This window comes from Mustela nigripes, chromosome 17, assembly GCF_022355385.1.
Source record: "Mustela nigripes isolate SB6536 chromosome 17, MUSNIG.SB6536, whole genome shotgun sequence".
Lineage (NCBI taxonomy): Eukaryota > Metazoa > Chordata > Mammalia > Carnivora > Mustelidae > Mustela > Mustela nigripes.
The window spans coordinates 13091191-13159034 of record NC_081573.1 but is presented as its reverse complement, the minus strand read 5'-3'; the positions used below and the strand labels follow the sequence as shown (position 1 = coordinate 13159034).

Genomic DNA, 67844 nt, shown 5'->3' with positions numbered 1-67844 from the left:
ACTTGCATGAAAAAGTTAAATCAGTATTTAGAAGGAAATGTATATACACTCAGTGTATATGACCCCCCCCAAAAAAGATGCTTAAATAGGTGATAAGGATTAAGAAGTTACAATTGTGATGAGCACTGAATATTGTATGGAAGTATTGAATCACCACATTATACACCTGAGATTAATATTAGGCTGTATGTTAACTAAATGGAATTTAAATAAAAACTTAAAAAATAAAATATTTGATATAATTGGATTGTGTGTGGGAACCAGAGAAAGCATATATAATACAAAATAAATATGGCCCCACCAATTGGGGTTCAGCCACAGGGAAAAAAATCTAACTCGAGATGTTAGTAAAAGATGAGAAAATTAAACCAAGTAAAAGTAGAAAGAAAAGAGTAATAAGCACAAAGAATTAATTAAAGCAGGGCAACATTCATAATAGAGGATTAACAAAGGCAAAACTTGGTTCTCTGAAGAAACAAAATTTATAAATCTCTCAAACCTGATCAAGGATAAAAGAGAAAGGCATAAATAGTCCACATCTCAAATTAAAAAATGCTGTAGACATAGAGAAGATGAGAGTGTATAATTTGATGTGTAATGATTTTAGGTGCTCTGAGCACCTGTGAGAAAGTTATAGTTAAGGCAGAGGATACTTCCCCCAGGAAGTGACCTTTATGATGACATGGAAGGAGGATTCTGTGAGCAAGGGAATGTTTTTTTTGTGTGAATGTACATGTCTGTGTATGTGGTGTTAACTGCACAAATTCCTTGCAGTGGAGAGGATCCTGAGTCCACTGGAGGAAAGGGAAGAAGGCCAGTGTAGCTGAGAATACAGGGTGTGATGGGATCAAGGTGAACTTGGTAGGTAATGGCTGGTATAGGGGAGGGCACTGGGCTGCCAGAGTTGTGAGAAGGCCCAGCAGAGGCTGTGGCTGCTAACATGTGGGAGGGAGGGAAGCTAATAAGTGGGTTTTGAGAGTGGCTGCTGAGTCTCCACACCCTGGCCCCACCAGCTGCAAGAATCACTTCCTTGTCTGCCCACGTACTCCCATGATGACTCTAACGTCTCCTTCAGACCCACGCTACAGCCTCTCCCTTAGCAATTTGTTTAGAGGAAGGTTCTGCCCAGAGGTGTTCTAATATTCATTTGTTTGGCCCTGTCAATGCACATTCCACTCCATTTTACAGGGTTCCTCAATTGCATCCCCCTTTATCTCTTATCCAATGGAAAGATGTGCCCCCATTCACCCCTCAGGGAGGGGACACAACTGGAGAGGCCCCATTCATACCAACCTCTCCTCTCCACCACACATCTCTAAACATTACCCTCTTTTCATAAAAGATGCACAAATATAAAATGAACTGCGCAATTAAGAAAACTTCATGAAGAAAAGGAACCTTAGCTGGGGATAAGGGTGGGCGTAGAGGGTGTCCAGGGGTGTGTCAGGTTTGTGGTGGCTGGAAGATGCTTGAAAATCCCTTGAGATTCTGAGGGGGTTTGAGACCTTCAGGGGGGTGTGGATGGAAAGGCATGGGGCTGAGGTAAAGACAGGAAAGCAAAACTGCAGGGATTAGAGACACAGCAGCTCGCCCTAGCTAGGGACAATCATAGGTCAACCTCATCAGAGGGAAGGCAAAGTCCCTTCCCCCACAGTCAACAAACTTTCCCTCCACTCCTTCTGGCTTGGATGCTTCCCTGCAGCTCTAGGGACCTTCCAACTATGCAAGCTCCTCATTAAACCCCCTACTTAATCACTGCCAGTTGCTTCCAGAGTTGCACCTCGGACACACTTGCATGAAAGTGTCACTGCAGGTGACACAATGACAGCCCGCAAGGGGGACTTGGGAATCACATACCTTTATCAGTGGTTGCAGACACCTCCTGCACATCCTGCTGGACACTCCCCTGTCCATGGCCCCAGCAGCAGAGGTGAGCCCGTGAGTGTCCCCAGGTCCAGGTTAGGATGGACTTGAGTCCCCTGACAGAGGTACTCAAGGTTTGGATCTGGACAGATCAGAGCTCTGCCCCCTTGTCCCAGATGACATTTAGCCTTGCCTGTGCCAATTCCAGGGCCAGGTGGGCTGATGGATCTTGTGATGGAGACAGCATGAGGGTGGACATTGAAGGCAGGGACTCTGACACCCACCAGCTTGGGGAATGGATTATCACTGGAGTAAACTGTGTGTCAGTCTTATCTGGAAGGCTCCATGGGAAGGGCTGTCTGTATTATTCCATCCTGTTTCTGAGTCTGTTTTCATTTCTGCCTTCTCAGTGTAGAAAGGGAAATATCGTTCTTTGTTTCAGATGTGACCCCAGATGTGGTCTCAGAGGTGGGGATAGTTTTGCTTTCTAGAATTTGGTACAGATAGTGCAGCCCCTAATCATGAAAAGGTCTCTCGGGGTGCCTGGGTGGCTCAGTGGGTTAAAGCCTCTGCCCTCGGCTCAGATCATGATCCCAGGGTCCTGGGATTGAGCCCCACATCAGTCTCTTTGCTCAGCAGGGAGCCTGCTTCCCCCTCTCTCTCTGCCTGCCTCTCTGCCTACTTGTGATCTCTGTCAAATAAAGAAAGAAAATCTTTAAAAAAAAAAAAAAAAAGGCCTCTCATCTCTGTGTGTGTGAGTGTATGTTTGCTTTGAATTATGTCATTTCTGGTGTAAGAAAAGTAACAGGCTCTCTAACTTTCTGCACTATCAGACCACAGAGATGAAGAGAAGAAAGTCTAGCCAATGAAGCAGAATGAGGTCAGCTCAACACCAGCAGTGTGTAGGCTAGGTGGCCTTTTCTCCATGCCTTTTTTTCTTTAATATTTTATTTATTTATTTGACAGACAGAGATTACAAGTAGGTAGAGAGGAGGCAGAGAGAGAGGAAGGGAAGCAGGCCCCCCGCTGAGCAGAGAGCCCAATTTGGGGCTCTATCCCAGGACCCTGGGATCACGACCTGAGCCGAAGGCAGAGACTTTAACCCACTGAGCCACCTAGGCACCCCTCCATGCCTCTTACTTAAAGATGTGACTTACAGTTTGTAGTGAATTTGTAAGAGAAATAAGTTGGCTATGGAAATTATGTATATCATGTATTCAATAGGTAATTGTCATTGGAGTATCTGGAAGCAAACTTACCAGACTTCTGACATTCACTGTGTGTGTATGTTTTTATGTATGTATTTTTTTAAAAGATTTTATTTATTTATCAGAGAGAGAGAGGGGGAGAGAGTGAGCACAGGCAGACAGAATGGCAGACAGATGTAGAAGGAGAAGCAGGCTCCCCGCCGAGCAAGGAGCCCGATGTGGGACTCGATCCCTGGACTCGATCCCTGGGATTATGACCTGAGCTGAAGGCAGCTGCTTAACCAACTGAGCCACCCAGGCGTCCCTATCTATGTATTTTATATTGATTTTCTTATTTTATTTCTCCTCCCTATCTTTGGACCCATCTCCAGTATCTTTAGTCTGGATCATCCTACATCTTTTTCATGAAATAATAATTTTCAAATTATCTTGAGTTTTCTGAATGTACAGTTATTGTCATTTTTCATGTGGGACTTTGGGTTTTGAGAAAGCAGATCAAGGAAGTGAAGGGCTCTGTCATCACCTTAGATCAAGGGAACATGTTCTGGAGGCCACTTGTCACTGTCTGTTTTCACTTTGGTCACCTGACTGAGGCAGTGTTTGTCAGGTTTCCCTACATAAAGTATCCATTTTGATTCAGGTGTCTTTTATTTCTCTTCATTGTCTGATTGTTGAGGCAAGGACTTCAAGTACTATGTTGAACAATTATGGTGAGAGTGGACATCCCTGGCATGTTCCTGACCTTCAGGAAAAACTCTCAGTTTTTCCCCACTGAAAATGATATATGCTGTCTGTTTTTCATAGATCCTCTTATGATGTTGCGGTATGAGAGGATCACATGGTTCTTATCTTTTCTTTATTAATGTGCTCTGTCATGTTGATTGATTTCCGAATGTTGAACCACCCTTGAATCCCAGGAATAAATCCCACCTGGCTGTGGTGAGTGATTCTTTTAAAGTACTGTTGGATCTTGGGGCGCCTGGGTGGCTCAGTGGGTTAAGCCCCTGCCTTCGGCTCAGGTCATGATCTCAGGGTCCTGGGATCGAGTCCCGCATCGGGCTCTCTGCTCGGCAGGGAGCCTGCTTCCTCCTCTCTCTCTCTCTCTGCCTGGCTCTCTGCCTACTTGTGATTTCTCTCTGTCAAATAAATAAATAAAATCTTTAAAAAAAATAAAATAAAAAAAAATAAAGTACTGTTGGATCCTATTGGCTAGTTTTTTATGAGAACTTTGGCATCTATGTTCATCAGGGATATTGGTCTGTAATTCTTTTTGGTGAGGCCTTTGTCTGATTTTGGGATCAAGGTAATGCTGGCCTCATAAAATGAGTTTGGAAGTTCTGTTTCTATTTTTTTTAACACTTTCATAAGAATAAATATTAATAATTCCTCTTTAAATGTTTGGTAGCATTCCCCTGGGAAGCCACCTGGCACTGGGCTCTTGTTTGTTGGGAGATTTTTTTTTAAAGATTTTTATTTATTTATTTGACAGAGAGAGATCACAAGTAGGCAGAGAGGCAGGCAGAGAGAGAGGAAGGGAAGCAGGCTCCCCGCGGAGCAGAGAGCCCGATGCGGGGCTCGATCCCAGGACCCCAGGATCATGACCTGAGCCGAAGGCAGAGGCTTAACCCACTGAGCCACCCAGGCGCCCCAGTTGGGAGATTTTTTATTACCGCTTCAAATATCCTTGCTGGTTATTGGTCTGTTCAGATTTTCTACCTCTTCCTGCTTCAGTCTAGGTAGCTGATAAATTCCTGGAAATGCATCCATTATTTCCAGATTGCCTAATTTATTGGCTAATAATACGTTCTTATAATTGTTTATATTTCTTTGGTGTTGGTTGTGATCTCTCCTCTTTCATTCATGATTTTATTTATTTGGGTCCTCTAAGTCTGGCCACAGGTTTATCATTCTTATTATTTCAAAGAACCAGCTTTTAGTTTCATTGATCTGTTCCACTATTCTTTTGGTTTCTATTTCATTAATTTCTGCTCTAATCTTTATTGTTTCTCTTTTTCTCCTTGGTTTAGGCTTTATTTACTATTCTTTTTCTAGGTCAGGTGTAGAGTTAGCTTGAATATTTGGGATTTTTCTGATTTTTTGAGAGAGGATTTATTATTATATACGTCCCTCTTAGGACCACCTTTGCTGCATCCCATAGGTTTTGAACCACGTATATTCCTTTTCATTAGTTTGCATGAATTGTTTAAGTTCTTCTTTAATTTTCTGATTGACCCATTCATGCTTTAATAGGATGCTCTTTAACCTCCAAGTGCTTGAGTTCCTTCCAAATTTCTTCCTGTTTTTGAGTTCCAGTTTCAAAGCACTGTGGCTCAAAAATATGCAGGGAATGATCTCAGTCTTTTGGTATCAGTTGAGACCTGATTTGTGACCCAGGATATGATCTATTCTGGAGAAAGTTCCATGTGCACTAGAGAAGAATGTGTATTCTGTTGCTTTGGGGTGGAATGTTCTGAATATATCTATGAAGTTCATCTGTCCCAGTCTGTCATTTAATGTCCTTATTTCTTTGTTGATCTTTTGCTTAAGTGATCTGTCCATTTCAGTGAGTGGGGTGAGAAACGTTCCCTATTATTATTGTATTATTGTCAATATGTTTCTCATATTTTGTTATTAATTAGCTGCTCCCATGTTAGGTGCATAAATATTTACAATTGTTAGATGTTCTTGTTGGTAAGACCCTTTAAGTATGATAATGTCTTTCCTCATCTCTTATTATAGTCTTTGGTTTAAAACCGAATTTGTCTGCTATAAGAATTGCCACCTCCAGCTTTCTTTGGATGTCCATTAGCATGGTAAATTGTTTTCCACCTCCTTACTTTAAATATGGAAGTGTCTTTGGGCCTAAAATCAGTCTCTTGCAGCCAGCATATTGATGGGTCCTCTTTCTTTTATCCAATCTGATACCTTGTGTCTTTTGACTGAGGCATTTAGCCCATTTACATTCAGGGTAACTATTGAAAGATATTTAGTGCCACTGTATTGCCTGTAAGGTTACTGTATATTGTCTCTATTCCTTCCTGGTCTGCCTCACTTTTAGGCTCTCTCTTTGCTTAGAGGGCCACTTTCGATATTTCTTGTAGGGCTGGTTTAGTGATCACAAATTCTTTTAGTTTCTGTTAGTCCTGGAAGCTTTTTATCTCTCCTTCTATTTTCAATGACATCCTAGCTGGGTATAATATTCTTGGATGCATATTTTTCTCACTTAGTATCCTGACTATATCATACCAGTCTTTTCTGGCCTGCCAGGTCTCTGTGGATAGGTCTTCTGCCAGTCTACTGTTTCTGCCATTGTAGGTTACAGACCTCTTGTCCTGAGCTGCATTCAGGATTTTCTCTTTGTCTCTGAGATTTGTAAGTTTTACTACTAGATGTTGGGGTGTTGACCTATTTTTATTGACTTTGATGGGGGTTTTTGTGCTGCCTGGACTTTGATGCCTGTTTCCTTCTCCCAAATTAGGGAAGTTCTCCACTATAATTTGTTCCAATATACCTTCTGCCCCCCTCTCTCTTTCTTCTCCTGGGATCCCAATTATTCTAATATTGTTTCACTTTATGGTGTCAATTATCTCTTGAATTCTCCCCCTTGTGATCCAATAGTCATTTATCTCTCTTTTTCTCAGCTTCTTTATTCTCCATCATTTGGTCTTCTATATCACTAAGTCTCTCTTCTGCCTCATTTATCCTAGAAGTTAGAGACTCCATTTTTTTATTGAACCTCATTAATAGCCTTTTTAATTTCAACTTGTTTAGATTTTATTTCTCCAGAAAAGGATTCTCTAGTATCTTCTAAGTTTTTTTTCAAGCTAGTATCTTTATAATAGTCATTCTGAACTCCGGTTTTGACATCTAACTAATGTCCATGTTGATTAGCTCCCTGGCAGTTGGTATTGCCTCTTGTTCTTTTTTTTTTTTTTTAGGTTAGTTTTTCTGTTTTGTCATTTTGTTCAGAGAAGAATAAGTGAACAAGAGAATAAAATGCTAAAGGGTAACAACAACTCCAGAAAAATATACACTAAACAAATCAGATGAGACCTGAAATGGGGAGAGGGGGAGAAAAAAAATGTGATCAGGCTGGTGAACAGAACAGAGCCACAACTAGATTTTGAGTACATTTTGGTCTGTTAGAGGAAACTCTGTCCCAAATTTTAAAGAAAGAAAAACTTACATATATACAAAAGTAAGAGTAACTACAATGAAGGGATGCAATATAACTGTAAAAGCGAAACTTTTAAAGATTTGATTTTTTTTAAGGATTCCATTCATTCATTAGAAATAGAAAGAGTACACAAGCAGGGGGAGAGGCAGAGGGAGCAGGAAAAGCAGATTCCATGATGAACTGGGAGCACAACGACCCAGAGACCATAACCCAAACCAAAGACAGACACCTAACGAACTGAGCCACCCAGGTGGCCCTTAAAAAGGAATTGTTAAGAAGTTGGTTGAAAAAAAGAAAGGGGGGGCTCCTGGGTGGCTCAGCTGGTTAAGCTGCTGCTTTTGGCTCAGGTCATGATCCCAGGGTCTAGGGATCAAGTCCCATATTTGGCTTCTTGCTCAGCAGGGAACCTGCTTCTCTCTCTGCCTCTGCCTACCATTCTGCCTGCTTGTGCTCTCTAACAAATAAATAAATAAATTCTTTTTTAAACAAGAAAAGAAAAAAGAAAGAAGAAAAAAATTTTTTAAAGGAGATTATGATCAGGCGTGTGAATAAGACAAAGCCATACATTAGATTTAGGGCATATTTTGGTCTGTTAGAAGAATCGGCATCCCAAATTTTTTTAAATTTTATTTATTTATTTGACACACAGAGAGAGAAATCACAAGTAAGCAGAGAGGCAGGCAGAGAGAGAGGGGGAAACAGGCTCCCCGCTGAGCAGAGAGCCCGATGTGGGGGAAGGAGTAGGAGGATGGGAGAAGGGGGAGGAGGAGGGTGCCTGGGTGGCTCAGATGGTTGAGTGACTGCCTTTGGCTCGGGTCATGATCCTGGAATCCCAGGATCGGGTCCCACATTGGGATCCCTGATCAGTCACTCCCTCTGACCTCTCCATTCTCATGCTCTTGATCTCTCTCTCTCTCTCTTTCATTCTCTCTCTCTCAAATAAATAAATAAAATATTTTTTAAAAGAAGATGAAGAAGAAGAAATAGAAGGGAAAAAAATAAAGAAAATTTTAAAAATTGTTTTTGAAAGACTGAAGAATCATGGGGGGAAAACCATGAATTTTATGTGCTATATTCCCTTAGCACTGATGTCTTGCAGTTATCATTGGTTGGTAAAATTGGTCTTCACTAGATGTTCTTGCTGATCTTCTAGGGAAGGGCCCTGTTGCAGTGATTCTCATATGTCTTCACCCAAGGCGGAGTTGCACCACCCTTGCCAGAGGCCAGGCTAAGTAATCTGCTCGGGTTTGCTCTCAGGAGTTTTTGTTCCCTGAACAGTTTCTGTACAGATTTGGAGGACAAGAATGGAAATGGTGGCCTCCCAATCTCTGGCCTGGAGGAGGCAAGAACTCAGGGTCCCACTCCTCAGTGTGCCCTCAGAGAAAAGCAATCAGTCTCTCTGGTCTCTGGCTGCACTCTGAACTCACCCAGCCTGTGACCGAGCGTTTCTATATCTGGTGCATGACCCCATTTGGAGTCTCCAAACCCAGAAGATTTGGGGGGAGGGGAGGTCTCCCCAGATCTGCCACTTGTGGGGTCCCTGCTTGAAAAGCAGTGGCCCCACTGTGCCATGGATCATGGTTTATGACAATCCCGAGCTAAGAGCCCACTCCTTGGCTCCATCTTTGCACCTGGCCTCCCCACTCCAATACACGGGAGGTCTGCCACACTCAGGTACCCCTGGTCTTTTGGTAACTGCAAGGATCCTGAGGCCACACTGTCCCCAGGAGGGTTCCCCTACCACCACCACCACCACCACCCCACTTAGCTACTGGAGTAATGCCCCTCTACAGGGTAGACTTCTGAAAGTTCTGATTTCATGTCCTGCTGCTCTCTCACTTGCCAACAGAGGCTCTCTACCCACTCCCTGAAGTCTATCTTTCTATATATCACCTTGGATTCATTTCTCCTACCTTCCAGAAAGTGGCCACTTTTCTGTTCACAGAGTTGCTGCTATTCTTTCTTTTGATCTCCTGTTGGGTTTGTAGGTGTTCAGAATGGTTTGGTAACTATCTAGCTGAACTCCTGGGACCAGATGAAATTTAGGTCTCCTATTCCTCCACCATCTTGGAGCCCACACCCTGAAGTAAAGATTTTTAACCAAATAAAAAATATATTTTTTAAGATTTTACTTATTTATTTTTAGAGGAGCATGAAAAAGTGGGGGGGGGTGGGAGGAGCAGACAGAGATGGAGAAGCAGACTCTCTGCTGATCAGGGAACCTGACTTGAGTTGAAGGCAGATGTTTAACCAACTAAGCCACCCAGACACCCCTAAAAAATATTTTATTTATTTGAGAAAGGGAGAGTGAGAGATAGAACACAGGAACACACTTGTCAGCGATTTATTTTAAAAGGAGAGGGTCCTGGAGGTGAGGGGAGAAAACTATAAAAGGAAAACACTTAAAGTTGAATATGTGCAAGTGTAAACCAACCCAAAATACAAACATGAGGGTGGGGACAGGAGGGAAGAGGAAGGAATTCAGACGCAATTATACAGGACGGTACTTTAAAAAAAAAAAAGTTCCAACCTTGTAGCTTGGGTCTGAGTTAGTTTATATAAAAGTTAAAAACTGTTTAAGGTTTCTTCACTAAATTCTAAAGGACTATCTGATGCCTAGCATATGCTTACAAAGTCTGTGCCATCCCCTTTTCCCAATCACAGGGCCCAACCCCCAACCAGAGTGTGACTCACAGGAGCCAATCTCCCCCTCCCTGTAACCTAGAACTTTTGCTCTTGGGAAAGAAATATCCAATGGCTTTAGGGAGAGCAGCCCAGTCTCCCTACTGTCTGATTAATGATTGAATATCATTTGCTTGGGGCCCCTGGGTGGCACAGTTAGTTAAGCATCTGACTCTTGATTTCGGCTCAGGTCATGATCTCACACTCATGAGATCTCAGGCGCTCTGTGTTGAGCTCTGTGCTCATCAGGAAGTCTGCTTGGGATTCTCTCTCTCTTTCTCTCTCTCTCTCCCTCCCTCTCCCTCTGCTCCTCCTGCTCATGCTCTCTCAAATAAATAAATAAATCTTAAAAAAAATAAATCACTCAATGAACTGAGCCACCCAGGCATGCTGAATGAATATTACGTTATAATGGATCCATCTTCAAACCTCCATCTTCCATGTTTCCTCCAGTCAAAAACCCCAGGGAAAGAAAAGGTTTTCAGGTATAGTATTATATTTGCCTGGGCTGATCCAGCATGTGCTCCAACAGGGACCCACTCTAGAAAACAGTATGGAGGTTCCTCAGAAAGTTAAAAATAGAACTACCTTAAGATTCAGCAATTGCAATACTATGTATTTATTCAAAGAATAGAAAAATACTAATCCAAAGGGATACATCACCCTGATGTTTATTTTAGTACTATCTACAATAGCCAAATTATGCAAACAGCTCAAGTGTCCATTGACAGATGAATGGATAAAGAAGATGTGGCATACAGATACAATGTAATATTACTCAGCCATCAAAAAGAATGAAATCTTGTCATTTGCAATGACATGGATGGAGCTAGAGAGTATTATGCTAAGTGAATTAAGTCCGTCAGAGAAAGACAAATGCCACATGATTTCACTCATATGTGCAATTTAAGAAACAAAAAACAAATGAGCAAGGTGGGTAGGGGGAAAGAGAGGCAATCCAAGAACCAGACTCTTAACCATAGAGAACTGATGAATACCAAAAGGGAGGTGGGGTTAGGTAGGTTAATAGGTGATAGGGATTAAGGAGTGCACTTATGATGAGCACTGGGTGTCGTATGGAAGTATTGAATTGCTATACTGTACATCTGAAACTAATAACTAATATTACACTGTATGTTAACTAACTGGAATTTGTTACTTTTTTGAAGTTTAGATTTAGTTTTATTTAGGTCAAATTGCCATTTTAGTAAAGATGTTCGTTGACTTCCAATGTATTTTTAAGTTAATGTGTTTTTTAATTTAAAATTTTTTAAAGATTTTATTTATTTATTTGACAGAGATCTCAAGTAGGCAGAGAGGCAGGCAGAGAGAAAGGAAGGGAAGCAGGCTCCCCACTGAGCAGAGAGCCCAATGTGGGGCTCAATCCCAGGACCCTGGGATCATGACCTGAGCTGAAGGCAGAGGCTTTAACCCACTGAACAACCAAGGTGCCCCTTAAATTTTAGGTAGTTAACATAACAACAACATATTATTGGTTTCTAGAGTAAAATTCAGTAATTTGGGGCAGAGGTGGGGCAAGGGCAAGAGGGAGAAGGAAAGAGAGAATCCTAAGCAGGCTCCACACTCAGTGCAGAGCCCAACATGGGGCTCGGTTTCATGACCCTGAGATCATATCTTGAGAGAAATCAAGAAACTCAACCAACTGAGCCACCCAGGCGCCCCTAACTGGAATTTAATAAAAACTTAAACAAATTTAAATAAAAACTTAAACAATCAAACAAGAGAAAACCTTTGCCTGTATTAGCATTTTCCAATAATTTCTTGGAATCCCAACAGATATTTTTGAAAAGCAAGAAGGTAGAAGCCAAACACTAGGGGCACTGGGGTGGCTCATTTGGTTAAGCCCAGGCCATGATCCTGGGGTCCTGGGATCAAGCCCCATGTTGGGCCACTGCTCAGGAAGTAATCTGCTTCTCCCTCTCCCTCTGACCCTCCTCCCCAGGCTCATGCTCCCACTCTTCCTCGCTTGCTCTCTCTCAAACGAATAAATGAAAAACTCTTAAAAAAAAAAAAAAAGCCATGGGGCGCCTGGGTGGCTCAGTGGGTTAAGCCGCTGCCTTTGGCTCAGGTCATGATCTCAGGGTCCTGGGATCGAGTCCCGCATCGGGCTCTCTGCTCAGCAGGGAGCCTGCTTCCCTCTCTCTCTCTCTGCCTGCCTCTCCGCCTACTTGTGGTTTCTCTCTGTCAAATAAATAAATAAAATCTTTAAAAAAAAAAAAAAAAAAGCCAAACAACATGTCTTATGGATATTCAAACACCTCCAAAGGTCCACATAGCAAAGAGCTGAGACCCTCCTGCCAAAAACCAGCACTAAAACTTGCCAAGTTTATTTAAGGTGCCATCTTGGAAGTGGATCCTCCAGCCCCAGTTAATCCTTCAGATGACACAAACCCCAACTGACATGTTAACTGAAACATTGTGAGACCCCCTAGCCAGGACCACCAAGCCAAGCTACTCCCAAATTCCTGACCCAGAGAGACTATGAAATGATGTGTTGTCTTAGGCCACTAAATCTTGGAGTGATCTGTTACACAACACAAGATAACTGATACACCATGGTTTGGAATTCATGACTATTTATGACCCAGCCCCTACCTTTTTATATGGCCTTGTGACTCACCAATTCAACATGTCTGCTTCACAGACTAGAAAGCTTCTAATGTTCAAGAGACGGCAAGATGCGTCTAACCTTCTGAGCCTTCATTTAAGGCAATTTCTTTGCTCACCATGTCCTCTCCTGCATTTTCAACCTACACTGCCTCACTCACCCTTTTGCAGGAAGCTTTCGGTGGTAGATCCTCTCCATGTCCCCACAATACCAGCACCCCCTCAAACAATGATGGTTTCCATAACTCCTCTAGGCACAGGTGCTTGCTGATTCCTGGCATGATCCAAGTGCTCAACATGGGCAGCTGAAAGCAGGGCTAGGCAGGTACATACTCACTTCCCTCCAGATCTGGCTGAAGATTAACATCCTCACTTTGATGGACTTTATGGGGGTTCCCTCAAACTCCGGCCTTCCCTTTGGGCCTACACTACCTGTCTTTGGGCTCAGAAGTTCCATAGAATTCTCTCTTCTGGCTGGATATCTTAAGGAGAGAAGAGGAGCCTGGGAGATAGAGTAGGAGCTCATAGCAAAGGCCAAGTCCAGGGATCCCTGGAGCCAAGATTTGCTTACCCTTTCCATGAGCCACTTGCCCTATTCATTGTGCCTCTAGCCATGTGAGTCCCCTTCTGAGAGAGCCATAGTCCATCTCTAGCTGGATGCCACATCCCAGGGACAGGCTGTTCCGTGAAGCTGGGAATTGGGCTCTTCCTCCTCATCCCAACACCATAGTCATTGCTTGCCAGATCCCACTGGCACTCTCCTCTCCCGTCCCTCCTAACCTTAACCCACAAATGTGTCCTGATGAAACAAGCCCTAGACAGAACCTAATACACACAAATAAAAGCAGTTATTTATCAAAAACATTTACGCTGACGTCAACTGACCCAATAAAATTTCCCAACCACAGATAAACCCAATAGAGGTCAGTCGAGCAATGCAAGGAAAGCGAGGCAGGGGCTCAGGTTTCAGGCTCCTCATGTCAGAAGTTTCCGATTTGCAGAGAAGAGGACTTACAGAGAACTTCATCAGCAGCTGGACATTAATTACAGCAGAACAAACCCAAATGATATTTGGAGAAACAGAGGAACCTGAAAGGCCCTGGCAGGGGCACTTGTTGGTTCCACACTGCTTCACACATGCACTGCCTGTGTCCCTGCCTGCCAGTGACAGACATTGTCTTGAGACAATGAGAGTTCACCCAGGGACCATTCCTCAGGTGCAATCTCTTCAATGGAAACCGAAGCCTCTAAATACACTGTGAACAGACTCCTCATGAAAAACTGAATAGTTCCCAATCCATTGCCTGATCAATAAAACTGCTCATCTTTGATGGAAAGGATCACACACAGGATATTTCTGACCTCACCCTTCCCTGTCTAAATCCAGGATGGAAATTCTGATGGCATCACCAATGCCAGGACCAGAAAGTGCTTTGACTAGAGTCCAACTTCATGTTCTTAAATGGGAATGGCAGTGTACTGAGGGAAGCAACAAGGCTCTTCTTGATAACCAAGTCACCATTCTCATAGTCCAAGAGTCTCTGCTGGAAGACAGGAACACATATGTCATGCAGGACTCACATACATAGGCTTCCCCACAGCCAATGGGGCCTACACCACAGTGTGCCACTCCAGCTCTTCACACATCCACCAATGAGACAGTGAGGCCACTGCACTCCTTCTCAGACCTGCCCATACTCAAACTTTGTGGCAGCTCCACCAGATCCACTTCTGACTCCAGCTGGCTGACTGCCCTGTGGGGCAGCAAGGACGTCCACAGGTCCACTGTGATGTCATCCCTTCAAACATCCCCTCATAAGGTGAGCTGCAGATGCTCTCATTAAACATTCTGTTCTTGGGCTGCTTGGCTGGCTCAGTCAATGGAGTACACAACTCTTGATCTCAAGCATATGACTTTAGGTCCCACATTGAGTGTAAAGAGGACTTAAAAACAAAATCTTGGGACGCCTGGGTGGCTCAGTTGGTTAAGCGGCTGCCTTCGGCTCAGGTCATGATCCCAGCATCCTGGGATCAAGTCCCACATCGGGCTCCTTGCTGAGCAGGGAGCCTGCTTCTCTCTCTGCCTCTGCCTGCCATTCTGTCTGCCTGTGCTCACTCTCTCTCCCTCTCAATCTGACAAATAAATAAATAAATCTTTTAAAAAAAAAAAATCTTTAGGGGTGCCTGGTGGCTCAGTGAGTTAAGCCTCTGCCTTTAGCTAAGGTCATGGTCTCAGGGTCCTGGGATGGAGCCCCGCATCAGGCTCTCTGCTCTGCCGGAGCCTGCTTCCCCGCCCCCTACACACACACCTCTCTCTGCTTGCCTCTCTGCCTTCTTGTGATCTCTCTCTCAGTCAAATAAATAAATAAAATCTTTAAATAAAATAAAATCTTTAGGGACACCTGTGTGGCCCAGTCAGTTAAGTGTCTGCCTTTGGCTCAGGTCATGATCCCAGGGTCCTGAGATGGAGCCCACCTCAGGCTCCCTGCTCAGTGGAGAGCCTGCTTTTCCCTCTCCCTCTGCTGTTCTCTCACTCTGTCAAATAAATAAATAAAATCTTTAAAATATAAAAATAATAAAATCTTTAAAAACAAAATAAAATTCTGTTCTTCATCACTGGGACAAAGTACAGCCCCAAGGTCCATGCACTGGTCCCCTCTACCAAGTCAAAGTTCTGGATGTCCTGGTGGCCCCACTCCATGCTGCCTAGGCTCTGGCTCAGATGGGGCTTCCCAGTCACAGTCATTAATCCACTCCACGTTCCTTTCAACACACCATTCATTACCGTGTCACATTCTCTGCTCAGCGGGGAGGCTGCTTCCCCCTCTCTGCCTGCCTCTCTGCCTACTTGTGATCTGTCAAATAAATAAATAAAATCTTTTAAAAAATAAAACAAAAAATAGTGTCAGTCTCTCATCTGATTCAGATTCTACATTAAGTGGTGTAGGTACCTAAATGGGAGAAGCTCCCCAGCAACCCTGGGATCCCAAGATACACCCATGGTAGCCACTCCCAGGAGAACCCAGAGCTGGCCTCAGCACTGGGGCAGAAGAGTTGCCTCAGGTGCAACAGGTCCAGCCAGCAGGTGGCACTCACTTCCTGCCTGTAATCTGAGGTCACGTCTGGGAATACATCAGTCAGGTGTACACAGGTGTGTACAGTAGGCAGATGGGAGATGTGTGGGCATCTGGGTTCCAGAGTAAAACCTTTGGGCCAATTTAAACACTAACAGATCTCCTAGGCTAGCCCTCCCTCTCCCCACTCCTGCAGAAAGAGGGTAGGCTCAGGTAAGGCCTTTCTGCAACAGGAATCCATGGCTGGAAACAGACCACTCACCTGAGGAGCTGTGTATCTGGAATTAGGCCAACCCACTTCCCCAAATCCACATCCTTACCCAAATAGGACACATTCCCAAAGGCTGCCTTCTGCAGGGCACTGGGTGGCCCCCAGTCTTCCCTCATAGAATCTGGGGCCTTTTCTCCAAAATGCCACCACTGTCTGGGATAAGCCATGCCCACATAAGCCACTTTCTTCTGAAAGTCAAAGAGGCATGGCAGAAGTCAAATAGAAATGAGTAAACAGAGGGGGTACAAGGCAGAGAGAGCAGGGGAGGAGACAAGAAGAAAGGAAGAGTTGGCACCCAGTTTTGCCCAAGAGAAACCTGCAGCCATGAGGATGCCCCTTGCTAGGAGCTGCGAGGCCTGGTATGCGGCCTCTCCAGTTCATCCACCATGGGCTGAAGTCTCTCTTCTCTCTCCCTAGCCACTCAGTGGGGACACATCATTTCAGAGAACAGGACAGGGTGACAATTAGCATCCAAGGCCCCAGAGGAACAGAGCTGGGAGGTGTGTGGCCAGATACTGCTCCCACCCAAAACTACTCTATCATTGTCTCTCTGAAGGCTCATCTGGGGTCAGCCTTTTCTGCTGCCTTAAGCCCAGCAGAAAGATGAGAGGACCAGAAGCCGAGCAAAACCCCTTTTCCTCACTGAATGTCCACACAGTTCTAAGAGTCCCACACTCAACAGAAGGAGAGCTCATTGTAGTGAGCACAGGCACAGGAACACTCAGGGGCCTGGCTTCCTCAAGGACTTCCACTAAGAAACTTGGTACACTTTCCTCCAAAGGACCCAGAACACAAAAAAATATCACACCTGAGAATTCATCAAGGCTTTTAAAGCCATGTATTTGAGAAGTTCACTGGAAATAATAAATTATTTGCTGACATAAAACCATTTGAGGAATATAATGAAATGGGAAAATTCAGGCTATTGCAACTTCAACACAAGCAAAGGGAGCCATCAGGAAGCCCTCTCCCCAGCCAAGTGCTGAGTCCCTGGAGCTCCCAACCACCGCCCCCACCACCACCCCTTGGGGCCTCTCTTCTCCTTGAAAAGCTCTCGATAGCAGCTGGTGATGTAGACTCTGAGGCTGTACTCCAGGTTGGGGTCACTGTCACTAATGATCTGCAGGCCAGCATCCAAGCATGCCAAAACCACGGCCAAGTGCCTGGCCATGAGCCGCCGAAAGACAGGTGAGATGTCCTCGCCCTCCTCTCCAGCAGTATGCTCCTGCTCCAGTCCCATCAGTTCCTTGCTGGACAGGTCTGTGCTGGGGCTCTGCAGCAGCTCCACCACATCTGCCTGTCACCTGTCTGAAACCCATACTGTGGGCCAGTGCCGTGATGTCCCTTAGGGTCTGCAGTAGAGTGTCCCCGTGCAGCTTGCCGGCATCCCGCCAATGCGCTCAGGCCGCGGCTTCCTTTGCCTACCCAGTGTCGATGGCGGACCTGCTCCTAGGACTCAGAGATGTCGTAGACAGTGTCTAGAATGCTGTATTCTTGCCAGATGTCAAGGTCACTGAGTGCTGGTGGTCCCTGCCTCACACCCGCAACACCAACAGGCGGAAGACCCTGCGCAGGCAACAGGCCTTGAAGGTGGCAACAGCGTCCTGGTTCATGGGCCAGACAAGGGCCCTGGTTTTCTTGGGCATGTACCCCACATACACGTGTTCCGAAAGGTCGTCCAGGCTCCCAGGGTGGCCAGGGGCACTGTCCAGGATGAGCAGTGCTTTGTGCGGGCACAGTACCTCTCTATGGCTGGCCGGAAGTGCACAAACCACTCTTGGAAGAGGCTCATGGTCACCCAGACTCCCTTGTGTGAGCGCCATGCCACAGGCAGGTTGGGCTTGGGGCAGCCCTTGAGGGTATGCAGGTTCTCTGACGGGTACACCAGCAGTGGCTTCGGCTGGAAGTCGCCAGCCACATTGCCAACAAGCAGCAGCATCAGAGCTCGGGCAGCTTTGCATCCCGGCTGACTTCTCCTCCAGAGAAAGAAGCATCCTAGCAGGCAGTTGCTTCCAGAGAAGTCCAGTCTCATCCATGCTGAACAATAGCCAGGGTGTGCAGCCGCCCTCCCAGATCACTCTTCGCAACAGGGCGGGCTACCTGCACACAACTGCCGCAGTCGTGCCCACAGCCTCGCCACCCACTCCACATTGTCCATCACCAGACTGCAGCTGCGTGTCAATCTGGGCCGCCTGCAGGTTGGCCGACCAGACACTCACTCGGATCTTCTCTTTGTTGTCAAGAATGGTAGCCACAGTGGAGGTGGACAGTCCCAGCACCTCCCCTATTCTACTAAGCTTCTCTCTGGCTTCAAAGCACTGCCAACACCTCAAGCTGAGGGTTGACAGCCTTGCAGTCCCACTTGGTGCCTTGGCACAGGGTTGCACTGGGTGGCATCTCCAGAGCGATCTTCCAGCCAGAGTGGTCTGAAGACCACCTTGACCAGTGGAGGAGGCTCCATCTGCATCACCCTCTACAAACACAGCTAAAGAATATGCATGTTCCCGCCCTGGGCCTGCCGATTTCAATGCCACTGCTGCCCTGGCTCTGACCTGCTATAAAATGGGGAAAAGACATTGACTGGTGAGAAATGAGACAGGCTTGGATGAAACCTGTTAAAGACCATTGATAAATCTCCCTCATTTGGCCACAGAACTCACGTCCCACTGGATGAATTCCAGCCCCAGTGGACTAAATGAACTTCAGCCTCAGTAATGCAGCAAGCCTCTGAAAACCCACTCCCACTTTACAACAATACCTCCCAATGGCCATACTGTTTGAAGTCACCTACTTCAGCCCCAGGTCCAACGTAACACAATATACAAGCTGATGTCAGACCAAAGGCAGAAATCAAAAATTCACAGGTTGGGGGAGAAGTGCCTCAAAACATTGTGGCTGGGTACAGGAATTTATAACAATTGCTCATAAAACTGAACTCTGAGTTTTCAGGCAGCCGAGGAGGAAAACAAGAAGCTGTCCAGTTACAAGAAAACACATTTTCATGGCTCTGAGCTTGCAATGACCCTGATCAATGTAATTAAGGATAGCAACTCATTTTTTCTTTGTGTTGTTTTGTCTGTTTTGCTAGAGGTAACAGCTGACCTTTCAACAACACAGAATTAGGGGACACTACCCCCCCAACCAAGCAGTTCAAGATCCACTTATAACTCTTGACTACTAATAACTTACTGATGACTGGAAGGCTTACTGATAACATAAGCAGTCAATTAACACATACTTCATATGTTATATGTATTATATACTGTATTTTTACAATAAAGCTAGAAAAAATAAAATGTTATTAAAAGCACAAAGAAAATACATTACGGGTGCCTGGGTGGCTCGATCCTGGGAACAAGCCCCGCACTGGGTTCCCTACTCAGTGGAGAGCCTGCTTCTCCTCCTGCCCTTCACCCCACTCATTCTCTTTTGCTCTCGCTCTCACTCTCTCTCAAATAAATAATCTTTTAAAAGGAAAAAATACATTACAGTATTATATTTATTAAAAAAAAAAAAAAATCCAGGGTGCCTGGGTGGCTGTCAGTTAAGTGTCTGCCTTCAGCTCAGATGATATTCCCAGGGTCCAGGGTCCTGGGATGGAGTCCCACATCAGGCTCCCTGCTCAGTGGGGAGTCTGCTTCTCCCTTTGCCTCTGACCCTGCTTGGGTGCTCTCTCTCTCTCACTCTCTCTCAAATAAATAAAATCTTCAAAAAAAAAAAAATCCATATACAAGTGGACTCATAAAGTTCAAGCCCGTGCTATTTAAGGATCAACCGTACATGGACATGGTGAAATAACCCAAACAGGCCCCTGCAGAACCGGGGAGGGTCCCAGAGGCAGCCAGGGAAGCCTAATTCCTGCATATCCTTCCACAAGGCAGACCATGCACCCTGTTTTAGAAAAAGCATTTCTCGGAGCTCAACTTTGTACTACTTTCTCAATGGAATTTCACAGTGAAGCACCCTGGTTATTCCCCCAAGAGTTCCCAACATACCACTAACTCACAGAAAACATCTGCTGAGCCCACCTTGGGTAGATCTGGACAGGGAAACTATAAGAGTTCCCATGCTTTGCAGTCTCTCAGGAAGCTCCAAGAATGACAGTCAAGGGGCAGAGAGGGCCAGGGTGTGGCCCACTCACCTGACAGGAGACCCTGGCCACGCATGCTCCTTGCCTGATCTGCCCTCCTTCCCATGTATGCTCAGTCAACGTCTATAAGCAATTCCCTCTCTCCTCCTGGGGAAGTCCCTGCGTTACCCGCTGGGACCACAAACATTCAAGTACCCTGTGACACAAAGGGGGAGTGGTAGGCAAGATGTGGCATCTATGACTTTGGATGACTCATAGCTCACCTGAGCTCCATCCGTGAAGGGTTTGGCCAGCTCTACAGGTCTCCAGACCACTGGTCCTCAGGACAGGCCTCAACCCGTGCTGAGGGGAAAGGAGAAGGTTAGTGTCCTAAGCCCCACCCTAAGGGCACAGGGGTCAGGCACCCAGGCCAATCAATCAGTCAGGCAGTTAGCATGTACCTCAGTGCTGGTCTGGGCTTCTGGGCTGGATGAGACAAGGGCCTGCCCTCCAAATCCCACAGAACACCCTGCCCTGGCCCGCATGCAGCTCCCACTTTGGTCCACATACACACACATACCTCAGGAGTACACCCAGAGCCCCTGAAACCCAAGTCACTGAAATGCCAAGGAAAGGACCATGAGAACCTTCCTCTGGCTGCAGCAAGAAATTCAGTAAAGGATTGACTCAGCAGGCCTGGGTTGTCCAAACCCTACACGTTCCAAAAGTTTGGTGCTTGACCTGCTCCTAAGAGGTAACCTCTAAGCCCTTGGATATTCTGCCTGTTAAAGGTGTCTTTGTTTACCTCAGGACTTGGGCCAAAGCAGATAGTTCATGCTAACAGTGTGACTTACAGTGGTGACCACGGGTCACAGGGTACCAGTTTGACCTCTGGGAGCAGTTGAGATTTGAGTAACTGAAGTCAGTATGCTCCATGCTTATATGACTGACCCTCAATAAAAACCCTTCCCACCAGAGCTCAGGTAAGCATCCCTGATTGCTACATTGTCACATAGCATTGCTGTGAGAATTAAGCAGTGTCCACACGACTACCCTGGCAAACGACATGGAAGCTCACAGCCACTGTCTCCCAGACTATACACCTTTTCCCACCACTGATTTTAATATGTATCTTTTCACTGTAACCAACCATTATGAGTATAACGACCTTGCTGAAATCTGTGACTCCTTCCAGCAAATCATTAAGTCTAAGGGTGGTCTTGGGGAATCCCCCCACACACACACACCCTCGAGGCCACTTGCTACTGAGGAAACTGTCCCCACGTCTGGCTGGCTGTAAGCCAGCCTCAACCCCCCTCCCCATCTCTGCCCTCAAGAAAACACCTGGCACTGGGAACTTGGTTAAGAGAAGAGCGAGCCCACCCACACAAGTGTACAGTAACTCAAGCTAGACCGGATAAAGGTAGGAGAGTTGCTCCTGAGGTTAGGGGGCATGGACATGCCACGTTTCAGTGACCTGAGAGAACCCCCCAGCACCCAAGCAGAAGTGCAAGCAGGAACTAGCAGAGGGTGAGTGCCCAGGGAGAGTCTGAGCAAGTGAAGGATGCCATCTGCCAGGCACCAGCAAAAGTGATGGGGTGGGGGGGGGGAGACTGGAAGGGCAGATGGAAGCTAGGGTCAGCTCTACTGCAGCCAGCCTGGGCCAGGCACAGGGATAGGAATTTTGGAGGCAAGGCTTTCCAGCAACAGCTATCCCTGTAGCTGGAAGGCCTTCCTTCCCCCATGGCAGACTCCTACCAACTTTGAGAGGCTCAGCTCAAACATGATGTGGGAAACAAGAGCAGAAGAAAAATTATTAAATGTCCTTATCCATTCACAAGCCCTTGAAACAGACACAGTGACATTCCTCTAGGGACTCAACTGCCTCCACCTTAACACTTTGCAAAGGGTAAAGGGCAATTATAGCCTGATGAGCCCCCTACCCTCAACCAGGACCCTATAAATCTATTTTAACAATTCCTTTGGAAACTTTACCTCTAACCCCTCCAAGGTACATGTTGACAATCATTCCCAAGCATATGGCCCACTGATACACATCTAAGGGTCTCACAACAAAGGTTTTATTACTGGTAATGAATCACCTTTTTCCCAACAATAACCAGCCCCTCAAGGTCCTGGAAACCTTGCCTCCAAAATTCCTCAGAGACTTAGGCCAACCCTGATCCCCTCCCAACTTGCATGCATATAATGGACCACTCCTCACAACCCCTGGGCAGCAGCTCTTTCTGCCCATGGCTTCTGTGCCCATGGCTTCTGTTCCCGTGCCTTAATAAACCACCATTTTGGGGCGCCTGGGTTGCTCAGGTCATGATCTCCGGGTCCTGAGATCTAGCCCCGCACTGGGCTCTCTGCTCAGCAGGGAGCCTGCTTCCCTTCCTCTCTCTCTGCCTGCCTCCCTGCCTGCTTGTGATCTATCTGTCAAATGGGGGGGGGGGGGGGCAACTTAAAAATCTTTTTAAAAAAATAAAAAATAAACCACCATTTTGCACCAAAGACATCTCAAGAATTCTTCCTGGGTCATTGGCTCTGGACCTCACCCCACCGAACCTCACCTATATTCTAAGGCTTCACCAAACCAATTAGTCAAGATCAAAAAATGGCAGTGGGAAACAGGAAGTAATCCGCCACAGTCCTCACACAACACGATCCCGCTGTTAATACTTTAGAACAACCCAGGCGCCTGGGTGGCTCGGTGGGTTAAAGCCTCTGCCTTCAGCTGGGGTCATGATCCTGGGATCCCGGGATCCCGGGATCAAGCCCCGCATTGGGCTCTCTGCTCGGCGGGGAGCCTGCCTCCCCCTCTCTCTGTGCCTGCCTCTCTGCCTACTTGTGATTTCTGTCTGTCAAATAAATAAATAAAATCTTAAAAAAAAAAAAAAAAACTTTAGAACAACCTCTGCGGAGCATGTGTGCGCGCGCGCAGGGAGAAGCTACAGTTACAAATGTTCAGAAATGGGTCCTGAAACACAAGTTCCCAGTGGGCATGATGTGAGCAATAACTGGAGGACGTCCGCTTTTTCTTCAAGAATCTCCACCTGCGGTCTGACCTTCTTCGGCAACCGCTACTTGCTACCGCGGCCTTCACGAACCAACAGGCTGTTTCCACCGCCAGCGCCTGTTCTCAGACGGGGCGGGGCGGCCGGGGCTCCCCAGACACACACACCCAACAGCCCACCACCGGGCTCTGCACCGCGAGGCGCCCCAGGAGGTGATGGCTACAACACAACACTCGGCACAACACTGGGGTGGCCGGAGCGCTCGTTCTGGGCGGACGCACACGGAGTGGCAGCAGAGAGGAAACAGAAGCTGGGGCTGTGGCCATCCTAAGACTCCCCACAGGAAGGGAGCCCAGCTCTGAAGGAGCACCGCGGGCAGGAAGCCCGGGAAACTCGGCTCGGGGGGACAGCGGCGCCCAGCCGCGGCTGGAACCCAGCCTAGAACCAATTCCGGGTGCCGTGCGAGGCCTCCGAGCCGCCCTTCCTCGAGGACTAGAAATGGGCGATGCTCCTCCTCGGCGCCAACGCCCCCGCCGCCCTCCACCAGGCGGCACACCCTGCCCAAAGGCGTTTTCAGCTCTTCTGGCTGCCTAGGTCTTAACTCACCAACCCCCCACCAAGCCACACAGGCCGGCCCCGCCGCGCAAGGACCCCGCGCAAGGACCGTGAGACCACCCCGGCTGGGAATCGGAAGTGCCTAGCCCCGCCAATAATTGCTTCAGGCGCCTGTCCCCTTCGCCCCCCGGGTCTAGCTCAGGGAGAGGAGCTGGCTCAGGGAGAGGCTGGGCTGCAGCCAGTGCACTAGGAATTAACCCTGAGGTAATCCAGCTCTTAGAGGAGTGGAGAGTATTTTCCAAAGAGCACCAGAACTGGGAGACCATCACAGTCACAAAAGGCTCAACCTCAAAGGCTAGAGGGAAGCCAAGACAACTAGAGCACAGAAACTCAGGGAGGAAAACGTCTCCAAAAAAGGAAGTGATCCCCAGTATCAAAATCCACAGAGAATCAAAGTGCTCAGGCACAGGGAAGGTACCAGAGACCCGGGTCAACAGAGGCCATGAAGATGGCATGTAAAGTGACAAAAGGTCATGTTGAGAGCAGGAAACCCTCACCTACAGTTGGCAAGGAAGGCTCACAATGGTGTAGGGAGTAAGAAGTCAGGTTTGGAAAATGGGAGAGGCAGGTCTCAGTTCTGGCCTCTGACACAGCTGCCCTGGCAGGCTGTGCAGGGCAAAGACCATACTACAGGATGTGTCCCTGTCATGGGTGGGCACTCCCTGGGCCCTGCAGTTCATCTGCCTATCAGAGAACACCACCCTTCTATTCCCCAAGCCTGGCATCACTACACAAAGAATACAACATGAGCTATGAGAACCCTGGGGAAGAAGTAGCAGTATCTGACCTCCAGAAACAAAACATCGTTACAGAGAGATCATGTGAGGTTAAGCCCAAGCCCCAAATCATACAGGACAGCCAGAGGTCTGACCTTCATGACCTGTGCCCTTAGCCACCTCCTCACCCTCTGTGGGCCCCACGTGGGACAAGGGCAGGTTTCCTGCCAAATCCCTTGGTGCCACTGCCATGGGCCCTCCTGAGGATGCACCTGCCCGGGCCTGTCGCCTCTTTTCCCGGTGCAGCTCCCGGAGGCGGGCAAGGGCACAGTGGACATCCCGAGACACCCGGAGGCTGCGTTCCCGGTTTGGATCGTTCTCCAGGAGGACCCGTAAACCAGCAGCAAAGTGTGACAGGGCCTGGCCCAGGTGCTCAGGGCTCAGAGCACCCACATCAGTATCTTCAGTCCCCACACCCACTACAGCCTCTGTGAAATCTGGCTCTCGTTTTCCGGACACCGAGCCTTTCCCTGCCTGCCATGGCAACCCAGAGCCACAAATGTCCCCACCATCATCTGCATCCTGGGGGAGGCCATGGGGTGGGGTCTCCCCATGGGCCTGCAAGAGGTTGGCAACATCGGCCTCGGCTGCATCTCCAAGGCCCACATGGCTGGCTAGTGCGACAATGCTGCGGCGGAGCTGAGGCACAGTCTCCAGCTCAGGAGCGCCAGGAGGCACACACTCGGGCCACAGCTTCCTCCAAGCACTGTTCATGGTGGCGGGCTGCAACTCTGCCCAGGCTCTGGCTATATTGTCTACAGCAGTCACAACAGTATAGCTGCGCCAGAACTCCCGCACGGAGGGTCGGTCTTCACCAGATGTCTCCTGGACCAGCTGGCTAAGCATACAGCGCAGGTAATAGGCCTTGAATGTGGCAATGATACCCTGGTTCATGGGCTGGATCAGGGCTGATGTGTTCTTGGGCAGGAACTCAACTCGCACATGGGGTGAGAGGCCACCCAGGTGAGCAGGGTGGCAGGGTGCGCCGTCCAAGACCAACAGGGCACGGTGTGGGAGGCCGTGGCTGGCACAGTAGCTCTCCACAGCAGGACAGAAGCAGCTAGTAAACCACTCCTGGAAGATGCTGGGTGTCAGCCAGTCGTTGCGGTTAGAGCGCCAGACCACCGGAAGGCTGGCCTTGGAGCAGCCCTTGAGGGCACGTGGGTTCTCTGAGGGGTACACCAGCAGCGGCTTCAGCTTGAAATCACCAGCTGCATTGCCACCAAGCAGCAGGGTCAGGTGGTCCTTAGAGGCCTTGAGGCCAGGCCCAGCTGCCCCTTCCAGGGCCAACAACATGCGCTCTGGGAGCCGCTTCCAGAACAGGCCAGTCTCATCCACATTGAACACCTGGCGTGGTGAGTAGCAGCCCTCCTCTAGAATGGTGCGCAGCACTGGGGGGTAGTGGGCAGCAGCCTGGGTGTCAGCCACAGATGGCTCATCTGTCAAAAGCACATTGTGGCGAGCCTTGAATCGGGCAAACCAGCCATTACTGGCCCCAAAGGTCTCAGCCCGAGTGCCATTACCCTGCTCATGCTGCAGCTGCACGAAGAGCCGTCGGGCCTTGTCCTGGATAAGCAGCGTGCTGATAGGCAGGTTCTGTCGCTTTTGCTCCTCGATCCAGAGGCTCAGCAAGCGTTCCATATGGCCCATCACCACACCCCGGCAGCGGGTCAGCTGTGTGGCACTTACCGGTGTGGCTGCCTGAGAATTGGCCCGGATCTTGTCCTTGTTGACACGGATCGAGGCAACAGTAGAAGTGGCCAGCCCTAAGGCCCGGGCAATCTGAGTCAGCTTCTCGCCTTCCTCAAACCTCCGAAGCACCTCTAATTTCACATGCAAGGTGATGGACTTTCGGTCCCGCTTGGCAGTGTGGCAGAGGCCAATCCCACCGAGGGATGCCTTCCCCGACACTTGCAGCCGGGGAGTTGTCTTCATTCCGCCTCCCTGGAACACACACCTTGATGAGGTCTCTCCCCAGTGCCTATCCACAGTTGCTACCAGTGTGCCCACGATGGCAGCCCCTTGGCCTCTCCTGCCATACCTGCCTCTGCCTGTAAGACAAGGACACATTGGCATTAATGTGTAAGTACATGGAAGTGCCAACCACCAGCTGGCCCTCCCATGTTCTGACAAAGAGCACCCAGCCCTGCTGACCACTGCCTCAGAGGCATGCCCAATCCCTTCTTTTCCTACTGCTGAAAACAATGCACACTCAATTCCATCCATTCTTTGCATCTAGAGTAGCCTGTCACTTAGTTTTAGCTTATGAGATCAAGACAAGTCAGCTAGGAGACTTTGCTCTCTTCCCCCAGCAAACCTCCTGCAACCACGATACAGTTTAGAAACCCACTTGCCACACACCGATGAGCAAACAAGCTACCCATTTCCATGCTTCCCACCCAAAGACATCAAACATCAGTGTGGGGCTGAATAATGGCTCCTTAGGACGTCCAAGTACTAATCCTTATGAGTAAATTACCTAATATGGGGGGGGGGGGGGCACCTGGGTGGCACAGTGGGTTAAGCCTCTGCCTTCAGCTCAGGTCACGATCTCTTATGGGATCCAGCTCCACATCAGGCTCTCTGCTCAGCAAGGAGCCTGCTTCCCCACCCTCCCCCATGAACTCTGCCAAATAAATAAATAAAATCTTTTTTAAAATTACCTAATATGGCAAAAGGGACACTGTGAGTGTGATTAAGACAATAATCTTGAGATCAGGTGATTATCCTGGCTTATTTAAATGGACCCTAAATGTAATCAGAGGGCTCCTTGCAAGAGGAGGCAAAAGATTTCATTCAGAAAGCGGCAATGTGACCACTAAAGCCTAGAGCCTCCAGAAGGAAACAGCCCTGCTGGTAACTTGATTTTAGCCCACTGAGACCCAACTCAGATTTCCGACCTCCAAGATAATACATTTGTGTTTTATTATTATTATTATTATTATTATTATTATTTTATTTGTTTGACAGAGATCACGAGTAGGCAGAGAGGCAGACAGGGGGTGGGGAGGTAGCAGGTTCCCTGCTGAGCAGAGGACCCCGGGATCATGACCTGAGCCGAAGGCAGAGGCTTTAACCCACTGAGCCACCCAGGCGCCCCACATTTGTGTTATTTTATTTTTTTTTTAATATTTTATTTATTTATTTGACAGAGAGAGGTCACAGTAGGAGAGAGAAAGGAAAGAGATCACAGAGAGAGAGGAAGGGAAGCAGGCCCCCTGCTGAGCAGAGAGCCCGATGTGGGACTCAATCCCAGGACCCTGAGATCATGTCCTGAGCCGAAGGCAGCGGCTTAACCTACTGAGCCACCCAGGCGCCCCATTTGTGTTATTTTCAACCACTCTTTTTTCAGTAATAGGTTACAGCAGTCATAGAAAACTAATACAGGAGGAAACCAATGTAATTCGTGCCACCCCAGAGATTATCTGGGGATAGAGGAGGAAGGTGGTTCTCCACACAGCAGCCACAAAGATTCAGTAAGCACTAAGATCCTGACCCCACTCTGCTCAGCGCTCTCCCAATTCTGAGTAAAACCCACAATCCTCACCAGATTCCTCAAGCACTTCAACGCCTCCTCCTTTACCTGGCTCGCTCCTACCCACATCCTTGGGGCAGACTAAGGGTGCTCCTGTTTCCTTCCGCCCAGGGCTCAGGCTCTTCACTGTTATCTGCATAGCTTGTTCCCTCTCCTACAAATCTCTGCTCAAATGTAACCTAATCAAAAAGGCCCTCCCTACATACATTTTATTATACATCTGTCACATGCTGCCCGAAGGCAGGAGTTGTGTCGGCTGAGCTCTCTTGTGTCTCCAGGCCCAGGAATAGTGCATTCAGAAGGCGCTTGATGATGAAATTATTAAACTTCAAATACGTTATTATTAATTTTAAAGTACATTGGTGGGAAACAGTTTTCATCTTGTCTCTACTGCATTATGAGCCACGTGAAAGTAGCGCCTGATCAGTTAAAGAAAAAAAAATTTTTTTTGAAGGCGCGCCTGTCAAAGCATAAACAAATGAGTGAAGGTCTCTTTTCACAGCGCCTACGGCAGCTGTCGGTATCACATCAATTCTTTCAGAGACTCGTGGACCGCGCATCTTGAAACAAGATGGCATAGGCCCAGGACCCTGGAGCCTGGGAGGCAGGGAAAGGTGGGTGGGCATGGGAAAGGCTCCTCTTGCCTGGAAGCCGTCCCCGAATTCTGAAACCCTCACGTTCCTCTGTTCTTCCTCCAACATCCACGCCTTCCTCTGCTCACCCACGATTCTAAATTAATTCACCCGTATGTTCATTCATCCATTCCCTCCCTCCCGCGCTCAAGAGGAAGTCTCCAAGCGGGCAGCCCAGGGAGGCTCGCGGCCCGACATCTGGGTGGGAGAGAGGGTTTGTCCCCGTGAGACTACAATTCCCATAGAGCAGCGGGGCTGCCGGAAGCACCGATTGGCCCCCACCCCGCGCTCGTCCCGGACTGAAAGTGCCAAGGCCTCTCCGTTCTCTTCCCGCCACTCGGGACCAAGAGAAACACACAACCCGCGCCACTGCCACCGAAACCCGGGCCCCCGCGCAGCCGACCGCCCTCACCTCCGGACCGCGACGTGGGCCGGCTGCTTCAGCTGGTCCGCTGGGGGTGCGACTCTTCCCTGTGTCCTGCCTTACAGGGCCCCTTTCCTGAGGCAGCCGAGCTCAACCTCCATGTTCTCGGCGGAGGCGGAAGATTGCCGGGGACTGTCGGGATTGGAGGAGTCGGCGTGGGGCCCGCCCCTGACGGCGCGCGGAACCCTGCGCCAGGCGCTCCCAGGACCGCCGGGAAATGTAGTTCGGAGACGAGGACGCTGCGCCTAGAGGCCAGCAGGGGGCGGCAGAAGCTGCCTCTGCCCAAAGCTGGCTTTCTGCCTCATTTCTCTCTAATTTTTCCCTCCCACGACTTTCTGTGTCTTTCCAACATCCTCCCTACTTCCTTCCATTTCCAGCTCTGTTTTTTCTTTTCTCTTTCTCTTTTCTCGGTTTGTCCCCCATCCTGGAGAATTAATTCTGCTCAGACTGTCAACTTAAAAATAAACTCAGTGCGCATGGAAGAGTTAATTACCTCGGGGAGGAAACTCGCAGGATAGCACAGGCAGTTCCAGGAAGATGAGAAAGAACAAGAAGGGTGAAAGAAATGAGGAGCACTTGGGGGTCGCGGGCCCGGGTGTCTCAGTTCCCGCTCAGTGCCCTGGGGGTAATACAACTCTAACCCCAAGCATGTGCGGCCTGGATCCCAATCAAAAGGTACTTCAGAGGGAAAGAATTCCTTCATTTAGGGAGTCAGATGAGCCCAAGCTGGCTTGGTAGACAATGCTGGGAAACACAGAGAGGGCTCCCAATCACCTTTTTTTGTCCTACTGATAGGGTACGTGATCAAAGAAGCCAGACTGATACAAAGCAAAGGTCAAGCAAAGCTTTATTTCGCGCCAAGCACACAGAATCAAACCGGCCGTTTGGGGCCACCTCTTACAGAGCCTCACAGACTAACCTTTATATAGCAAAGGCCATATGGTTGAGCCTGGCCACACACAGGTAGCCCATGAGATTGTAACACACAGAGAAAGTTGAATAGTCCTGCTAGGTCACACACGGGTGGCCAATTGAATTACAATTCACCCTATAGTAGCTATTTGAACTAGCCTTGGTCAGAACTGGCACCCAAGGGGCGCCTGGGTGGCTCAGTGGGTTAAAGCCTCTGCCTTCGGCTTGGGTCATGATCTCAGGGTCCTGGGATCGAGCCCCACATCGGGCTCTCTCTCAGTGGGGAGCTGCTTCCTCCTCTCTCTCTGCCTGCCTCTCTGCCTACTTGTGATCTGTCAAACAAATAAATAAAATCTTTAAGAAAAAAAAAAAAAAAGAATTGACGCCCAAAAGACAGGGCCCACATTCTTTCGGGAGATAGTGATTGGATGTCTCCACGTGGCCGGACTCATCCTTGCATTCGGGCTCTGTTATCTCCACCTGACCTGACCTGCCCTTATATTTGAGCTCTGTTATCAGGGACTGGTAGACCATATGTTGTTAGTGCATAAACAAAAAAATGACTATTTAATCCGAGATGGAATCGCTCAGGCTAAGTAGGCCCTTACACTACTGTTCAGTTCGGGTGAGTTTTCCTAAAAGTCGACCTCCAGCTCCCTCCTTGCTGTCCCCCTTCTCTAGGTCTTCGCAAAACTCTCCACCCATCTTTGCTGTCTCTCAAATGCCTGCCCTTTCTCTCCCCTTGCCTCTGTGCACCCGTCCCTTGAATCTCGATAGCTGCACATCTTGTCTTTGTGAATCTCCTTCCAGATCGATCCCTTCCTGACCCTCCCCCTTGCTAACTTCTCGGACATCCTGTCCACCCGGCCTGACTCTTGGATCCTCTGGCTTCTTATCTCATTCTCTAGGTCTCTGAGAGTAGAAACCTCTCTCTGTTGATCTTTCCTCTCAGGGTCTCCTTCCCTGGATCTGTTCAGTTGCTTTCACTGTCTCTCCTCCCAGCTCTCTCTGCTCCTGAGCCCTACAGGCTCTGGGCCTCTCCCGCCCCTAAGTCTTTGTGTCAGCCTCTCCTCACCTCTCCTCATCGGCTTTCCTACTCCAGGCGGCACCCCCAGCCACATCCCACCTCACTTCTCCCTCCGCCCCACCTCAGAAGCCCTCCGCGTCCCCACCCGGTTACCATGGCGCATCCTAGCCCCGCCCCCCTGTTCCCAGGCACAAAGGAACGCCGCGGGGCGCTGGCGCACACGGAGGGCCCAGCCGACTACACTTCCCAGAAAGCACCCGGCCGAGCCTCTTCGCCATTTACAGTCCGGCTGGGAGCTGCAGGAGGCGCCCCCTTTTTCGGCGAACAGTTGCCATGGAGACATGGGCTGACGGCGTCCTAGTGAGAGCGGTGATTGGTGCAGCCCCCTGCTAATCCCTGGAAGGCCCGTAAAGAACTGAGGAAAACGTGGTGGGGGGCATGCGCGGTTGGGAAGACGGCGATGCTGTCCGTTGCCGCCTGAGAAGCCCGCGCAAGTAGACGGGGCATGGACGCCTGGATCTGAGGGGGCGAGCGAGGGAAGAGGCGGCCGGGCGTGTGATCTGGTCGTTGCGAACAACGCTACCCCGGGGAACGGGAGGAGGGTGGGAAAGGAGGCGAGTGTGGGGGAAGGGCAAGGTGGCACTCGGGCTGATGCGTGGAGCATTCTGGGAGACAGAGTCCGGCCGGGGAGGGGGAAGTCAGCGAGTGCGCATGCTTTGTGAGCGCGGAGCGGCCCGCTAAGCGTGGAGGTGAGGGCGGGGACCTCTCAGCGTGCGAGGCTGGGGCGGGGACCCGGGTGGAGACCGCGGACTCTCGGATTCCGGCTGCCCGGTGGGACCCGGAGCGCGGAGCAGACTTCTAGGCGCTCCTCCGGCGAGCCGGGCGCTGTCGCGTGATGCTCTTCAATCGCAGTGCACTGCCACCGCGACAAGGTCTCGGAGCCCCCCCCGGTTGCCATGGCAGCAATAAACCAGCCGGGGGAGGGGGAAGGCGGGGGGCTCTCTAAAGTGGAGGTTGCCCTCCAGGATTTCTGGTAAATGTAGTTCAGGAAGCTTCGCAGTGGCTGGCTGGCTTAAAAATGGTCCAACTTTCTCCCAGGGTTGCAGGATGGCCTGGAACCTTGAGGATCGGAATTTTGACCCACGGGATCCGGCGGCCTTGGAAGTCGAATCTACTCACTTAATAAACTCAGATTTCTTCACAAAGTCCGCACATTACTCCCAGCTGCAAAGAGAGCAGCAATGGCGAGGGAAGGGGGGGCAGCCCCACTTACGGGGGACGGTAAAGATGGGGAAACTGAGGTTCACAGAAACTAGCCAAGGTTATGTAACAAATAGGCAAGATCAGAATCTCCGATCTTGCTTGCAGGCATCTGGTCCAGTTGTCTTGGGGCCTTTGTGAGCCCCCTGTTAAGATCCCATCACCTCCTAACCCTGCCTAAATCAGGGAGCTGAAGTGATGGTGGGGCATTACATGGTGTGATAACTTGGGCCGGTTCAGAGGATGGGACTGAATGGAGGGAGAGGGATGCTGCCTGGAAGTGTGGCCAGAGTTGACCTTGTCCATGTGTGGGAGTGGGAAAAGGCTGCCGTGTGGAACCAAGCTGAGAAGAGAATGGTCAAGAGAGACTAGATGGGAGAGTGGGTGGTGCAATGATGGGGTGGTGTTCTGGATGGTGTGGGGGGAGGGGAGCTGGAGTGTTTCTTGTGGCCATGTGGTGAATACTGCAGATGTCATTTACTTGGCAGTGGGAGATCCACACATCAGGGATGGCGTGGTGCATGTAGAAGGGTAGGGGTGGGGTGGGGGGGATGCCTTCATATCCCTAAGAAGCACCCTGTGTTTGGAACAGGGGAATGCCAGGGACTGTGTATAAGTCCCAGCTAGAGACCAGAGAGACAGGTGCCTGGCATGTGACCACCTCTCTGTGCCTCAATTATCATATCTGCCTTCCATTCAGTACAGGTCTGAGGATGGAACAACGAAGCATACAGTAGTCGCTCAATAAGCATTTATTGCCACTGTTTGTCCTCGCAGTAGCCTCATCCTCTTCCTCTCCTAGGGAAAGACATTATCTTCGGAGCCCCAGCCCAGTCTTTCCAATGAGGCCCGCAGCACTGGGCTCCCCAGGTCACGCAGCCCTGGAAGATGAGGGGCCTGTCATGGTGAAGCTGGAGGACTCTGAGGAGGAGGGTGAGGCTGCCCCATGGGATCCCAGCCCAGAGGCTGCACGCCAGCGTTTTCGACACTTCCACTATGAGGAGGCACTGGGTCCCCAAGAGGCCCTGGCCCAACTCCGGGAGCTGTGCCGCCAGTGGCTGCAGCCCGAGGTGCACTCCAAGGAGCAGATGCTGGAGCTGCTGGTACTGGAGCAGTTCCTGTGTGCACTGCCCCCCGAGATCCAGGCCCGTGTGGAGGGACAGCGGCCAGGCAGCCCTGAGGAGGCAGCTGCCCTAGTCGAGGGGCTACGCCAAGAGCCAGAAGGCCCCCGGAGATGGGTGAGTCGGTGGCCCTGAGCCAGGATCCAGGCTGGAACAGTATCCAGCTGTGCCTCCCCCTGGCAGGTGCCATGCTCAACCAAACACCTGTTCCTTGTGATTTGAAGTAGTCACTTGCATCAGACCTTGTATGGGAGTAGACAGCCTTCCAGGGCCAGCCTCACCCGCCCACCACTATATCGCCTGGAGTCATGGACATGGGAGGGGATGCAAGGTGGAGAGAGAGGGAGACCACTGAGCATTCATAGGTGTAAGCAACAGGAGAGCAACTGCAGGTGGTTCCTTTACCCCTGACTCAGTGCTGGGGGGAATGTAGGTCCTTAGAGAGCCTAGTGGGTCAGGACCTGGGGTCCTTTGATGAGGTAGATGCCTATGAACCCACTGCTTGTGCCCAGCTAAACTCTCCGCATGGGTCCCTAATGGTGAGGGGCACCTTCCCAGGTCACAGTCCAAGTGCAGGGTCAGGAAGTGCTATCAGAGAAGATGGAGCCCTCCAACTTGCAGCCCCTCCTTCAAACCAAGCCTCAGACTCCAGAACATGGGCCTAGGACACCATCTGAAGCTACGCAGGAGTTACCATTGGGCCTTCGGGTGAAAGAGGAACCCACGGTTACAGATGACCCAGGTGAGGGTGGGCAAGGCATGCATGGCCCAAAGCCTGATGGAGTAGACCAGGGGAGCCTGGCCCCCTAAAGGTCACTGCTGGCTGGAACTATTCATATGCACTGGTGTCCCCCACCGCACCCCCATCCTGCCTAGCCAGTTGACATCACTGGTCCTCTCATGCCAAATCTGACTGCCACAGCTAGGTTTCTGTGCTCTCCCTTGACATGAAGTAGGCTGTTGGGGTTCTGGGGTGGGGAGGCATGTGGGGTGCACTCCCAAGGAGATCCATTGGGAAACAATAGCTGGTCTCTGGGGAGCAGGTGGCAGGCTTGAATATAGGTGGTAGTGGCTGAGGGAGGACCCCAGAATGCTGGGAGGCAGCCCCTCTCTGTATTACTTCTTCCAGATCTGTACCAGAGCTGGACACCCACACTCCCTCATTCCTGTGTGGACCCTAGTACAGTGCTCCCATCCACCCTTGCTGGCCATCCTGCCCAGGGCTCATACAGGGGTCTGTGTCCTGAGCCTGTCTCATCCTGCTACAGCTTCTCCTGTGGCCTTCCAGGGGGTTCTGCCTTACTCTAGCCCCCAGTCTGGATTCCAGCATCTGGCATACCACAGAGGAGGGCAGTGGGGTGGGGACACCCTTGGGCCACCTGACCCCAACTTTCCTCTACAGAGCTTCTGGATTCTGGGCCTCTAGCCAATCCCCAGGAGGCCACCTCCACCTTCCTGCCTGAAGAGACCCAGGTGAGCCCATACAGGCCATCCTCCCTGTCTGGGGACCCTCAGTGGGTGGGGATCAGGTGGGTCCCTTCCTTAGCCTAGCTGGGCATAGATGAGCAGTGACCACTGTGGTTTCAGGGCTGTGAAATAGTGCTGGACCAGGCCTCTCCTCACAGCGAAACTGGACTTGAGGGGCCTTCATGGAGGGAGCATCCTGGGGTCCTGTGGCAGGAGGAAGCTGGAGGCATCTTCCCTCCAGGTGAGTGAGACTGGGCATGGTGGGGCTGGGCCCTCTGCATGGGCAGCACCACATTTCACCTATCCCACTCCTGGCCCTACTCAGGTTGCCCTCTCAGTCCAACATGTTCAAGCTCCTCCATTCTGTGAACTGTTTCTTGCAGCATATAATCTGTGCTCTCCCCTGGCATGGAGTAGGCTGTTGGAGTTTCCATCAAACTCTCTGCTGAGTTCAGGTTCCCTCCAGCTGCTGCTTCCCACCATAGTAAAACCTGAGAGCAGGGCCTGTATTCCCCATACCCCCAACCTCTCCCATCCCTGGCATCCTAGATGGCCCACAGAGTCTGGGTTTGCCCCCACTAACTGGGTAACAGGGGAGGGAGGGTCTGGATCTGCCAATGACAGCAGGTTAGTAGTCAGTGGGTGGGCAGAGGGATCTTGACACAGGATGTGGATGGAGCAGTACAAAAAGGAGGCCAGAAGCCCCTGCTGTCCACCTCAGCTATACTGCTCTCAGTCAGCCATCATCCAGTCTCTCTGCCTCTTCTTCCTTGTTTGTTGGACTGCTCCTCTTCCTTGGTTTACTCCCTTGTTCTGGTGGACCTTCTTGGGAACCGTGATAAAAAGTTCTTGATAAACCGTGATAAAAAGATAAAAAGTTCTGAGATGCTATATCTCTTAAAACACTTACCTAACATTCTATATTAGGCTAGTGGGGCTACATGAAGAACTCTTTTTACTAATTCAGTTTCAAAGTTTTTTCGTCTTTGTTGGTAAACCCTTTCGGTTTGAAATCTATCCCTCTCAATTGTGAGAAACTGGCTTGAATTACTTCTCTGATTTCCTTTCTCTCCACTGTTTTGTTCCCTTGTTTCTGGAATGTGTGTTCTTTGGCTATATTGCTTCCTCAGTGTGGTCTCACAGCCTCAACCCAGCCTTTTGCCAAAATGAGAGAAGAGATCCAGGAATTAAAGCTATATCAATGCCCACTATCTACTCAGAATTCTGTGCTGAGAGTGTCCAGGGCTGGTCCATGCAGTAGTTCTATATAGCCACGCCAGCATGCTTGGTGGCCTCGCCCCTTCATGTCCATGGCCAGAGCTACCTGGTACCTCTAATCCCAAACTTTTCGAGTCTTCTTCAGGGTCAGATTGATTTTATTTCTCAAACAAGGCACGTCAAACCAAAGTGCTGCCGCCTGTCACCTCTGATCCCCATTTCTCTCGTGTTGGCTCCATTTCCAGCCTCCCTCAGACCCACCCACTTGAGTGTATTTGTAGAAACCATCATCACTATTGCAAGGCCACCTGTCCCATATGTGTCCTGCAGCCCTTCCAGAAAGGCAACTTTTGCAAACTTAAGTGAGGCCTGGAAAGCTTATCCCCATCTTCTAAATCTTCCTCATACTAGGTTCTGCCTCACTGGCTAGTTTCAGGTCCCTCTAGTTCACCCTGTTTACCATGGGCTGGAATGGGTCCAGGCACAGCTCTCTTGGTATGACTGAGTGGATCCCATTGTGCAATGCAGGGTTTGCCCTCCACATGGACAGCGTCTCTACTGGCCCAGGCACTGTGAGCCCCCACCTCCACATCCCGTGGGACCTCGGCATGGCCAGCCTCACAGACCAACTCCGGTCGCCCTCCCATGAAAGTGGCTTCTCACATGCACTTGTGCTCCCCAGTGGCCCCGGAGGTGAGCAGAACCCCACGAACGAGGGTCCTCACCAGCTCCTGGGCCCCATACTGGCCACTGGCCGCTGGCGTACACCCAGGACGGAAGGCCAGGGACGGGGTCACCCCAGCACAGGCCCCGGGGTGGCGCGGGGTGGCTGCTGCGACGTGTGTGGGAAGGTGTTCAGCCAACGCAGCAACCTACTGAGGCACCAGAAGATACACACAGGAGAGCGGCCATTCGTGTGCAGCGAGTGCGGCCGAAGCTTCAGCAGAAGCTCGCACCTTCTGCGTCATCAACTCACGCACACTGAGGAGTGGCCGTTTGTGTGCGGCGACTGTGGTCAGGGCTTCGTGCGCAGCGTGCGCCTGGAGGAGCACCGGCGAGTGCACACGGGCGAGCAGCCCTTCCACTGCGCAGAGTGCGGCCAGAGCTTCCGGCAGCGCTCCAACCTGCTGCAGCACCAGCGCATACATGGCGACCCCCCTGGCCCGGGCGCTGCGCCCCCCACGTCTCCCGGTGCCCCGGAGCCCCCAGGCCCCTTCCCCTGCAGCGAGTGCCGTGAGAGCTTCGCGCGGCGAGCCATGCTCCTGGAACACCAGGCAGTGCACACGGGCGACAAATCCTTTGGCTGCGTGGAGTGTGGGGAGCGTTTCGGCCACCGCTCTGTGCTGCTGCAGCACCGGCGAGTCCACAGTGGAGAGCGGCCCTTTGCCTGTGCGGAGTGCGGCCAGAGCTTCCGCCAGCGCTCCAACCTCACGCAGCACCGGCGCATCCACACGGGCGAGCGGCCCTTCGCCTGCACGGAGTGTGGCAAGGCCTTCCGCCAGCGGCCCACGCTCACACAGCACCTGCGCGTGCATACCGGCGAGAAGCCCTTCGCCTGCCCGGAGTGTGGCCAGCGCTTCAGCCAGCGTCTGAAGCTCACGCGCCACCAGCGGACGCACACTGGGGAGAAACCCTACCACTGCACCGAGTGTGGCCTGGGCTTCACGCAGGTGTCACGGCTCACCGAGCACCAGCGGATCCATACCGGGGAGCGGCCCTTCGCCTGCCCTGACTGCGGCCAGAGCTTCCGGCAGCACGCCAACCTCACGCAGCACCGGCGCATCCACACGGGCGAGCGGCCCTACGCATGCCCGGAGTGCGGTAAGGCCTTCCGCCAGCGGCCCACGCTGACGCAGCACTTGCGCACCCACCGGCGGGAGAAGCCCTTTGCCTGCCAGGATTGCGGCCGCCGCTTCCACCAGAGCACCAAGCTCATCCAGCACCAGCGCATCCACAGTGCGGAGTAACAGCACTCACTGTACCCCTTCTCTGCGTCTCCGCTTCTGGCCTCTGGTTGCGGGGGAGGGTCTTCGCCCCGAACACTAACCTCAGAGTGTTGCTGTGAGGCCTCTGATCAAGTCTGGATACAGACGGGCCCACTCAGGACCTGGCGCCTAGTACGTGCTCAATAAATAGTAGATGGACCGTGGGTCTGGAAATCTACACATTCAGTGCCTCCCGACCTGCGCAGGTCCCTCATCCCCCCACCATCTACCACTTCGGCAACCATGCAGTCTCTGAGAGCCATGGACTCCTAAAAGCCCCTCCCAAGGGCTATGGATGTGGCTTGTACCGTGGCTCCTGTAGTTTGCCATGACAGCTTAAACCCGTACAACCATGGGCCAAGCCAACTGCCAGGTGAGAACTGGCCCAGTTTTCCCCTGCCAGCCAAGATCATCAAGAGCAGTACAAGTAGCAAACTGGTGCCCAGAAGGCCAGAGCTGGGGATCTGTCTATAAAACTTTAACCTTAGGAAGCTATTTCTTAGGCATAAAAGCTAGAAGGTTTTATCTGGAAATCTAGATTCTTTCATGCATGTTAACTACTATGCTGAGGTTAGGTTCCCCTTAGGATACCCCAGCCTGTCCAGAAATCAAAGTCCACTGGAGGTCCCAGGCCAGTTCTCTATCCCCCTAGTGATCATTCACATTCTGTGGGCCACAGCTGCCCCCAACCCTGGCCAGGTGTGCAACCCCCAAGGGCTCCCCAATACTGGGTGGTGGTCCCTATGAAGAATGTGTTCAGCAGCAAGTCACAGGAAGCACAGCTGTCAGCAGCTTACATAAAAGTGTGGATGCTGCCAGTGCAGGTTCGGTGGCTTGCACACTGGGCTGGCATCTCTGGAACCTTCTGGACTTTTCACATGCCATTGCTTCTTGCCCTAATTATCTTTCCCTTCCATCCAAACTGTGCAGACTCTTGACCTAGTGCACCCCCCACAAAACCCCAACCAGTGGGTACCCTGGGGGCCAAAAGTGGGATGAGAAGCAGTGCCAAAGGAAAGATCTTCATGTATCGGGATCTGGCTTGGGACATAAACTCTACTCTGGGCAGGTGTCAGCCTGCCCTTAGAGGGGTTCTAAGAAACAACCTTTTGAGGCTCATGTGTCTAAGCTTCTTCCAGGGATACAGCTGGACTTTGCTACAAGACTGGGGTCCTGAAATCAGGGAAAGAAGCCAGCCTCAGTCAGAAGCTTCTAGTAGCTATCCCAAAGAAGGTGTGTTCCCTACCTCTTTTCCTCCCCCACTCCACCCCTCTCTCTACCACCCCCCTGACCAACCCCCAGCCAGGACCAGGGCCACTCTGGCATCTACATCTGGCAAAGTCAACAACTCCCCATGTGGCACCGTTGGGAGGTGGGGGGAGTTGTTGACTTTGCCAGATGCCGCCTGGGCCCTAGGCCAATACTTCTGTCCTCTTAACCACAAACAGAACTCTTAAGGACCATGATCTGGGATATACTAATCAGAGGGGTAGAAAGCAGTCACTGGGTCCCTAGGTGGAGGCTAGGAGTCAGATTAAGGAAGGCGCACAAATACTGAGGTAGCTAGTGTTGTGAGGTTGAGTATTGCCGAAGTTTATAAATCCTGTAACATGGATTTTTTTTCAAGTCCTGTGTGAATTTTATAATCAGAAACAAAGAGGACAAGAAAGCTCACTCTCGTGTTTTGATCATCTTGGTGTTTGAAGAACATGAAGAAAATCTGCACACATGACTACTTAAGAACCTGAAATTACACACAAGAAAAATTATAACACACTTGAAAGTCATAGCGACAACAGGCCAGGGCCCAGTGCCCAAAGTCATAAGTCCACAGACTTGCCTGCTGAGCCAGTCCTCTAAGAAAGAAACATGAAGTGATGGGAGAGTCGCCCATGAAGGGTCATTTCTGCAGTTGGCTGTGGACAGCCCTGCAAGTCAGGCTGGGGGTTGTGAACCCAAGTGCTACCATACTATCAGCAGGGCTGAGGGCTTGGACAGAATGACCACTTGGCCTCACTCGGCCAGAACCACAGGAGGAAGGCAGGAGAGGAACCCCTAAGACAACGGGTCACCTGGGGAAGCTACAACAGTGCCCAACCAGCCTGTCCCTGGATCATCTGTACCTGAGCCCATACAATTTGCTCCCAAGCACACCCTCCCCATGCCACATCCATCCAGTTATTCTTACCCCCAACCCCAAGCTTCCCAAATCTGTCCAATTCTCTCCAACCCCCAGCACTGCTCTGATCTCAGCCACCCATCTCCAGCCTGGAGGCCAACAGCACTCAGCCTCCCTTCCCTGCCCACTCCTGCCACTCATTTCCAAAACAGACCCTTGCTTCTCAGTGAACGGTTCCAGAGGCTATGTTGACACACCAGGTGCACTCGCACCCTCACTCTTCACCTGTCATATGCTGCCCAATTCCTCCAGGTGCCAGTCCCAGCGTCCCTCTGGAACTTTGATATGCGGAGCCCTATGCTGTGTCCCAAGAGGATGCAGGCCCAAGGGGTACGGCACACTCACCGCTCGACACCTGTACCATGAGAGTAACAAGGAAAACAAGGGTGCACCACTTCCAACCCAAAACCCTGTCTCAGCTCAGCCATCCCCTCCTCCCTGGCCCAGGCCCCATGGCTCTGCATTTTCTTGCATGGCTAAGTCTTCCCCCACTGATGGTGGGAAAGCCATGAGGTCAGAGACCACAAGAGTCTAGCTTTAACTAGTGGAGCAAGCACACCTCTCCAAGAAACCAATACCCTATCCTCAGATGGGCCTTCAACTGATGGCCTCAGAAACAGACCTGAGGATGGACACATGGTTTAGGCTGACCCACAGGCAACACCCTTGAGACTTTGGCTGCAAACTGAATGGTCATCAACCCTCACCTGGCGATGGTCCGTACAAGGGCAGGAAAACCAGAATGGCTGAGAAGAACAGGAAGGGATAGTGGGAGAGGAAGATGGGAGTCCGGAGGGGCCCCCCGAGTCCCATGACCAGCCATGTCTGGAGCCTAAGAACACTGGGATGATTGCAACGTCAGCCCCAAACTTGGGCTGTTGGCTAAGCGTCCTCGTCCTTGTCCTGGCACCTCACCAGCAACTCGGCGCTCGAGCCAAGAAAGGATGCTGGGAATGTGAGGCTGGGATAACGGAACAACCAGAGGCACAAAAGGGGTGTCTGGGATGGTGGTACTGAGAAGCGAAGGGCCTAAAGAGGGAGCAGTCCGAGGAGCCCAGGGACGTCCACGGTACCCGAAAACCCACAAGGCGGGAACTCTAAGGAAGGAGGCTGGGGTCAGCCCAAGACCCGAAAGGTGGAGGTGGACACCAGGTCGGGTCTGAGGAGGCGCTGGGGGTGAGCGGGCATCAGGGCGACTCCCCTGAGGCGAAGCCGAGAGGAGCCCGGGAGCACCCCTGCCTGACGGGACCGCCAAGACTACTTCCCCAGGGCTCTGGGCGATGACGACAGGTCGCCTCCGAGACCAAAGGGGACGCGCAGCGCGGACCGCACGCGGCGCAGCTCCGACCCAGAGTTCCCACCCACCCGGCCCCCAGCCGCGCAGCTCACCCGCCCGACGGCTTCCGCGGCGACCGCCGGAAGTCCCCGCGCCGGCCCGCTCCGCTTCCTCCCGCCCTCCGAAGCCCGCTACGCAGGGTGTGATTGGAGCGGAGGCGGGCCGCACGGGCGGCGGAAGGTCGCAGGGCGTCCCCGCGGGAACTCGGGCCCGGCTCCGAGAGGGCCTCCGCCCCACGTCCTAGCCAGTGTCCACGCGTGTCAACCCCCGAAGTGCTTACCACTCTCTAGCACGATACACGTTTTATTTGCTAGTTTACCTCAGCCAGAATCTCCGCGCGTGCGTGGCGTTTGCGATGAGACACCGAGGGCGCCCGACCCCGCCCTCTTTGGGCAAAGCCTATGGCCTCGACCGGGCTCCGGCCCGCCGTGATCACCCTGCCACTGTGACCTCCTGGGGCAAGGCCTCGTAAGACCCACCTACGAAGCAGTCTGCACAAGCGGACTGCGAACCGAGGGACCTGCACCTGCCCTACTTAAAGATGGCGGCGGCACCGCCCATGCGTGGACCCGCGAGCGTCCCCGGAAATTACCGCGGGACGCCCTGCACGAACGGAAATACCCGAGCCCAGCCGAACAAGTCCGAATACCAAGACCTATCGCGGAGCAACGCTGGGCGGCGGTGGCGGCAGCGGCCGCAGCGGTGGCAGCGGCGACGGCTGCGCAGGCGCACAGCGCAGGCCGGGCGAGAAGAGCCGAAGTGGGCAAGCGGCGGAAATATCCGAAGCGGTGGGGCGCCCGAGGCCGTTGCGGACCTCCGCGCCGAAGCTGCTGCTGCCGCGGAAGCCGAGCCTCTTCCAGTACACGGCAGCCGCCACCGCGGCCGCCACCTCCTCCTTCCCCTCGAGCCGCACCCCCTCGCGGTGGGAGCGAGTAAACAGACAGGCGGCGCGGCCACAGCTGAGCCTCAGGGGACCTAAGCGGGCTACAGGGAGGAGGGAGCGGCCGGGTGGGGGCGGGGCCGAGGAGGCCCGAGAACAGCCGAGTCGGCCCGAGCGCCGCCGAGCGAGCCCGAGGCGCCGGGCCAGGCCGGAGCCGGACTACGGGAGCCGACGCGGGCCGCGCGGTGGGCGCGGAGCGGCGCGGCAGGCCGGGCGGGCGGCAGCAGCAGCGGAGGAGGCCGCGAAGGCGGGTTCGAGTGGCGGAGGCGGCGCGGGCGGCGGCAGGGGGCCGGGTGGCCGGGGTCCCGGGCCCCGCAGCGGCGGCAGCGGCGGCGGCGGCAGGATGATCAAGCTGTTCTCGCTGAAGCAGCAGAAGAAGGAGGAGGAGTCGGCGGGCGGCACCAAGGGCAGCAGCAAGAAGGCGTCGGCTGCGCAGCTGCGGATCCAGAAGGGTAGGGGGTCGGAGGATGGGGGTGGGGGTCGGAGGTCAGCGCCTGGGGTGAGGTGATGTAGGAGTCAGGAGTGGGTTAATGCAGTCACCGGGGGTCGGAGGTTAGGGTGGGTGTCGGTGTGATGGAAAATCAGGAGTAATGAAGTCACGGGGGAGGGGGATCAAAGATAGGGGCCGAATGTGGGGCACCCTGGGATACCTAGAAAGCCAGACGCCTTTCATTAGTTACCGAGAATCGGAGAGTTAGGCAGTGGAGAGCGTGCAGGAAGCTGGAGACTCCACAGAGTCTGGGGGTCAGACAGGAACATGGGTGATAGGCAGAGGAGATTGTATGGGAGACTGACGACTGGGGATAGGAATCGGAGAGGATTTAGTGAGGTATGTTGGGGTCTTGGGGACTCTGAAAGTGAGATGGAGTGTAATCAGTTTTGGGCACTGCGATTTGTGGGTCTTGGGGGGGTCACATGGCAAGTTGGGGTTTGGAGTGACACGTGGAGGAAGGAAGAACAGTGTGTGCCAGGGATTGGAGATGGGAGTAGAATTGCATTTAGAGTATTATGCTGGAGGTGCTGGCAATCTTAGAGGCTGCTTAGAGGGGTACAGGAATGGGAACTCATGTGTCTGGGGGTCAGATGGGTCCCTGAATTTAGGGTGACAACCAGAGAAGAGGAGGATCAGTGGGGACAGGATTGGTGAGGAGATGATGGGGGGCAGGGTCCTTGAGTTTGGGTGGACAGGAGGGGACCAGCATTGTCCACTAGAAAATGGAGGTATGGCTGAGGATCTTGGTGTTTAGGGTAGTTGGAGGCTCTTGGGGGCCACACAGGGATGGGGGGCATTTGGAGCTGGGTACCCAGACGTTGGTGCTGAGACTTGAGACTATGGATTCAAAAGAGTTGGAACTTACTCTGGACCAAGAGATACAGCATAGCCACAGTTGAAAATGCATGTTTGAGGCGTGCTGTGAACCTAGAAGAGTCTGCCTGGAGACTAGGAAGCAGAAAGAGCAGGGAGAGGATTGGGGCTGTGGGGCACAGCCAGGACAGATCCTTGAGGATCCTATAGGAGGCCTGGGTGCTATGCCGGCACCTGCACCTGCTCTGAGTGCTCTCCTCTCTCCCTCTCCTTGTTCTGCTTCTCTGCTTTGCAAACACAGACATAAACGAGCTGAACCTGCCCAAGACGTGTGACATCAGCTTCTCAGATCCAGACGATCTCCTCAACTTCAAGCTGGTTATCTGTCCTGATGAGGTAAGGCCACACTTAGCTGGACTCCTAGGCATGGGCCAGGGGCCTGGGCAGGGGAACACCTGGAATTAGGAGATCTGGTTTATGTGCCAGGCCCTGCAGGATGTTGTCCTAAGACTTTTTCTCTTTCCCCTCACAGGGCTTCTACAAGAGTGGGAAGTTTGTGTTCAGTTTTAAGGTGAGTCCCAGGTGTGCAGGGATAGAGGGATAGAGGCAACAGCTGAGGCTTGCCCCAGCCAGGCACTGCTAGGGCACCTCTCTATCTTGTCTCTCTTCTTGGAGCCAGGTGGGCCAGGGTTACCCACATGATCCCCCCAAGGTGAAGTGTGAAACAATGGTCTATCATCCCAACATTGACCTCGAGGGCAACGTCTGCCTCAACATCCTCAGGTGAGAGCCCTGACTTGAGACTGCACGGGTCTCTGTCCCTTCCCTCCCTCTTGTGGTTTGTGGTTTTCTATCTTTTCATCTCCACATTTTCTTCCTTAAGTCTCGACCTTAGCCTTCTCCCTGGCCTATCCTGCTCTGTGCTCTCCTCCTAGCTTCTCACATCTGCACCATTCTGTCCCCTGGGCCTGACCGGTTCAGTCCCAGCAGGCTCTGTGGTTGGCAATCCACTCACCAGCCCCTGACCCTGATTCTCTGTCCACAGAGAGGACTGGAAGCCAGTCCTTACGATAAACTCCATAATTTATGGCCTGCAGTATCTCTTCTTGGTGAGTAAGGGTGGGTGGGTGAGGCTGGGGAAGGTTGGCCCTCTCTGCTCTAGGGCCTGTTGACCCCCACCCATACCGGCCACAGGAGCCCAACCCCGAAGACCCACTGAACAAGGAGGCCGCTGAGGTCCTGCAGAACAACCGGCGGCTGTTTGAGCAGAACGTGCAGCGCTCCATGCGAGGTGGCTATATCGGCTCCACCTACTTCGAGCGCTGCCTGAAATAGGGTTGGCGCACACCCACCCCTGCCAGGGCCACCAGCCCCGGCGTCCCCTGCAAATATTTATTGGGGGCCACAGGTGGGGGGCATGGGGTGGCCGGTGGGGGAATCCCATGCCCTGGCCTTGCCTCCCCTCCCTGCCACCCGCTCCTAGTTATTATTTTTTAACCACCATGTGATTAAGGTCGGCGCTGCCTCCCCCGACCCGCTCAGCGATGGGAAATGAATTGGCTTGTCTAGCCCCCAGCTGGGTGCTGTCCAGCCCCCCACTCTGGGCTCTGGGGTGGGTGGCTAAGGGGACTGGGTGGCTGGGGCTCGGGCACTCCACCCCTCCACCACTGGAGGTCCCACCAGGCTATTAAAGGGGAATGTTACTGCATGGCCTCTGCCTCTTCCTTCTGTGGGGGTGGGAGGGGCAGGTGATGTCCACCAGAGCTCTTGCAGCAAGAGTGGTGGGAGATGTGTGGTTACAAGTGGTACTGGTGCACCCCTCAGCAAGCTCCCAGTGCCTGAAACAGCCTGGGGAGTAATGGGGGACAACATCCCAAGCCTCAGGCTACGTGGGATGAATCCCAGTGTGTGACCAGCCAGTGGCAGAACCAGCAACCACTCACTTCGTGTTGGGTAAGGCAGTGTAGAAGAAAGTCCGTGCCATCTCCAGCTCTCCCCCTCCTGCCCTGAGTGGGCCCACCAAGAACCCTCCCTGGTGCTACCAGGTGCCTGAGACCCAAAAACATTAGGGAAACGGTGTCTGTCGGATGAGCTGGGCCCTCTAGTGGGTGCGGTGGTGGGATGCGGGACCTCTGGGGTGGCCGGACGGAAGACGCCCAAAGATGCATCAACCCAGCGGGACTGGGGTCCCAGGACTGGGTCGGCTGGAACCTGTGGAACACCCTCAGGCGGGCCCGAGAGAAACGGAAGGTGGTGCGCATGCGCCTGGACGACGGCCTGCGCTTGCGCACGCGCGCTCTTATCCCCGCCCATCGTTCCGGGTGCCGGTGGAGCCTGTGACGTCAGACCGTTTCTTCCGGAAACGGCGGCGACGGCAGAAAGAACCGAGGGGGCTATCGTTGGTGGGTGCGCCTGAAACAGAGAGAGGAGCGTAACCCGGAAGCGGAAGCGGATTCCGTCCCGGCTCCGGTGAGTGGCCCCTGCCGGGCCGCGGGTCCCGGGTGGGTGCGTGGGCGACGGCATACGAGGGCCTAGAAGCCGAGGTGTCGACTGCCTCGCCCATCCACGGGACCCTAGCCTCATCATCGAGGCACCTTGCTCTCGGTGTGCGGGCCTCCCAACGCCCCCCAGGTTCTATTCTGGATGAACAAGACGCCCCATCGCCCATTATCCCGTTCCAGGTGTACAGGGGTCCCTGAGGACCCCAGATTCTTCCAGATCCTTAGAGCTCCCCAGCATCCATCATGTCCTTAGTGTACCGGGTGCTCCACTGCCCCACAACCATATTATTCGCACCCAGGTTGCCTTCCCACTCAGGCCTCCCCACAGTCCGAATGCTAATTCATACGTTGTCAGCTTCAGAACCCCTATATCCACTTTGTTCTTGGCACTCAGACCCTCCACCTACCTTGCCATCCCGTCGGCCCCTACATTTGCCCTATCCTTGCCATTCAGGTTCCACATGCCCCCAGTGCACCCTCACACAACCATTTCCATTCTTAGTCCATCAGACTCCAGGGCCTTACTATAGTCTAGAGAGGCTGAAGCCTTGAACCTCCTTTGGGACACTATGATGAAGGGCTGGGGTGGTGGATGACTTTCAAACTTTGCTGGCCATGTTTGTTTGTTTTTCTTAAAGATTTTATTTATTTGACAGAGATCACCAGTAGGCAGAGAGGCAGGCAGAGAGAAAGAGAAGCAAGGTCCCTGTTTTGCAGAGAGCCCGATGTGGGGCTTCATCCCAGGACCCCAGGATCATGACCGGAGCCAAAGGCAGAGGCTTTAACCCACCGAGCCACCCAGGCGCCCCCACCCTTTTTTTAAAAGATTTTATTTATTTACTTGACAGACAGAAATCACAAGTAGGCAGAGAGAGAGGAAGGGATGCTGGCCCCACTTTTACTTGTGGGGCTACTTTGTGTTCCAGGCTAGGTTTGGGCTTACCATTAATCTTTCCTTTCTCTGCTTACCCCTTCGCATTTTGCAAGTTCCCCCTTCTAACCCCCCAAATACACATTGTGATCTTGGCTCTGCTTCTTGCCCTTTTTGTGGGCCCCACACCACTTTGCACCTAGGCTTCACACTTGTCACAGGTCCACTGGTGGGCTCCTGCTACCATGGATTTGTTATTTGGGCGCCGGAAGACACCAGAGGAGCTGCTGAGGCAGAATCAGCGAGCCCTGAACCGTGCCATGCGAGAGCTGGACCGTGAGCGACAGAAGCTAGAGACCCAGGAGAAGAAAATTATTGCAGACATCAAGAAGATGGCCAAGCAGGGCCAGATGGTGAGCTCAGTTGGGCACAGGCTGGGACACAGGGTTAGGTGCTGTGGTTTTGTCAGGTACCAGTATAACAATGGAACATGACCAGACACCAACAGGTGCTTTGAGAGAAATTAAGGGTGAACCGGTATTTTGGGTATCCAGAAAGGCTGCCTTCTAGGTGATATTAAGAGAATGGAGCCTGTGAAGATCTAAGCAACCAAAATGTCAAACAGATGAGGCAGCAAATGTTCCATAAGGGAGTGATAGTTGAGTTCAGACTACACAGTAGACCAGACCATTTGAAATCACAGGCTACAATGGGAGCTAAGTCAAAGGGTTTAATGCAAGAAAGATGTGGCCTGGAACTCACTGTGACATGGAAGTTAGTAAAAGAAAGAGAGACAGCCTGAATCAGTAAGGAGCAGAGCCTGTGACAGGTGACAAGAGTTTGAATCTAAGGAGGTGGGTTGAAGAGGTTCCATTTCCCAGGATAGGCAAGGCAAGAAGGAAGACATTTGGGTTAGTCAAAAGTTAAGCTGCAGATACATTTCTATTTGGAATAAAGTGCTTGCAGTATGAGCCTGTTGAGGTAGAGGGAGAGACAAACTCTTCAGCCAGGATAGAAATTCGGGAATAGGTTCTGTAAGTCAAGGGACTCTAGATATATGGAAGGAAAAGGGTCCCTATATATAGTGAGTCCAGTGTTCATTCAAGAGTCTGGGTGGTCCGAGAGGTAGTGTACAAAGGGCCCTGTGGAGTGATGACCCAAGAAGCATAAGTATGAGGTTGGGAGGAGGGAGGGGGCAGGGATCATATGTAAATGTCTGAGAGCATCAGCTGGAATGGTGCGTCAGGAGCAAGCATCTTCCCTTGGCTCACTCCATCATCTTTGTCCACTCCTCAGGATGCTGTGCGTATCATGGCAAAAGACCTGGTGCGCACTCGGCGTTATGTGCGTAAATTTGTGTTGATGAGGGCCAACATCCAGGCTGTGTCCCTGAAGATCCAGACACTGAAGTCTAACAACTCAATGGCGCAAGCTATGAAGGGGGTCACCAAAGCCATGGGCACCATGAACAGACAGGTGCGCCTCTCCTAATCCCCCCTCTCCCCCACAACTAACACCCAACTAACCCTCCCCACACCCTACTTCCAGTTGAAGTTGCCTCAGATCCAAAAGATCATGATGGAATTTGAGCGACAGGCTGAGATCATGGACATGAAGGAGGAGATGATGAATGATGCCATTGATGATGCCATGGGTGATGAGGAAGATGAAGAAGAAAGGTTAGGGGGGACACCAGGTATGGGGAGAATGGGGACGGATGTCTGGTCTTCGCACATGCCTGGCCCTCATAAAGTTCTTCTCTCTTCCCAAGTGATGCTGTTGTGTCCCAGGTCCTGGACGAGTTGGGATTGAGCCTGACAGATGAGCTGTCAAGTGAGTGCACCAAACTTTGGGCCCCATCCCACCCAACAGTCCAGACACAACCCCTGACCCCCCTGCTCCCAGCATTATTCCTTTCTACAGGAGCTCTCCTAACCTCCACTCTCTGTAGACCTCCCCTCCACCGGAGGCTCACTCAGTGTGGCTGCCAGTGGGAAGAAAGCAGAGGCCGCAGCCTCAGCCCTAGTAGATGCCGATGCAGACCTGGAGGAGCGGCTCAAGAACCTGCGGAGGGACTGACCTATACCATCCCGGGTGGGAGGTGGGCAGTGGATGCCCAACAGTTTCATTGTACTTCTGTAATAAAAGATTGGACACTAATTCCTAGGCCTGTGTGACTGGCCTGATTTGGGCCAGGCTGGGGTTCCCTTGGCACAGAGCTCACATACAGGGTTTGGTAAAAAGGCAATTGACAAGCATGGCAAAAGCCCAAATGCCAGACGCATTAGGGTGTATGATAAGGAATGCTGGATTGCTTCCCAGTTTGTGGCATTTAACAGGTCAAGTCTCTCTAATCCGGATGTTCAGGGTTTAGGAGCTTCATGGCCTCTAGAGCCTAACACCTCCAAGACACCGGGCTTCCCAGATACCCTGAAGTCTGGGCTTTTCTGCCAGGGATCCTTAGCCCACCCAGCTCTGTGGCGCAGATTGTGAGAAATGGTTACACCCATGTCCAGGAAGCACTTAGGTAGACTGGCCACCACACAGCACATATCTGGGGCTACACCCTGCCTGCCCAGAGCAGCCTAAGCATTAACACCTACAGGGGCTCCCCAAACCCTCCAGCATGTGCCCCATGCAACCCCCTCACCCACCTGAGGCACACTCCACATTGGAAGGGCAAGGAGAGGCTCTCCCCTACTCCCTGGACACCAAAAAACGGCTGAAGAGGACTGCCCCAGGACCACTGCCCCCACCAACATAAGCGTGAGGAACTGGTGAAGTTTTTATTAAATCCACATAAGTAAAAACCATATCGTGAAGGGCTGAGAGATGGGGCCACCAAGAAGTAGGAGCCAGGCCACCAGAGGGGGAGGCTGGGGGCAGGGAGAGGGGGGTGCAGATTTGACAGGACAGAGGAACAGTCAGGCCAGGTTGGCCTGAGCAGCCACAGGTTCAGGGGCCATCACCAGGACCACTGGATAGCTCCTGGGCACTCAGGCCAGCACCAGGCAGGCTCAGCGGCGGGGGCTCCACCAGCACAGCTGAGAACTTGGTGTCACCAAAGGCCTCGTTCATGCGAGTTTCAAAGAAGCGCTGCAGGCCGATGATGGACTGCACGTCTGCCTTGTCCTAAACCGAGGCAGATTGCACGGGATGGGTCCTAGCTCCCCCTCCTCCCACCTCCCCCCACCTTACCCCCAACCCCATTCTCCCCAAGCTCACCTCTGTCAGCTTATTGAATTGCTTAAACATGCGGCCCACATCCTGGGCAAATTCCTGGGGGGAACTATAGGGGGGTGACAACTTCTCCTGGAGACGGGCACGGATCAGGGTTAGGTCCAGGGTGCCGCCAGGCTGATCCTGTAGACAAAAGCCACAAGCTAAAGGTGAGACCACAGTTACCCACCCCCGTACCCTCCCTTTAAGTCCCAAGACTCACCAGGGAGAAAGTGGAGTCAGTAGCCAGCTGGTGCAGGGGCCGGCAGGGCTCATGACAGAACAGAGCCAGCAAAACACGCTCACACTTCTGTGGACAGGACAAGAGACATCAGAGCCACAGGCGGGTAGGGTTACTGAACAACTCCCAAGAGAGTAGGCCCCCACCCTCACCTGCTGGTTGGCTGGCGAAAGCTTGGCCACCACACCGGTGCTATCACCACCATCCAGGCTCAGGCTGCCATCTTCCTCTTTCAGATCCGGCAGCACATGGCACAGAGAGCAACTCCACTCCTCCCTGGATGGAAGGAGAATGAGGAGCTGCAAAGAACCTGGCCCAGCCCTCCACCCTGCACAGGCCCCACACCAGCCTCGCACCCTGGCACATCCTGCAGGGCAGGCAGGTGGCAGTCCAGGTGGAAGCAGAACTCGCACTGGTTGCACATGACCAGATCGCCTGGCTTCTGGCAGACACGGCAGATGGTGGCACTGTCGTCCAGGGCACCTGGGCCACCTGCTGGGGCTGAAGTGCCCTCTGGAGCCACCACTTCTAGACCTGAACTGGTGCTACCACTGGGTGAGGCCAGGCGGGGGCCCTCAGCGCCGGGGCCCTCCGCCAGGGCCATCAGCACAGGCTTGGTCTCAGGGCCCTCAGTGGCAGTAGGCGGGGCTCCAATGGCAGCCTCTGTCTCTTCCTCCTGCAAGGAGGTAGTAAGAGGTGTTCGGCAGGGTGCAGACCTAGGTGTTCATCTCCCAGTCACAATCACTTGAGGCAGGCTCACCTTGACTATGGCCATGCCAGGTAGTGGCGGGGCTCCAGGGGCCCCAGGTGGAGCAGTCCCAGGCTGTCCAGCAGCAGCAGCTGCCGCTCCACGCTCAATAACAATGAGATTGTAATCCTCAGTGGTGCTGCCTGGGAAGACCTTGAAAACTGGTGGCTGACTATCAGCTGTGAGATCCAGGTCCAAGCGCTCGAGGCTTACCCGTGGCACCTTGCGCATGAGGCCACTCACCTCACCCTCACCTGAGCGGGACCTGTGGGTGCAGGTGCAGCATGGTGTTAGCACACCCATCCCTATGCCCACCTGGCTAAACCAAAGGACAGCCAACTCACCGCTTCACACCTGACACATGCGGCTCTGCACTTGAGTAAGGATCGTCTGCTCAGAAAAGAAAGAGCAGATTAGGGACAGACCTAAAGCAATGAAGCTCTCCCACCTACAAGGTACTCACCTGAGCCAAAGCCATAGCCTTCCTGCACCTCCATGGGCTGTGGGCAAAGTAGGTAGACCTCAGTGGGCAGGTGTCCCATAGGACCCCATGCCCCTCCCTCCCCTACCAGGATCCCCCACCCAACCCCAACTCACCTGGCTACTGCCAGAGCCCTGTTTGCTCAAGGGCCCTGGAGCCCTAGGGGGGGCCATGGATGTAGGGCCTGTTGAGTTGGTGCCAGGACGCTCAGCCACAATCTTCCCTGCAAAAATGAAATAAAATCAGCGTCAGAACACCCACTTTCTGGAATGGCACCAATATGCAAGAAGTTAACAAAAGAACACACCAAAAGCCTCTGCACTCTTGGTCCAGGCATTAAGGTCCCACTGGAACTTCATCTCGCCATGTGGCTCCACAGGGTCCACAATCATCTTGAGGGCCCGATGCAGCTGGAAGTAGATCTGCAGATGGGGCAGTGCATGAACACACAGCAAACACAGCTTCAGGGTGCTGGGTGGCACCTGCCTGGAACCCACCACCTGAGTGCCCACCAGCACACACCAGCTTCTTGGAGAGCAGCAAGGCCGTGTTGTTGTCACTCTCCAGAGCCCAGGAGGCAAAGCGCAGGATGTGTTCCTGGTGCTTCTGGATCTTGGTCATGGTCCAGTGTTGTCGCTCCAGGCGCTCCTGCTGCCCTTCAGTCACCTTCTGCAGGTAGAGAAGAGAAGCAGTGAAAAAGAGAAGACATCAAAAATGGCATTAACAGCCAACGGAGATGCCAGTCCCCAAGGCCCTCCCATCACAGATGCAGTCGGCAGCCAGCAGATGGGACCCAAAATCCCCTCCCCCGCTCAGACAGGGTGTACCTGGGCATCATTGACCAGCACACGGCCCCGCTTGTTCAGTTCCTTCATGATCTGCAAGATGGCCATCTTAACGTCCACCTGCACACGCTTCTGTACGTCAGACACTTGGCGGATCCTGGAGGGGGCAGGGTGAACCAGTTCAGGAAGATGCTCCCCCAGGCCTGCACCCAACTGTGGTCCTGGCTTCCACACTTACGAGCTGCGAACCTCCTTGGTATTCTTCTGCAGCGTTGCATGCTTGTCCCCGAGGCGCTTCACCAGCGAGGCCAGGAGCTTGCGCTGGTTCCTCACTGCATCTTCCAGGAACTGGTATCTGAGAGCAGACAAAAGAGAGCTGGGTGCTGAACATAGGAAGAACAAGCAGCACCCACCAGCATTCCCAGTACTCACTGGTGGTCCTTATGGGCATTGAGCTGGCAGTCCCGGCAAGTGAGGGTGTCACAGCTCTCACAGAACAACACAAGGGGCTCGTGCTTGTGCACGTTGCAATATACTGTGCGCTCACCGTCCCGTGACTTGGCTGGCCCTGGGGAATAGAAACCATGACGCTGAACCTCATCCTCAGCTATTGCCATCTTAAACAGTAAACAAAACTTAAGGCCTCACTTCCTGCCTGTCCTGCAACCCTGGGCTGCCTTTGGGAAAACTCAAGGGCCCTGTAGCAGTGGCCAGAGAAAAGCACAGGCCTATAGGCCCAAATCCTTCCTCTCAAAGCACTCTGCCCCAAGTCTGACCTGGAGAACAACTCCCTCCTCTCAGCTTCTGACCTGGACATCAAAGTCTTAAGACTACTGGCAGGGACCTCCCACTCGCTATTCTGGCTACTAGAACCTTCCCCAAGTGGACACACTAGAGAGCTCCTCCACCTTGAAAATCCCCACTGGGCTCAATTCCTCCCCCACCTGCAGCACGTTCTGTCTGGCAGAAAAGGGAATTCTGGCTATAAGCACAGGAGACAATGTTTGCTTGATGGCACAGACAGAGAGCAAATCAGGGACTAGAGACACAGTTCAAGTACAGCTCCCTTAAAAACTATGCTTTGGTGACTTCCCCTCTAAGTCCACAGACCTCTTATAACCCAAAGGCCTACAAGGGATCCAGGGCTTGCAAAGCCTTCTCAGGACAGGAGAGCTGAAATGTCAGACCAAAATCCTCACAAAGGCATCGGGTCCCCTCTGCGGGGAGAGTCCTGGTACACACCACCCCACCCCCCAACCTGTCACCATTACAAAGCTGCTTGAGAGCATCTATCCCTCTTTCCTACTCAATCCCAATTACACCCTGGCTATACCATCCCTGCCCAAGATATATGACTGAGACACAAATCAGCCAGACCATGGGTCCTTCAACAATGCCACTTCCTGTACTCTGTCCTTTGCCTGAACCCAGGACCTCCTACAAATTCCTGCCCTTCGTTCCTGATTCCTCACACCCCCACAGCTACCCTCTCCATCCTTACCATCCAGCCTATGCTATCCTCTAGGACTGGGAAGCAAAAACCTAACTACCAAAAAGCTACTCACAGAAAGTTCTGGAACTAAGAGTAGGATAAACTCAGAAAACTCCTAAGCCCTTTTCTGTCCCAACCCCAGCACTTACAGAAAACTGCGCAAATACCTTCCTCAGCTAAACTTTTAGACCTGTGGGACCCAAAATTAAAACACTTCTCAGACTCACTCTCCGTGATGGTCTTGAGGGCCCTTGCAACCAGAGGCTTCGTTTCCCCTGGAGTCTGAACGGAAGTTGCCAGGGAGGCCAGGCCCACCCCTCCACCACATACATACACATACAGGAGCTCCTTCACATACAGGGGCCTTATCCTCTGTAAGTCTGCAGGCGGGGAGGTGTCCATGATGAGCTTGCCTGAACCCTCAGTGCACCCCTGCCCTGCGGCCTTTTCCCTTCCCCTTGCACCCAGAGAGAGTGCACACCTGAGCCCCAGACTCCCCATTTCTGAGTTCTGCCCTCAGACCCTTCAAGTGATACCCTCCAAAAAACCTCCCCAAGACCCATCCATCCTTGATAACCAGCACCATAAACAGCTGAGAACAAACGTAAGATAACCAAGGCTTTCCCCTCTGCCTTGCATACCAGTGGAGCGCACGGTGTGGTCCTTGGTGTACTTCACCCGCTGGTGTGCCTCCACACACGTCTCACACAGCGGCTCAGAGCACTCCACACAGTAGCTGGTGGCAGGAGCATTATCCTCACAGCTAGTGCAGCACTGATGGGCAAAGGCAAAACAAGAGACAAAACCTCCGAACATATCCACAACTGCACCCCAAATAACACAACCTTAAAGCAAAGTGCAGCCTTTACCTAGCCTACACGAGTCTGCCCAGAGCCTTGTAGCAAGAGAATACAATCTGGAATGTACTGGTACCATGTCCCGAGGCCTCTTTAGGGTTTCTGGGCAGGACATACCTGATTTGCGTCCTGCGAGTCTGCGGCAGCCTTACTGCCACTATCACGCATAAAGTAGTTCTCCACAATGTCTTTGGAGAAGCACTGCTGCTTGCAAACAGGACAGTCCACCACTGCCAAAAATAAACAAAGAGAGACTGTTCCAAGTTCACCCACAAGCTATAACACATCCCCTGACTGGGCCCAACCTGCATCCCAAAGAGGACCAGATCCTCTCCTTGGGAAGTAGGAACCCAACCACTTCTTCCATCGCACTTGAAGCAGACACCCCATCCCTGCGCCCAGCCCAGAACCCACTGCCCGTACCCGATCCGGCCACGCACTATCCGGGTCCCTATCCCTCTCGCTCAGTTGATCCCCCGCCATCGCCATGCTGCGAACGGACCCCCAGTGCCCACGCCGAGTCAGGATCAAAGCCTGCGGGGTGGGGGGATGGGCCGCCGCGACCCGACCGTACTCACCGGCGCCGTCGCCCGCCGCACCGCCATCCCCGGAGCTGTTTGCGGCAGCGGGCGCCGGAGGCCCGAGGCAGGCACTGCAAGCCGAGTGCAGGCAGGGCAACAAGCGAGGCTCCCTCTCCGGGCGCAGGCGCTCCCGGCACACACCGCAGTGCTCCAGCAGCTCCAGAGCCTCGCCGCCGCCCCCAGCGGGTGACGACGCCGAGGCCGAGGCCGAGGCCGCAGACGCGGCCGACGAGGCGGCGGCGCGCTTTTCGCCGCCAGCCGAGCCCTCGCCTGGGCCTGGGCTGCCGGAGGCGGCCGCCGCCGCCGCCGCCGCCGAGGCCGCCGCCGCCGAGGCCGCCATTCACACGCCGCCGGGGGCGCCCAGGGGGGAAGAGGGGCGCGGAGCTCGCCGCGCAGGCGCAGACGCGCTGGCCGCCAACGGATGGGCCGCCGCCGCCGCGAGGCCGAGCGCCGCCACGCGCCGCCTGGGCTACCGCCCGCCGCGCGCGGGGCGCCCTGGAAGCCCCGCGGGCCGCCGCCTGCTACCCTCCCGCCGCCGACGACCGCGCTTCTCCTCAAAGGCCGCCCAGACACAGCGCCACGCGCCACACGAACAACCGCTCGACCGCGCGCCCGCTCGCAGAAAGAGCCGCGGCCGGGGGGCGGGACAGAAATAACTGGCGCCGCCGCCGCCGCGCAGGCGCGCTGGGCGTCTTGCGCCCAGGGGCGGGGCCCAGGCCAGCTGCCCCGGGCGAGACCGCGAGTACGCACGCGCCTGAGCCGGGTCTTCCTACCTCCGCCCACGGCGCCCAGCGCCGCCTGTGCGGCAGGGGTGGGGCTAGTGACGCCACTGCCCCAACCTCGTACGCGGGCGGGGCGCGCGCACCTTTACGCGCTCTGGCGCCCCCTCCAGCCCTAGCCCCTGGCCGCGGTACTGCGCATGCGATTTAGCCGTCTCCGCCGCCACCTCAGTTCCCGCCCCTTAGGCCAAGGCCGGAGAAGTCTCCTGTCTCCGCGCCCAGCCATGCTGGGGAGAGAGACGGGGTTGAGAGCGAAGGGGGCGGCGGGGTCCTCGTCCCAGGAGAAAGTCCCCTTCTGAGCCAAGTGGATGACTTTTGGGTTTTAACCATTTTATTGTTTAACATGGCAAACACTGAAACCTTCCCAAAGCGGAGATTCCAAGGGGTCCAGAGCAGCGAATCCCGCGGCCCCACAAACGACCCCTTCCCATCTTTTAGGTAGCCGCTTTTCCAGGAGGGCGAACGGAATGAACCCCCCACAGCGGGGCGATTCTACGGCACGAAGCGGGATCAGGGCGAGGGGTGCGGAGCGGGACGAGGAATCCCGCAGGAGGGGAAAGCAGAGTCTGGGTGGTGAGAGTCCTATCCGAGGGAGGAGTCGGGCCTCCCCCGGACACAGGATCGGGGCAGGGGCGGAGGGGTTCAGGCTGAATGTCGCGGGAGAATTCCGTCCGACGCGGAGAGCGAGGCCTGTGAGCCGTGGGGAATCCTGTCAGATAAACAGCCTCGTCGCGGGAATCCCGAGGAGGACGCAGAGTCTGGGGCGATCATCACGGGGGCCAGGCAGGGGCGACGAGAGATGTACGGTCTGAGCCGGTAGGCGCGGCCTACGGTGTAGGCGGAGAGCTCCTGTTCGATCCTGTCTGAGGCGGGAGCAGAGTCAGGGCGGGGAGCTTGTCTAAAGACGCCGGGCCCGAAGGAGGCTCGAGGGGTGCGTGCGTCGGAACCGGTCCAGCGGTGGGCCTAGGACCCCTATGCGGGGCTCCTCGATGCAGAGTTTAGGACGAGGCTAAAGGAGACGATGGGGAGGAAGGGGGAGGTCAGCTTTTGAGAGGATGCTTAAAGCATGCTGGCCGGCCCCAAGTCTGGCCCCAAGTCCTCCTCCTTGTCTCTGGGTTCAAACGTAAAACCTGTGGGCCGAGCTGCGCGCCCACGCGTGCTGGCGGCGGAGGGATGTCTGGCCGGGCTGGGCGGGGTGTGGCCTTTGTTCCTAAAGGGGGCTGGGTGTCCGTGGGGCTTTGTCTCTGCGCCTGCCTTTGTTCCCGTCCCAACGCAACCCCAAATCCGGGGCCCGCCCCGCCCCTGAGCTGAGTGGTAGCGGGCCTCTCTCCCACCGGGTCCGCGGGGCCACGCCCCACCATGGAGTGGCCCGCCCCCTCCGTGCTGCTCCCCCAAGGCCCTGGCCTCAGATCCTTGCTTCCCTTCTCTGATAAGTGGGAAGGAAAGTTGGCTAGTGTGTGGGGAGAGGTGTGGCAAACAGTAGCGATACTTGCTAAGCATTTTCCACGACCCCACCCCTCCCTGCGCCCCAAAATCACCGATAAGGGGGCATAGGAACTACCCATACCGACCCAAACTTCTGGGGCAGGAACCAAGGTGTCAGGGCCAGTCAAAAATAAGAAGTGGTGGTAGGGCACCTGGGTGGCTCAGTGAGTTAAGCCTCTGCCTTTGGCTCAGGTCATGATCTCAGGGTTGTGCGATGGAGCCCCACATCAGGCTCTCTGCTCAGCAGGGAGCCTGCTTCCTCCTCTCTCTGCCTGCCTCTCTGCCTACTTGTGATATCTCTCTCTCTCTCTCTCTCTCTCTCTCTGTGTCAAATAAATAAATAAAATCTTTTAAAAAATAATAAGAAGAAGAAGTGGTGGTAAAGACTGTAGGAGTGGACTCTCCTAGGGGACTACCTCCAAACACCTGTGGGAAGGACGGGTTCCCCGGGGGAAACAACTGTGGGGGTCCTGACAAGGCACTGAGAGAGCAGTGAAGGAGTGGTCAGAGACAGCTGGAGGGAGCCTAGAGGTTGGCTGAATTGGGGGGGGGGGGGTCCTCTCGATTGCTCCTAGTATGGGCCCCTCCATAAACTATAGCAACAGGCCCTGCAGTTTCAGTAGCTCATGCTTTTCTCTCTAAACAGGACCTCCTTCCTCCTGGGCCCAGTACTTTCCTTCCCAGTACATGGCAGTCACACAATCAGGGTATAATCAGGTGCCAGCAGCAAGCAGGCCTTGAAGATTCCCTCTATGGTCTTATCAGGTACCAGGCCACTACAGCTCCATTCACCACATGCACAAACCAAGTCTTCTGAAGTGCCAGGACAATCCTGGGGGAGGGGGAATCAACTGGGAACCAGGCTCAGGCAGAGTAAGAGAAGCACAAGGGGGCACCCCAGGGTAGGTGGAGGCAGAGGAGGCATACAGGTGGGCAAGACCAAGGCAGAGGTCCAGATGTATATGGCAGGAAATGGGTACATCTTTGCTCTGTACCCTTAGTAGGCCAGACCAAGTAGTCAGTGGTACCTTATACTCTCATTCTCTGTGCTCATTGCTCACCCTTTCCGCATCTCACCCTTCCCAGTCCTGGAATACTGGAAACTGTCTACAGACAGTCTGTAGACAGTTTCCTGCAGACAGAAATAAAGGGATAAAACAAAGTGTAAGAGTCACTCAGATTGCATCCAGACCAACCACTGCTTCTTTTGAGCACCTAGCTGCAGGCAGCCCTCTTTCTTCCCCCCAGACTCCATACCTGCACCTGGCTCTCCCTGTAAACTTTAGGTGTCACCGCCAAAGCCACTTCCTGGGGAGGTCTGGTAGCTGCATCACTTTAGTCTCTCTCCATCTTCACAGATTTCATTTGGGACTACACAGCCATGAAACTTGCACAACATCAGGAATGTACTTAATGCCACTGAATTATATTTTTGTTCTCGTTTTTTTGGGTTGTTTTTGTTTCTTGTTTGTTTGCTTGCTTGTTTTAGAGAGAAAGAGCTTAGGCGGAGAGGGGCAGAGGGAAAAGAAGAGAGAAATCCTAAGCAGGCTTCACGCTCAGCACGGAGCCTGATTCAGGGCCTATACCACAACCCTGAGACCATGACCCAAGCCAGAATCAAGAGTCAGATGCTCACTCAGTCAGATGCTTAACCGGCTGACCACCCAGGAGCCGCTGACCCTTGGGGCACCTGTCTGGCTCAGTTGGTAGAGCATGCTACTTATATCTCCGGGTTGTGAGTTGGAGCCCCAAGCTGGGTATAGAGAATATTTAAAATCTTTATAGGGGCGCTGTGTGGTTCAGTGAGTTAAGTGTCTGCAGTCTACTCAGTTCATGATCCCAGAGTTCTTGGATGGAGCCCCGCCTCAGGCTCCCTGCTCAGCAGGGAATCAGCTTCTCCCTCTCCTTCTGCCCCTCCCACCAGCTCTTGCGCACGCATGCGCTCTCTCACTCTCTCAAAAGTAAATCAATCTTTTAAAAAAAGAGGTCTTGGGGCACCTGAGTGGCTCAGTGGGTTAGGGCTCTGCCTTCGGCTCAGGTCATGATCTCAGGGTACTGGATTCGAGCCCCACATAGGGTTCTCTGCTCAACAGGGAGCCTGCTTCCCCGCATCCCTCTGCCTGCTGTTCTGCCTACTTGTGATCTGTCAAATGAATAAATAAAATATTTTTTAAAAAAAGAGGGCTTATTAAAAAAATAATAAATCTTCAAAAAAATAAAGAAAAATAAGAAAGGACAAATGAATGCATGGAAATGATGACTATCTCGACCCTGCCGGTTTTGTGAGCTACAAGATGAGATTAGGGTTATCTTATTTATTATTTTAAGAAGGCTCCCTGCCGAACATGGGGCTTGACCTCATGACCCCAAGATCAAGAGTCACATGCTCCTTTTTTTTTATTATTTTATTTATTTATTTGACAGAGAGACAGCGAGAGAGGGAATACAATGCAAGGGGAGTCGGAGAGGGAGAAGCAGGCCTCTCACTGAGCAGGGACATGGATGCGGGGCTCGATCCCATGACCCACCTAAGCCGAAGGCAGATGCCTTAGGACCAAGCCATCCAGGTGCCCAAGAGTCACATGTTCTGATTGAATCAGCCATGCACCCCTGGGTTATCTTACTTTTTATTTATTTTTATTTTTATTTTTATTTATTTTTTTTAAAGATTTTATTTATTTATTTGACAGAGAGAGAGATCACAAATAGGTAGAGAGACAGACAGAGAGAGAGAGATGAGGAGAAGCAGGCTCCCTGCTGAGCAGAGAGCCCAATGCGGGACTCGATCCCAGGCCCCTGGGATCATGACTGAGCCGAAGGCAGAGGCTTAACCCACTGAGCCACCCAGCCGCCCCTATTTATTTATTTTTAAAGATTTTATTTATTTATTTGACAGAGAGAGAGAGAGATCACAAGCAGGCAGAGAGGCAGGCAGAGAGAGGAGAAAGCAGGCTCTCTGCAGAGCAGAGCCCAATGTGGGGCTCGATCCCATGACGCTGGGATCTTGACCTGAGCTGAAGGCAGAGGCTTTAACCGACTGAGCCACCCAGGCACCCCATCTTACTTTTTAAAATCTTTTTAAAAACTGAGTTAAAATCCGTGTAACATCAAATTTATCATTTTTAGCTATATTAATGTGTACATTCATGGTGCACCTGGGTGGCTCAGTTGGTCAAGTGTACGACTTGATTTCAGCTCAGGTCATGATCTCATGGGTGGTGAGGTTAAGCCCAGTATTGGGCTTCTTGCTCAGCAGGGAGTCTGCCTAAATATTCTCGCCCTCAGCCCCTCCCTACACTGGTGCGCATAGACACGTAGGTGCTCTCTCTTTCTCTCTCAAATAAATAAATCTCTCCTTTTTTTTTTAAGATTTTATTTATTTATTTGACGGAGGAAGAGCACAAGTAGGGGGAACACTAGGCAGAGGGAGAAGCAGACTCCGCGCTGAGCGGGTAGCCAAACGCAGGACCGATCCCAGGACTCCAGGATTGTGACCTGAGCCAAAGGCAGACCCTTAACCGACTGAGCCACTAGGCATCCCGAAATAAATAGATCTTTAAAAATAAAGTGCACAGGGGTGCCTGGGTGGCTCAGTAGGTTAAAGCCTCTGCCTTCCGCTCAGGTCATGATCCCAGCATCCTGGGATGGAGCCCCTCATCAGGCTCTCTGCTCAGCAGGGAGCCTGCTTCCTCCTCTCTCTCTGCCTACTTGTGATCTCTGTCAAATAAATATTCTTAAAAAATAAAAAAGTAAAGTGCACAGGGGCGCCTGAGTGGCTCAGTCAGTTAAGTGTCTACCTTTGGCTCAGGTCATGATCCAGGGTCCTGGGGTGGAGTCCACATTGGGCTCCCTGACCCTCTCCCTACTCGAACTCATTTGCTTTCTCTTGCAAAAATAAATAAATAAAACCTTAAAAAAAAAAAAAAAAAAAGTACATTCAGTGGCATTTGATACATTCACAATATTGTACAACCATCACCTCTATCTAGTCCTAGAACATGTTTATCACCTGAAAATGAAACCTGGGTGGGGCCACCTGGGCTGCTCAGTTGGTTAAGCGTTTGCGCCACATCGGGCTCTCTGATTAGCAGGGAGCCTGCTTCTCCTTTTTCCTCTGCCTGTGCAATACCTGCCTCCCCACCCCTGCCCCCGTGAAATAAATAAATAAATAATCCTTTAAAAAAAAAAAAGGAAACCCAGAATCTATTAGCACTCACTCCCCATTCACTCTCCCACCAGCTTCTGGCAACCACTAATCCACTTTCTGTTTCTATGAACTGTTTAACCTTTTGATGAAGGCTTGTAATTAGAGAGAAAAGCATACACATCATACCTCCAGTGAGCCCCATGAGTCTCATAGCAAAAACTGGAATGTGTCGGGCTCCCAGAAGTCCTCTGTGTCTCCCAAGCAGCCACTGCCATCTTGACTGCCACCAAGGATGAGTTTTGGTGGTTGTATGTAGAACCACACAGGGTTTGCATGTCAGTGTCTTGCTTCTTTTTCTGAGTGCACATCTGTGTGGTTCTATATGGCCTTGGTTCCTTGCATGCCCTTGTTGTGTAGGGCCTTACTACACAAATACCGTACAGTCTGTTTACACATTCTCTTTTTGACTACACTTGGGTCTCCCTCCTGTTTGTGCTGTTATAAACACAGACGTTGCCCCATACATGTTTTGTGACCACACGATGATTTTGCAGCCTCCCACAAACCAAGAGAAAAGGCCTAAGAATGACACCTACTTTGCCAGCACCTTTATCTTGGACTTAGCCTCCATAGCTGTGAGAAGCCAATTTTGGGTGTTTAAGCCACCTAACAACAGTACTTTGTAATGGCAGCTTGAGCCAACTAAGTGTCAGGTTTCCCTCTGCCTCACCCTCATAAGGGTTCACGTGACTTTATAATTGGAGCCCACCCCAATAATTCAGGATAATTTCCCCATTTCAAGATCTTTAATTACAACTGGAAAGATCCTTTTTCTTTTTCTTTAAAGATTTTATTTATTTATTTGACAGAGAGACACAGCGAGAGAGGGAACACAAGCGGGGGAGTAGGAGAGAGAGAAGTAGGCTTCCTGCTGAGCAGGGAGCCTGATGTGGGCTCAATCCCAGGACCCTGGGATCAGGACCTGAGCCCAAGGCAGATGCTTAACTACCCCTGATCCTTTTTCTTAATAAGGTAACATGTCAAGGGGCCAGGGATTAGGATGTATACATCTTTGTGAGTCATATTTCAGCCTACTGAAGTCTACATTTCACAGATGGGAAAATCAGTCATCAGAGAACAGAAGTTGTCCACAGCCCCACAGTCTGTAGGAGTCCAACCCAGTCCTGTGCTCAGGGGGTGCCCTCACCCTTTCCATCTGCTTTCTTCCCAAGGGAATCTGCAGCTCCCAGGGAGGGCATGGAGGGAAAGGACAGGAGACCCACAGCCCAGAATTTCATCCCTTTTTCTTCAGAGAGGAACCAGGGCTCCTGGGAGAAAAGACTGATTCCAAGGCTAAACAGGGAGGGTCCCGTGAGCCTGAAACATCTTGTTATGCCACAAAATAAGTGCCCAAAAAATGACAGGAACATGTTAAAAGGACACAGAAACTAAACCTGATGATACAATTCAAGCATCAGAAAAAATTGCAACTGTCATTGGCTGACATACAATGAATTCTTCAGGGTTCTCAAAAAGGAGAGACAGGAAAATAAGCCCATCTGTCACCATTTGATGTCACTTTTAAGCTGACCCCTCATTCTGGGAATTCAGCACTGATCCTGCCTTCCCAAAGGGAACACATGGCCCCAGTGCTTGCTTAGATCATTAAATTCTAGAATTCAGAAAATATCATTTCCCAACCCATAATGAGATTCCTGAGGTCAAGATTATCAGTTGTATACACTCCGAGGGTACTAGCGGGTGAAGTGTGAATATGATCATCTAGGAGGGGGCACGTGAGTGGGGAGCAGCCAGTCAGCCTGTCATTGCCCCCACATTAGGGTCAGCAACACAGAGACTCTTCAGGAGACAAAACAGGACCCATCCACCACTCTGTGAGAGGTTCTAGCCAGTGTTTGGCCAGAAACCCAACAAGCCTTTAGAGCTCATTTCTCATCTACAGGAGCTAAAGGAAATACTAGAGGGAGGGAAAGAAGTAGCCAGTGGGCCCATCCAGAAGTGGGGGATGTCCCACCAGAAACTAAGGTCTACTGTCCTTCAACTGTCTTCACAGAAGGGGCTGTATATTTATAGCCAGACACGAGATCAATGACTCCTAGGGTAAGGCAGGGATGGATACAAACTGTGCAAAGGAAGTTTTAAGGGGAAGGATAATGTTCTAAAACTGGATTGTGGTGGGGTGCCTGAATTTCTGGGTACAGCATGCCACTCTTGACTTCGGGGTTGTGAATTCGAGCCCCATGTTGGGTTACATTAATTAAAAATAAAAATTAGGGCGCCTGGGTGGCTCAGTGGGTTAGGCCGCTGCCTTTGGCTCAGGTCGTGATCTCAGGGTCCTGGGATCGAGTCCCGCATCGGGCTCCCTGCTGAGCAGAGAGCCCGCTTCCCTCTCTCTCTCTCTCTGCCTGCCTCTCCATCTACTTGTGATTTCTCTCTGTCAAATAAATAAATAAAATATTAAAAAATAAATAAATAAAAATAAAAATTAAAAACCTTCTAATAAAAATAAATTTAAAAAAATTAATTAGTTAGGGGCGTCTGGGTGGCTCAGTGGGTTAAGCCTCTGCCTTCATGATCTTGGGGTCCTGGTATCCAACTCCATGTCAGGCTCTTTGCTCAGTAGGGAGGCTGCTCCCCACCCCCCGCCTCTCTGCCTACTTGAGATCTCTGTCAAATAAAAAAACAAAAATTTAAAAAATTAATTAAATTGGATTGTGGTGATAGCTGCACAATGATGAATATGAATTTGCTAAGAATCCTTGAAGGCTACCTGCAAGGGGTGTATTTTGTGGCATATACACTAACCCTTAATACTTTCATTTTAGGGTTTGTTTTTTTAGATTTTATTTTTTTAACATTGTATTTATTTATTTGAGAGCAAGCAAGCAAGCACAGAAAAGCAGAATCCCCACTGAGCAGGGAGCCTGTTGCAGGGCTCAGTCCCAGGACCCTGGGATCATGACCTGAGCTGAAGGCAAATACTTAACTGATTGAGCCACCCAGGCACCCATTAATACAACTTTTATACAATATGGCCCGGATAATAAGACCATAAAGAGACATTCCACGTCATTAGTCATGAGGGAACTGCACATCAAACCACTACCTACCAATTCACACCCACTCAGGGGTGCCTGGTTGGCTCAGTCAGTAGTGTGTGCAACTCTTGATCTCAGGGTTGTGAGCTCAAGCCCCATGTCCGATTCCGAGCATGGAGAGTCTGCTCTCCCTCTCAAAAATTTCCAAAAAAATTACTTAATAATCTTTATTTTTTAATAGCTTTGTTTTTTTGTTTGTAATTTTTTAAACCCAGATATTAGGAAGGTTTAAATTCCTTGATGTTGTTCACATATTTCCATTGGACAGCACTGTTTTTGTTGTTGTTTTTTAAAGATTAAATTTATTTATTTGACAGAGAGAGTGGGGGGGGAACACGACCAGGGAGAGTGGAAAGGGGAGAAGCAGGCTTCCCCTGAGCAGGGAGTCTGATATGGGACTCGATCCTAGAACCTGAGATCATGACCTGAGCCGAAGGCAGATGCTTAACGACTGACCCACCCAGGCGTCCCAACTTTGTTTGTTTGTTTTTGTTTTTTTTAAAGATTTTTATATATTTGACAGACCACAAGTAGGCAGAGAGAGAGAGGAGGAAGCAGGCTCCCCACTGAGCAGAGAGCCCAATGTGGGGCTTGATCCCAGGACCCTGAGATCATGACCTGAGCCGAAGGCAGAGGCTTTAACCCACTGAGCCACCCAGGCGCCCCTAACTCTTGGTTTTGACTCAGGTCATGATTTCCAGGTTATGGGATCGAGCCGTGTTTCAGGCTCTGTGCTCAGCATGGAGTCTTCTTGAGATTCTCTCCCTCTCCTTCTGCCCCTCCCCCATTCTCTCTCTCAAGTAAAAGAAATAAAAGCCTTTTTAAAAATAAGGAGTGCCGGGGTGGCTCAGTGGGTTAAGCCTCTACCTTCAGCTCAGGTCATGATCTCAGGGTCCTGGGATCGAGTCCCGCATCGGGCTCTCTGCTCAGCGGGAGGCCTGCCTCTCTGCCTACTAGTGATCTCGCTCTCTGTCAAATAAATAAATAAAACCTTAAAAAAAATAAAAATAAAAAGTGTAGGTATGGGCGCCTGGGTGGCTCAGTGGGTTAAGCCGCTGCCTTCGGCTCAGGTCATGATCTCAGGGTCCTGGGATCGAGTCCCCCATCGGGCTCTCTGCTCAGCAGGGAGCCTGCTTCCCTCTCTCTCTCTGCCTGCCTCTCCGTCTACTTGTGATTTCTCTCTGTCAAATAAATAAATAAAATCTTTAAAAAAAAAAAAGTGTAGGTACATATCCTATTGAAAACAAGTATTCAAACAAATCCTTGTACAGGAACTTATAGCAATACTATTCACAGTAGCCAAACGTGGAAACAACCCAAAGTCCATTAATTGATGACTAGATAAATAAATGTGCTATTTCCATACAATGGAGTCTTATTCAGCCATAAAAAGAAATGAACTGATACATAGTACAACATAGATGAACCCTGAAAATATTACACCAACTGAAAGAAATCAGACACAAAAGACCATATATGGTATGATTCCATTTATATGAAATATCCAAAACATGCAAACTCATAGAGACAGAAAGTAGATTAGTGGTTGCCAGGGGCTGGGGGAAGAGGGAAATGAGGAATTACTGCCAACGGGTACACACAGTTTTTTGTTTTAAGATTTTATTTATTTGACAGAGAGAGCACAAGCAAGTGGAGTGGCAAGAAGGAGGAAAGGGAGGGGGAGAAGCAGGCTCCATTAAGCTCCCCTGCTAAGCAGGGCTCAATCTCAGGACCCTAGGATCATGACCCAAGCCGAAGGCAGATGCTTAACTAAGCCACCCAGGCGTCTCCAAGTTTTTATTTTGGATTAAGCAAAATGTTTCTGGATTTGATTGAGTTGGTGGTTACACAACATGGGATCATACTAAAATCCACTGAATTGTTCACTTTACTTTTTAAAAGATTTTATTTATTTATCTATTTTTTTGAGAGAGGGAGGGAGGGGGAGAGGGAGAGGGAAAAAGAATCACGAGCAGAGCCTGATGCGGGACTTGATCCCACAATGCTGAGATCATTACTTGAACTGAAATCAGGAGCTGGATGCCCAACTGGAGAAGCCACCCAGGTGTGCCTGAATTTAAAATGGTGAATTCTGTTTTATCTGACTTTTACCTTAATTTAAAAAGGGTGAGTGCTACTTCTGGATCAACAGGGAGCGAGGAACCTGGGCAGCTCTGAAAGGGTTCCTGGCAGAGACAAATCAGCAGTCAGGGCCCACTTGTGGATAGCTGGTGACCTGGGAACGGGGACCGGTTATGCTAAGGAGGAGCTTCCGAAGACAGGTAACTAGGAAATCATCCTTGGTTTTTTGGGGTTTTGTCTTGGGTGTGGAGCCCAACATGGGGTTCAAACCCACAACCCTGAGATCGAGGCCTGAGCTGAGATCAAGAGTTGGATGCTTAAGTGACTGAGCCACCCAGGTGCCCCATCCTTATTGTTTTCAAAGATCTCTTTATTTGTTTTACAGAGAGCACACAAGCTGGGGGAGGGGCAGAGGAAGAGGAAATCTCAAGGAGACTCCCCACTGAGCACAAGAGCCCAACATGGGGCTCCATCACAACCCTGAGACCATGACCTGAGCAGAAATCAAGAGTCAGACCTCAACCGACTGAGCCACCCAGGCACCCCCATCCTTGCTTTTATTTATTTTTTAAGATTTTATTTATTTAACGGAGAGAGAAATCACAAATAGGCAGAGAGAAAGGGGGAAGCAGGCTCCCTGATGAGCAGAGTCAGATGCAGGGCTCAATCCCAGGACCCTGAGATCATGAACTGAGCCGAAGGCAGAGGCTTTAACCCACTGAGCCACCCAGGTG

At 51.8% G+C, this 67844-nt stretch overlaps 5 protein-coding genes across 22 annotated transcripts; 3 read left to right on the top strand and 2 right to left on the bottom strand.

Moving 5' to 3' along the window:
* Positions 1 to 16718: 16718 nt before the first annotated feature.
* On the bottom strand, positions 16719 to 42110 carry LOC132005115 (tigger transposable element-derived protein 1-like). Of its 7 annotated transcripts, none has more exons than XM_059381901.1 (4): positions 28960 to 29091; positions 24476 to 26431; positions 20257 to 20335; positions 16719 to 18458 (listed from the first exon to the last, which is right to left on the bottom strand). In XM_059381901.1, the coding sequence occupies exons 2-3, from the start codon at positions 26313 to 26315 to the stop codon at positions 20289 to 20291; spliced, it is 1887 nt and encodes a 628-aa protein (XP_059237884.1). In that variant the 5' UTR covers positions 26316 to 26431; positions 28960 to 29091; the 3' UTR covers positions 16719 to 18458; positions 20257 to 20288. The 7 variants fall into 7 exon arrangements, with proteins under 7 accessions (XP_059237884.1, XP_059237886.1, XP_059237885.1 ...); XM_059381903.1 differs by having other exon boundaries at positions 16719 to 18455; XM_059381902.1 differs by lacking the exon at positions 28960 to 29091 and adding an exon at positions 41796 to 42110 and having other exon boundaries at positions 16719 to 20335.
* Positions 31173 to 38125, top strand: MZF1 (myeloid zinc finger 1). Of its 9 annotated transcripts, none has more exons than XM_059381893.1 (6): positions 31173 to 31279; positions 32973 to 33408; positions 33850 to 34033; positions 34694 to 34764; positions 34879 to 34999; positions 36505 to 38125. In XM_059381893.1, the coding sequence occupies exons 2-6, from the start codon at positions 33013 to 33015 to the stop codon at positions 37941 to 37943; spliced, it is 2211 nt and encodes a 736-aa protein (XP_059237876.1). In that variant the 5' UTR covers positions 31173 to 31279; positions 32973 to 33012; the 3' UTR covers positions 37944 to 38125. The 9 variants fall into 9 exon arrangements, with proteins under 9 accessions (XP_059237876.1, XP_059237875.1, XP_059237877.1 ...); XM_059381892.1 differs by having other exon boundaries at positions 31173 to 31317; XM_059381894.1 differs by having other exon boundaries at positions 31182 to 31270.
* Positions 42111 to 42130: 20 nt separating the features above from the next.
* UBE2M (ubiquitin conjugating enzyme E2 M) lies at positions 42131 to 45430 on the top strand. Its single transcript, XM_059381987.1, has 6 exons — positions 42131 to 42868; positions 44024 to 44118; positions 44255 to 44293; positions 44402 to 44505; positions 44768 to 44831; positions 44917 to 45430. The coding sequence occupies exons 1-6, from the start codon at positions 42760 to 42762 to the stop codon at positions 45055 to 45057; spliced, it is 552 nt and encodes a 183-aa protein (XP_059237970.1). The 5' UTR covers positions 42131 to 42759; the 3' UTR covers positions 45058 to 45430.
* A 452-nt stretch (positions 45431 to 45882) lies between these two features.
* On the top strand, positions 45883 to 49286 carry CHMP2A (charged multivesicular body protein 2A). 4 transcript variants are annotated; one of them, XM_059381979.1, is made up of 6 exons: positions 45883 to 46191; positions 47316 to 47507; positions 48391 to 48570; positions 48643 to 48773; positions 48866 to 48927; positions 49000 to 49286. In XM_059381979.1, exons 2-6 carry the CDS (start codon positions 47340 to 47342, stop codon positions 49269 to 49271), a joined length of 813 nt encoding a protein of 270 aa, XP_059237962.1. In that variant the 5' UTR covers positions 45883 to 46191; positions 47316 to 47339; the 3' UTR covers positions 49272 to 49286. The 4 variants fall into 4 exon arrangements, with proteins under 4 accessions (XP_059237962.1, XP_059237961.1, XP_059237963.1 ...); XM_059381978.1 differs by having other exon boundaries at positions 46017 to 46191; positions 47298 to 47507; XM_059381980.1 differs by having other exon boundaries at positions 46018 to 46191; positions 47298 to 47507; positions 49018 to 49286.
* Positions 49287 to 49866: 580 nt separating this feature from the next.
* TRIM28 (tripartite motif containing 28) lies at positions 49867 to 55964 on the bottom strand. The gene is made up of 17 exons (XM_059381874.1): positions 55496 to 55964; positions 55035 to 55147; positions 54702 to 54834; positions 53001 to 53136; positions 52807 to 52923; positions 52611 to 52725; positions 52306 to 52452; positions 52091 to 52205; positions 51900 to 52006; positions 51766 to 51802; positions 51647 to 51692; positions 51315 to 51567; positions 50911 to 51230; positions 50707 to 50830; positions 50537 to 50623; positions 50320 to 50457; positions 49867 to 50226 (listed from the first exon to the last, which is right to left on the bottom strand). Exons 1-17 carry the CDS (start codon positions 55836 to 55838, stop codon positions 50050 to 50052), a joined length of 2508 nt encoding a protein of 835 aa, XP_059237857.1. The 5' UTR covers positions 55839 to 55964; the 3' UTR covers positions 49867 to 50049.
* Between the last annotated feature and the right edge of the window lie 11880 nt (positions 55965 to 67844).

Excerpts from the sequence above, each read along its gene's own strand:
- UBE2M (XM_059381987.1), top strand. The coding sequence starts at position 42,760 with ATGATCAAGCTGTTCTCGCTGAAGCAGCAGAAGAAGGAGGAGGAGTCG. Across the intron at positions 44,119-44,254 it reads TGGTTATCTGTCCTGATGAG|GGCTTCTACAAGAGTGGGAA; the intron begins GTAAGGCCACAC and ends TTCCCCTCACAG. Across the intron at positions 44,294-44,401 it reads AGTTTGTGTTCAGTTTTAAG|GTGGGCCAGGGTTACCCACA; the intron begins GTGAGTCCCAGG and ends TCTTGGAGCCAG.
- CHMP2A (XM_059381979.1), top strand. The coding sequence starts at position 47,340 with ATGGATTTGTTATTTGGGCGCCGGAAGACACCAGAGGAGCTGCTGAGG. Across the intron at positions 48,571-48,642 it reads TGGGCACCATGAACAGACAG|TTGAAGTTGCCTCAGATCCA; the intron begins GTGCGCCTCTCC and ends CCCTACTTCCAG. Across the intron at positions 48,774-48,865 it reads GAGGAAGATGAAGAAGAAAG|TGATGCTGTTGTGTCCCAGG; the intron begins GTTAGGGGGGAC and ends TCTCTTCCCAAG.
- LOC132005115 (XM_059381902.1), bottom strand. The coding sequence starts at position 26,315 with ATGAAGACAACTCCCCGGCTGCAAGTGTCGGGGAAGGCATCCCTCGGT. Across the intron at positions 20,336-24,475 it reads TAAGGGCACAGGTCATGAAG|CACGGGTTGAGGCCTGTCCT; the intron begins GTCAGACCTCTG and ends CTTTCCCCTCAG.
- TRIM28 (XM_059381874.1), bottom strand. The coding sequence starts at position 55,838 with ATGGCGGCCTCGGCGGCGGCGGCCTCGGCGGCGGCGGCGGCGGCGGCC. Across the intron at positions 55,148-55,495 it reads TGCGGCGGGCGACGGCGCCG|TGGTGGACTGTCCTGTTTGC; the intron begins GTGAGTACGGTC and ends TATTTTTGGCAG. Across the intron at positions 50,458-50,536 it reads CTGACTCCACTTTCTCCCTG|GATCAGCCTGGCGGCACCCT; the intron begins GTGAGTCTTGGG and ends TTTTGTCTACAG.
- MZF1 (XM_059381886.1), top strand. The coding sequence starts at position 31,349 with ATGCGCGGTTGGGAAGACGGCGATGCTGTCCGTTGCCGCCTGAGAAGC. Across the intron at positions 33,409-33,849 it reads CAGAAGGCCCCCGGAGATGG|GTCACAGTCCAAGTGCAGGG; the intron begins GTGAGTCGGTGG and ends GCACCTTCCCAG. Across the intron at positions 34,034-34,693 it reads CACGGTTACAGATGACCCAG|AGCTTCTGGATTCTGGGCCT; the intron begins GTGAGGGTGGGC and ends TTTCCTCTACAG.